Source organism: Prionailurus viverrinus, chromosome X (genome assembly GCF_022837055.1).
Source record: "Prionailurus viverrinus isolate Anna chromosome X, UM_Priviv_1.0, whole genome shotgun sequence".
NCBI lineage: Eukaryota > Metazoa > Chordata > Mammalia > Carnivora > Felidae > Prionailurus > Prionailurus viverrinus.
The window spans coordinates 16,380,588-16,452,676 of NC_062579.1; the positions used below are offsets into that span (position 1 = coordinate 16,380,588).

General features: G+C 44.2%; 1 protein-coding gene across 1 annotated transcript; it reads left to right on the forward strand.

Annotated features, from left to right (window-relative positions):
- Positions 1-1,869: 1,869 nt before the first annotated feature.
- PTCHD1 (patched domain containing 1) lies at positions 1,870-51,359 on the forward strand. Its single transcript, XM_047843832.1, has 3 exons — positions 1,870-2,220; positions 37,507-38,167; positions 49,705-51,359. The coding sequence occupies exons 1-3, from the start codon at positions 1,870-1,872 to the stop codon at positions 51,357-51,359; spliced, it is 2,667 nt and encodes an 888-aa protein (XP_047699788.1).
- The last annotated feature ends 20,730 nt before the right edge of the window (positions 51,360-72,089 follow it).

Genomic DNA, 72,089 nt, shown 5'->3' on the forward strand with positions numbered 1-72,089 from the left:
TTCTCTCCCTATTCCGCCTTTCTTCAGCTTCAGTATGCAAGTCCATGCTCAGTAGTGCGGGCTACACTCCAGGGACCGCGCCTCCAGTCGCCACCGCCTCTCCTTTGACCCTTGGCATTAGGAGGCCAAGCGGCAGCGACTGGAGGCGTGGAATGGGAAAACCCAACACTCGAAGCGCAAAACCTTGGGACCCCTCCACCGCGCACCGGTCCCCACCCCCTTAGCCGGACTGAGCGCCTCAGTAGCCCAGGCTCTGAGATCCGGCTCGGTTTGAGTTGCAATGCATGGACCCCGGGGCTTAGAGCGCACAACGAAACGCGCTAAATTGTACCTGTGCGTGGCCGTTCCCGCCGCCGCCGCAGGTCTATCCCGGGCCCGAAGCCGGCGCCCGCCTTCTCGGGAAATTCTCTGGAGGGGGAGTGCGAGGGGAACCACAGTGGCTGCCTGCTAGCTCAAGGCTGGCGCGCACACGCACACGCCCAACTTTGCCGAGACGTCGGCGCCCCCCGGGCTCCCCCGCGCCCCCTGCGGCTCGGCATGCTCGGAGACCAGTATCTCTCCAGGTCTGAGATAAGGTGTCCCCCACTCCCACACTTGCGCCTTTGAGAATGAGAGGGCGGGGTGTTGGAGAGAAGGGGAGTAACGCTACAGACTCCCGGTTCACGAACACTCTACGCCCGCCCGCAGGGGCGCCCGCTCCAGCCTCGCCGCACCAGGTCCCCCAGACCCGCCTGTGACGACAGAGGGAGGAGGAGGAGGCAAGGCGGAGAGCCCGGAGTCCAGGAGCTCCACCGACTGATCATCAGTACCAGCACTTTTATTACTGGGGGACGGGTGGGCGCACAGGTTGAGGGGCGCGCAGCAGAACTACCCAACCCCAATACACTCTGGAGCGACGCTGAGGGCGAGAAGAACGATCCTCTACAGACGCCTTTTGGGTGGCCGTGCCCCAGACGCACACTCGGACCCCGCGGTCCCGCGGCAGCTGCAGTGTTGGGGATAATTTAAATGGCTCTTACTTGAGAGGAGGCGTGATTTCCACGTTCGAGCGTCTTCGCTCCCCACCCCCTCTCCGCACCAGCCAGTGCGCGCCACCACCTGAGCCTGGCGAGAGCCGGGGCGCACGCAGTCTTCAGCCTCCTCCTTTCCGCCTCTGGGGATACTTGGCTCTGAGCGGGTCCACCCGACGCCCCCCGGGAGAACTCTTTACTTTTTGTTTGGAAAATCAGGGCCATTTCTTTATTCATCTCTGGGTCTCCCCGGAGGAGGACAGGGGAGGGGAGGGCGTGCGCGGCGGCCGGGCCGGGGGAGGGGAGCGCGTGGAGGGGAGGGGACTGGGTGTAGCCTGGAATTCTCCGTCCTCGTGTTCCTAGGCTGGCGCGCAGAGTCTCCCCGAGATAGCGCCGCCGCCGCTCCCCGCGCCACCCCGTCGTTGGCCTTGGGGGTCGGGTGAGTGGGGTCATGACGCGCCGCGGGGGCTGCTCCGGGCCCCTCCCGCGCTGAGCCGGGACGCGGCCCCGCCGCGCGGAGCCCCTCGGGCTGGGAGGCGGCGGGGGGTGGGGAGGGCGCACGGGGTAGGGCGGGGTGGGGGCGGCGCGGAGGCCGCCAGGCTGGGGGGCTCTCTGGGCCGGCGCGGCCGCGGGCAGGAGGGCGTGTCTCCGGCCCGAGGGGACCCTCCCGAGGCGCGGCGCGGGACTCCCCGATGGTGGTGCCGCGGCTCCGGGAGAGCTCCGGGTCTCGCCTCCGCCGCCGCCGCCGCCGCCGCCGTCGCCGCCGCGGGCGCCACCACCGCCGCCGCCGCCGCCGCCGCCGCCCGAGCCCGCGCCGAGCGTGCGCCTCGCCCTCCTCCCGCGCCCGCTCTGCTCTAGGATGCTGCGGCAGGTTCTGCACAGGGGCTTGAGGACGTGTTTCTCCCGGCTCGGCCACTTCATTGCCAGTCATCCGGTCTTCTTCGCCTCGGCGCCCGTGCTCATCTCCATCCTGCTCGGCGCCAGCTTCAGCCGCTACCAGGTCGAGGAGAGCGTGGAGCACCTGCTGGCGCCCCAGCACAGCCTCGCCAAGATCGAGCGCAACCTCGTCAACAGCCTCTTCCCGGTCAACCGCTCCAAACACCGACTCTACTCGGACCTGCAGACCCCCGGGCGCTACGGCCGGGTCATCGTCACCTCCTTCCAGAAAGCCAACATGCTGGACCAGCATCACACTGACCTGATCTTAAAGGTGAGAGAGGGGCGGGCGCGGGCAGCCTCCCGCCCGTGCCGCTGGCGCGGCTGGGCTGGCTCTGCGCGGGGGTCCGGGCTGAGAGCGCCGCCTCTACCATCCCAGGCGGCTGCCGCAGGGGCTCCCCTGCACCGCGTGTCCCTCGGAGGCCGCCCGGAGCCTCCTAGCCTCCTGGGCGGGGAGCGTCCGGGTCCAGGTCCGGGCCCGGCCCTGCCCTCGCCACTGTCGCCGCCACCCCGGCAGCTGCTGCAACAGTTGGGGCGGCGGCAGCCACGGTGCTGTGGTCGGTGCGCTTGTTTTGGTTGCAGTGGTCTTGGGGGTGGGGAGGCTTGGGGGTAACGGCCAGGAAGGAACAGAACAAGAGGAGACATTCTGGAAAGTCCTGCTACTTGAAAACAAAGTATTATGCTTGGGGGCGATTCAGAGTCCCCTCTCCCATTCTTTTCTCCCTTCCTCTGGCCTTCGGAATGATGTGGGAAAGGCTGCTTGCAGGGGCCGGGAGGGGCCAAAGGAATGTGAGGCGGGATGCTGAGGAAAATGCCTCGTACCCACCCAGAAGGAAGTATGCTCCCTGGCGAGGACATGGGGCTGCCCTTCCGCCCTCTTCCCCAGAGCGAGGTGGCCATCTCTGTCTTCTGGGGTAGGAAATGATGTCTGTAATTCGCAGTTATTTCGTCTTTCACAGTAGCTCCCCTCTTTCGAAAAGCAGAAACTTCTTTGGGAAAATAGAGATTCGATTAATCCACTTTTATTTGGGTGCATTTGGGCGTGAGGATGAGGGGCAGAGGCAGAAGGGGGAGGACAGAAGCCAGGCTGTGTGGCTCTAAGAAGAGAACAGGAAACTCAGCAGCTGGGTAGAGGGTGACACTGGTGGAAACAGGTTGTGCCGTCAGCCCGAGGTGGGAATTTGATGTGAAAAGTGAGGTTAATGGTGGTAACTTTCAGGAAGTTCCTAAGAAAAGCAGAGGAGTGAGGACTAGAGATGGAAAAGTGGAGACCTTCCCAGAGAAAAGCAAAAAAGAGGTGAGAAGGTTCCATACAAGCCCCTGGTGGGGATTATGGGGCTTGTTTACTTAAGGTGCCCCTCTGCAGAGGGCCGGCAGGAACCAGTCGCAGCCAGAGCCCTGGGGCAGAGGCAGGAAAGGTGCTGGTTTTGTGAGGGGCTCGGGTCCAGATTTGGGATTATCGGGCCGGTTAGATTTCTAATCTACTTATGCCAAGGGGAGTCAACCAGTGAACCTGGGGAACTCTCTCCTCTTTTCCTCTATAGGTAACCCTTTATCCCTGGAGACCAGCTAATTTTTCTATGTTATTTTCCTTCCTCCATCTGTTGATGTGTTATCAATCAGCAATTAGTAACGAGGGGAATGCGACTAGGGACTCAATGGAATCAGGACCTTCCCACGTTGGGTGGCTTGTGACATTTTTCATGGCACACACATCATCACAGAACCTTAGTAACAGTAGTCCGGAAATATTTGCTTTTCTTATGATCATGCTTCCAACATTGAAGTGTTTTTTGTGTGTGTGCCAGTACTTCAGTGAACATAATATGACACACAGAACAATACTGCTCCAAATGCTTGCCCAAGAAAACACGTAATAGTTTCATTGCAGGTTTAAAGAAACTATAACTTAGCCAGTCCCGACAGTTGGAAAGCTGCCCCATGTTTTGATATATGATCTAGTAAAAGATGTTTCTCTCTGTATCCCCCCCCCCCCAGATGATGTTTCCACTGGCTTCCCCCTCTCCCAACAAACCGTCACGCCACTGTGACGAGCAGTCACCAGTTACATTCACTCTCAAGGTTAATGAGACACCAACAGGCACATCAGATCTCTTTTCAACAGGATTGTTTCTCTCCTATTTGATTTTGATCTGTTCAGGACAGAAAACTGTATTATCTGACAAAGTTGGGACTGGAGAGAGAGGGAGGCTGTCTTTGCCTCCGTGGCTAAAGGGCAACTTTAAAGGACAGTGGTCTTATCAGTGAATTGTTTTCAGATTCAAGATGGTTTTTCATGTGCTAGGTGTCTGGGGAAAATCAAAACCAAGTCAAATAGTGGTCAGAAGCCATTTCTAGCTGATGGCTGCCTGGTCAAATGAATTCACATAGTTTATAAAAACTCAAACCTAGGAAACTGAGGGAATTGCCTTCAATTGTATATATCCTTTTTTTTCTTTCTACATCCAACTCCTATAGCGGGTAGGTATGGAGCTGGGCACAGAAAAATGGACCTCCAGTAGTCATGGAAATAGAAAGTGTGGGAATGAGCACTTATCATTATTTTTCTTTCTTTCCATTAGAGACATGATGAAGATTTGTCCTTTACAAAAGGTGTTAAGAGTGAAAGAGTCACTGTTTCTGCCCATACTAGTGTTATCCTGATACTTTGCTGCTGGCATCAAGGACGGCCCTGACAGCTCACATTGCACACAACGCCATCCGGCTCCTGCCCATTGAATGGCATCACATTTGAAACGAAGTGGACAAAGCATAAGCAGGGCTTTATAAAGGCTTTCGCAGGCCCCATTATGAAACCGGAGGACGTATGTTGCAGGGCTGTGTCACTTACTCCTCATAGTACTCTGCGGTTGTACCCATTTAACGAAGGAGAGCCTTCTTCTCAGGCTATTAGTCCAGCTACTTTTGACCAAAAATAGAAGAGGGATGATGACAAAAAGTGAAAACCCAGGTTGATTTTTTTTTTTAAATATACTTCAGAGTATCACCAAAAAAAAAAAAAAAAAAAAAAACACCACATTTGAAAATCCAGCCTATCTCATTTGGAGGAGCTTTCTCAAATTTGTGCAAGTGACATGGTTGCCGTACTCCGGGTCTGCAGCGTAGATTTCGACCCCAAACTATGACAGGGGTGACCATCCCTAGCAGTGGTTTCCTCTGAAGTCTCTGGGGCCAAGATGTAGTTTGGGGTGTAGGTGGGTGGGGCCTGATGGTGCTGGTAAAGGATCAACCATTAATTTCTGAATGTCTTTAAATGTCTTCGTTTCACTAGAAGATTAAATTTAGCCCATTATTATATTTTAACAGAAAATTCATGATGTTCATCTCAGAGCAAATTTCAGAGGAGTGCCTCATGAGCTTTCATAAATATGTTTCTTCTTGATCGCTGAAAATGAAGTGTAAAGTCTTGTTGGTAATTGACCTGGGGTGTGACCAAGACAGTGCTTGATTTATTCCAGAATCATCCATGTAGAAGGAAGAACCTGTTTAACCCAGTGCTTATAATAGTGACATGACCTTTATAGCACTCTATAAGTTATAAATGTATATGTATCAACGTATATAACTTATAATGTATATGTATAAACATATAAATACAGTAAACACCTTAGGGTATAAGTGCTACGATCCCATTTTACAGATGAGAAATCGCCATAGAAATTAACTCACTTATCCATGGAAAGAAGACAAGGACAGAATCAGGGCAGGACAGGGTTTTGACTCCCAGACCAGTACTCTTCACTATAATGTACTGCCTCGCATATGATAAACTACTTGAATGATTTAAATGTACATTTTTAAAACCCAAATGAACTATACTTGACTAAAGTCTCACGCCCATCTCATAGTGTTGTCCTAACAGTAGTAACTGGATAATAAGGACATTTTCTTAACTGATTCTGTCTGGTGTCAGTGAAAATCCACATATAGAAACTCTAAATGCCCAAAGTAAAGCATAAGATACTTGGAATTAGCAATACACAAAGACAGAAATCTAAAATGTTTTACTGGAAAAATCCCTGGATGATTGGATGAAGCTATTTCCTATGTGAGCACCGTTCAACTGTCCAGGTGGATTCACATCCAATGCCTCACACAGTTCCTGGCACATAGTAAACCCTCAAGAAACAACTTGTCAAATGCACTTGCCCTAGTTTACTCAGACACTTATGTGATGGGTAAAGAAAATTCCATAGAAACTACTTTGACATGCATTTTCACGATGACATTTTTAAAATGTTTACGGCTCTACAAGCAGTTTCTAGTCCTTTCTTTTTCCAGGATTCTTCCTTCCTGGATAACCTCTGTAGTCCTATTAAAACGTATTTCAGTTTGGGAATTGTGTGGGGGCATTTCCTTTGTACACCGTCCTTTTCGAAGGACCCTCACAGGATAGTTTATTCCAAACCAATGGAAGGACACATCCTCACCATGCAGACATTCTTCCACTTACTGGGGAATCTCACTTTGTTCAACTGTTGACTTTCTATTTCATTTAAACTTCTCACGTTTGAATACATTAAATAGAACTAGGTTGCAAAACAAGATTCAGAGAATTTAATTTGGGATTAATTACTTCAGGCTTCCCAAGAAGGGCAGCAGAACTGCTAGGTCAGGGTCATGAACACATCGTAGCAGTATCCAGACCCCAGTGTTTCCAAATACTGCCTCAGCACTTGCAATCATTGTGGGAACTGCCATCATTACTCTCTGTATATAGGCTAAGGATCGGCACATTCCAACCTAGCTTTGAGGTCAGAAGGAGTTTTTATGTTTTTAAAAGATTGTAACAGAACAAGACAAAAACAAAGAAAATGAGGCAGAGATGGCATGAGGCTCTCAAAGCCTACAAATATTTACTCTTTGGTCTTTTACATGAAGAAGTTCCCGTAGTGTATTCCAAGCCCCTTTACTGGGACAATTACAGGAAGTTAACACTATTAAATAGCCTGCAAGGCAGTGGGTCTCACCCCTCCCCCTAGGGGATACTTGGCAATGGCTGGAGACATTTTTAACTGTCACATCTGGGGGTGAGTTGCTGCTGGCATCTAGTGGGTGGAGGTCACAGATGTACGCACAGGACAGCACCCCTCAGCTAAGAATTATCTAGCCCCAGCCCTGCTTGAAGAGGTTCATTTGTGTTTCTCTTGCTATCTTAGGGTTTTTTTTTTCCCCAGCTGCACTGAGTACAGAGAATAAAAGAATGCCAACAAGAAGTTCATATGTTACAGAACTTGGGCTGGGGACAAATACTACCACCTCTGAGGAGATGCTCTTTTTGTGAAGTTGGGCAGAGATCAGATTGTGCAGGGTAACCTTCCCCAAGATGCGGTTCTCCTGCTCTGTCTCACACCTCTGTCCTTTATGGTCTAAATCTCGCCGTAGCAGGACCCGAGGAACTGAATGCAGTCCAACTGCTGGGATGGCAAAGCTGAGGCTTGTCAGCGTGGCCGTCGTTGTCGGCAGGCCTGACCCGCCGTCAGCAGCAGTCACCCACGAGGCCGGCCTCCTCCTGACAGTGTGTGAGACCTCCCTGTGAGCGGTGGCCTGCTGAGGAGGCACAAGGCAATGCCTTGTTGCCTGGTCCATCTGCTTGGCTTTGCTGAACATTAAATGAAAAAAGAAAGAGCTCGCCCCCGAGGAACAGTGGACCAAAGAGCCTTGGGTTTGGAGGCCACCTTCAAGGGCGTCTGTGCAGATGCTGGTGCTGGAATCTGCTCTTGCATCTCAGGGCGCTTTTCCTGGTGACAGGTGCTCTGACGACTCGAGCAGCCCGGGTCCTCCAGTGAGTTATTCTAGTGGCAGATAGTCTTAGAAAAGATTGAGCACGAGCCTGAAAGGGCAACGTGCGTGCATCTGCTGGGCCAGCCAATTGGCTTTTGCATTTTATCTTTGCACTAGGGGAAAATTCGGGAGAGAGAGAGATCGCTATTCATTCTCCTTTCACTTCATAGGTGTGCATCCCAATCATCCAGGCACAGTATTCTTCTCAGGTTGTCTGCCTCCTGAGCACATTTCCGTGGTGCAAATAGTATTCTCAAATGCCCACCCGGCTTGTCTCTTCGAGATTTGGGGAGCAATCTCTTACTTCCCCATGTGGATAAGCACTTGGGACAAATCTGGGTAAAGTGTTCATTTAAACTGAAATGTAAAACTAAAGCAGTAGTGTGAGAGGAAGGCCACCTTTTTAGTGACTCCTAGTATCTTAACAGATGCTCTATTAGAGTAAGAGAAGCATGATTTTCAAATCTTAACACCAAAACCAAACTGCTCAAGACTCAGCACACTTCTTAACCTCACAGAACAGCTGAGCATCTAACTGGTGATTCCTTACAAAGCCCGAGGGCAGGAGAAGCAAGCTGAAAGAAATTCGTTCTTCCCTGCCTGAGAGGGGGCAGCACCCCTTGGCACAGGAGCTAGGGAGGTACACGGTGCTAGGGATCTGGTCAACTCTGACTCAGTGAGATGGTGAGATGCGCCATCTGGTACCTGACTTTGGGGCTCAGTGTGAGCCCCAAGTGATACTCAAGAGAGGCTTGACGCAGACCTTTGAAGTCACCTGCTTGGTAGCACATCACAGCAAGCAGGCCTGTCTGCCGCCACATGCCCGGAAGGCCACAGAACTTCCGAGGAGTCCTGCCAGACTGATTTAATGACCAGCAGGGGAGGTGAGTAATCTCTAACCTTTAAGAGACCAAAAAAAAAAAAAAAAAAAAAAAGGGAAATCAACACCAGTTGTTATTTTATATGGGAAGCCCTGAATAATGTGTCATGCCTTCAACTTCAGAATTCATATTTTGAACCAAAGGAGGCAATGAGGGAACCGGGAGGCTATTTTTATCTTCTTGCTCTCTAAGAAATCCTCTTGAGAATATTGTTTCTGGTATTTTCAAAGATCCCCACTGTTAGGTCTTCCACTTAAAGTTGAACTTGTGGGCTCCGAGTATGGTCGAGATGAGGATTTTAATGCAAGCAGGTACCTGGGAAGGTGATACCCAAAAATCTCAGCAAGAAAGTGGGGATAGGAAATGAAGAAGCAGGCAGCCAGTCACAGGAGCCAAGTGTCCACTGTGGCATCTGGGGCCCCATGTCACTGGGGAACTCTGGGGGACACTGTAGAGCACATGTCCAAACTATCCCACCTGTGGAAGAAGAAGCCGGATATTCATTCCCCAATATCCGGGGGCACTAAATAAGGGTTTGACAATTCCAGATTCCATATGTGTCCCTGTAACAGAATTGTTGTTTTATAAAAGCCTCAGGCAGAGTCGTAGGTGTTTAGAGCGAGAGGACTTGGCATGTAGAGAGGAGCATGAGCTGAGAGATGTATCTAGAGTTATACATCTCAGGGCTTAGGGCTCACATTCCTCCACCTCCACACATGGACCTGTTGCTCTCCTCCCTAGAAATGCATTCATTCCTTACTTTGGGTCCAACTCACCTGCCTCCTACTTTATGAGGCCTTCCCACATTTGTGGCTCCTTCCCTTCCTTAAATCTATCTGGCTTTCGGCCATATCCACATTCCTTAATGCTTAACTATACATTATTATATAATTTGCTGTATTGTCACGTGATACTTTCTCTTGAACAAGATTGGAAGCTCTTCAAGGGCAGGAACAAGGTCTCCTACTCCTAAATTTCTCCCAGAGCCTACCACAATGTGGAGTATGCGGCAGGTAGTTGATAAATTATTGCTTGTTGATGGCTTGTAGAATGGAAAATGTGCTCTTCCTTCCCTATTGATTTATTTTGGTCACACTAGAACTGCTAATTTCTCAGCATTGAAGGTGAGATTCCTTTGCCCATTTTCCCACAGGTTCCATGACTTTGCCAAATACCACAGCTGTGCCAACTCTGCCTAATTATCTCAAGGGGCAAAAAATGCATCTCTGCTAGAGAACTATCACTAGAAGTGCCCCCCAAAATCTTTGTGATACTCAGCACCTTAGTTTTGTGAGGCCTGCATTATTGCCTTTTGTTTTGGTTCTTGCTTTGGTTCGGCATCTAGGCAGGTGCTTGTACTGAGTAAAAGATTACTGGCTCTTGGACTCTTTCATGTGCCCACACATCACCTGGACATCTTGTGAAAATACAGATTCTGATTAAGCCTGGGAAGAACCCCCCCCACCACCAAATTCTGGATCTCTAACGAGCTCTCAGGGATGCTGGGGGTCAGTGGGGCACACTTTGAGCAGCAAGGCTCAAACTTCACTGTTGTGAACAGAATACTGGATTTGGGGTCAGAAAAGCCAAGCTCAGGTCCCAGTTTTCCTAAGTATGTGACTTTGAGTTAGTTGCCTAACTCCCTGAGAAGCAGGTTCCTCCTGTGCATTGACTGTAATATCACCCACCTATGTAAGGATGCACCGAGACAAGGTATGTGATGGCACTGTGTGACCACACCCTTCCGCTGGGTGGATTAACATTTCTGCTCTTGGTCTTGAAAATGACTGTTATCCCTTCATGTGTGCCAGCGCTTCCAGAGCCATCACTGCCTGTTGAGTAAATACACATGTAAGCATTTTTGTCTTTGATCCGCCAGGCAATAATGGGTGCTCAGTCTACGTTCTTAATACTCAAATTGGCAATGTGTTGGCCTCTAATGACTCTGAGTCTCAACAAATGACTGGTGTCGTCCTACTGCTGAACATGCAGCTCTTAAGTTCCTAGGCAGGCAGGGGTCGGGGCGGGGGGGAGGGGTCAGGGGACAGACGGCTGGATTGTATTTTGCCTCATCAAGATGCTTCCTCAGAGTTCAGAACCTCATCTTCCTGCTTCACACACAAAGGAAGCCTTCACTTGCTGCCCAGGGAAGTGTCTTTGGAATTAAAAGCTCTGGGAGGCCACGGGCCCCTGTTGGAAGGTTTCCTTCACCACTCCTCACAGCAAGCCAGACAGGGATTCTCCAGCAATTTCGGTGAGAGAGTTAATTTACATGACTAGAGTGTTTCCCTGAGAAATCTCACCGACATAAGTAGATCTGCAAGCACTTCAAAGGGAAAGTGTGTCCGGAATTGTCAGAGATCAGGAGAACCAGGCAGAGTGATCATCGTAAAGCCCTTTGAAACTGTGAAATGTAAAATTTTGCTGACTGGGGGTTTTAATCATTTAGGTCAATGCATTTCCCCCACCTTCTCCTTTCTAAAATTTCTTTTTATGGGGTTATAAAAGAAATATATAATTATTTAGGATCAAAATCAAATCCAGCAAAGAAAATTCCCCTGCCTCCCTGGTTCTCTATGCCTGAACTCTTCAAATGGAACGAACCTCAGTGTAAGTGACAATTAGCAGTCCTTCTCAAATCTGAATATGCTTTCAAATTTCCTGGGAATTTTATGAACACGCATATTCTCATTCGGTGTAGGTCTGGGACAGCAGCCCTGAGTTCCACACTTCTAACAAGCTCCCAGGGCCGCTGCAGCTGCTGGTCTGAGGACCACACTGACAAGAGCGGTGGCTTGGGAGAAACCTTTGTGTATTCTGACTAATTACTCAGGGCCATTTAATTGCCTCCATTCTGTAAAACAGTGCTTCTCCAGCTTGAGTGGATCTCCCCTGGAGGGCTTGTCCAAACACAGATTTTGGGTCTCACCCCCAGAGTTTCTGATTCTATAGGTCTGAGGTGGGGCCTGAGGATTTGCATTTCTAACAGGTTCCCAAGATGATGCTGTTCCTGCCGGTCCAGGGAACACACTTTGAGAGCTGATTCTATAATGCATCTTAGTAATTAGCTGCCAGGTCTAATTCCAAAACTACAGTCTCCCTCTGTGTAGAACTTGGTCCACATATATAGGCAGGGTGCAAAATATATTTGCCCAGCAGTTAATTCTGAACGAGAGTGTAACAGCTGTTGTGCAAAGGGAACTACGTAAGTCCAACCCTTTTAAGTCTGCAGTTCAAGGCGAGCATATTGGGCAGAGGGGCCGGCTCTACTGCCTGTCTCCAGGGGCTGGAGGCTAGAAGAAGATGGCTGAACAGAAGAAAGGACGCTCTAAGATGGAATGGGGGAGAGATAAGCTCCCTACCCACACACACATCTACACTGTGGATGTTGTTGCTACCATCACTGTGCGATTGCCAAGGCTTCCAGAATTTCTCCCAAAGACTTCCCACACAGGGTGACCCGCCATTTGCCTTTGTAGAAAGTCTCTTTACATCAAACCAGAAGGTGCAGTGGGTACACAGAGGAGCTGCACGTTGCATTTTTGAGACCAGGACCCAGCTCTGTGGTTGCCAGAGGTGAGGTGTCCGCAGCGAGGGCCCTGGCAGCTAATGTTCAGTTTCAACTACTGTCTGATGTCAGTGATGTTAAAGAGAGGTAAAGTAGAACTGGAGTGAAGTTCTACTTCAGTTCAGTAAGTGCTGGTTTGGGCATAGTGGAAATAAGTATTTCAGAGCCCCAAAGTTCTGGGTTTGAGGCTGTGAACCATTAATGTGTCCTTGATCAAGTCACTTAACCTATCTGGGGTCTCAATTTCCTCACCCATAAAAGGGGACCAGCAATATCATCACGGGGTAAGAAGATAAAAGGAGATACATATGTAAACAAAATTCATAAAGTGCAAAGTGCCTAAAGCCACACAAATTGCAGAGTATCTGCAATGAATGCATGTTTGTCCAGAGCAAGAGAACAAGCCTCTGAGGATTCCCAAGGGAAAAGAACAAGCACCAGAATCAATTCACATGTTTCACATCACCATCTCCTTTTGTAAAAAGTACCCGTAGGGTCCGTGACTACCTTTCGTTAATCAAAAGCTTTGCTGACATGGCCTCAGACTCCCAGATAGTGTAATATTACATCTATTTTCACTTTGAATGACCCAAGGAAAATTAAAAAATAGCATATCTGTTCATCCACTGTTTATACTTCTAAAGCCTTAAACCCGCACTGTCCAATTCAGAAGCCACTAGCCATGTGTAGCTATTTGATTTAAATTTAAATTAACACAATTAAAAATTCCTTCCCTCAGTTGCAATAGCCACTTTTCAAATGCTCAATAGCCACACGTGCCTGTAATGGACAGAACAGGTAAAGAATATTTTCATCATCAGAGAAAGTTCTAGTCAACAGTACTGCTTTTCACAGATAAATAACTGATACATCATAGGGCTTAATTAATAAGCAGTGGAATAAAGATTCAAACACAGGACTGGCTTCTAAATCATCATTTAAAAACAACTACACCAGACTGCCGCCATGAAATACAGAAATACATGAGTGAGGCGTGCCCCCCCTCCCCCGGGGTCTGATGGCCTTGAGGCAGTATTTCAATCAGTATCAGAGTAAGGGCGGGGTGGGGGAGAAATCCTGCAGTATGGGCTTCAACATGTAAAGAGTTTGGAAGTGGTCCCGCCCACCCTTACACAAAGAAAAACATAGACAAACTGAAAATCAATGACTTCTCTTGGACATATCAAAGAACTGAGGTCACAAGGAAACTGTCATCCCAAAATCTGTAGAGGCAGACACATCCAGAGAGACATAGACATAATCTGCTTACCTGAAGCAGAAGGCTCTGGTAGAAACACTTACATGGTAATTTTGACAAATCGATGGAACCATGAGTGTAGAGAAGCATGAGACTCCTGGGAGCTGCGGTCACTGTCTTTAAAGGGAGAGGAATCAGAAGGCCCACACTTTCTGGGGCTTCACTTCCAGAAACCCCACCAGATTCCAAGGTGAAGGTCTATCAGGGAGAGGTGGAAGAGTAATCATTGTGATGAAAACCACCCAGTTTCCTCCATAAGAAAGGCCTACTGTCTAGAGAAGATTTTGCTAGAGAGCAATTCTGAAACTTTGTCCTAGGTTCCTGCCCACTGAAGCCCCCTTCAGCCTTTCTGTCTCACCTAAGTGGGGGAAAAGAGTTCACAGGTGTCAGGACGTCAAGGAAACAGACCAGGGAAGGAAGTAGGGGATGGGGAAAAAACTTTACCCCTGGAGAAATATTTGTGAAAGTCACAGCCCCAAAACACACAGGCCCACTTAAAGACTGAGATTTCATCAGGAGATTATATAGCATTTGCTGTCCCTAAATCTTACCATATCAACAAGGTTCCAGTATAATAGTGGATTATAGCTGCAAGACACAAACTCTCTCCGTGAAGGAGTACACAGGGAAGCCCGAAGTCAAGAGAATAAACAAAAAACAATGACGATGGGCGAGTTTGAAGCTTTTGGTACATATACTCACAGCAAACATGAAATACATCCCAACTCCCCTAGAGTAACATAAGTCCTCACTATAAAGGCCTGTTTACCTCAGTTGATATTAACTGAGACATGTCCAGATTTGGAAAAGAAAATTGTATGGCATGCCAAAAGAAAAAAATATATAGTCCAAAGAGACAAAGGAAGCATCAGTACCTTACTCAGATATGACACAGATGTTAGAATTATCAGACAGGAAGTTTAAAATAACTATCATTAATATGTTATGGGCTTTAATGGAAAAAGCAGACATTAAGAACAAATAAATGATATAAGTAGAGAGATGGAAACTCTCAGGATGAATCACAAGGAAACGCTAGAAACTGAAACTGTAGCAGAAATGAAGAATGGTTTTGATGGACTCACAGTAGGCTCAACACCGCCCAGGAAGGAATCAGTGAGCTTGAGTACAAGGTAACAGAAACTTCACAAACTGAAGCACAAAGAGATACAAGAGTGAAAACATCTCAGAACATACAAGAATTGTAGGATAATATCAAAATATACACACAATTAGAATGCCAAAAGGACAAGAGAAAATGCAGCAGAAGAAATATTTAAGGTAATAATGGCCAAGAACTTTCCAAAATTAATGATGGACACAAAACTACAGATCCAGGTAGCTCAGAGAGCACCAAGGGGCTAAGTACCCATAAAACCACACTTAGGCATATCATATTCAAACCACAGAAAACCAAAAACAAAGAGGAAATCTTGAAGGAGCCAGGTAGGAGTGGGGTTGGGGGGAAACACTGTGCATATAGAGAAACAAGGATAAGAATTCCATCAGACTTCTCATCAGAAACCGCACAAGCAGTTAGACAGTGGAATGAAATATTTATAAAGAGTTGAAAGGAAAAAATCTCACCAGCCTAAAATTCTATATCCAGCAAAACTATGCTTCAAAGTGCAGGAGATATAAAAAAAAAAAATTTCTCAGACAAAAAGTGAAAGAATTCACTGCCTGCAGACTTGTCCCATAAGAATGTTGTTCAAGCAAAAGAAAAATTATATGGGTCAAAAACTCAGATCTATTATATGAATGTTAAAAAAGGAATAAAAGGTAAAATAAAATCTTTTTAGTTTTCTTATTCTTTTTTTTTTTTAGTTTTCTTATTCGTAATTGATCTAAAAGATAACTATTTAAAGCAATAAAAGTAACAATGTATTATGTGATTATAACATACAGATTACGTGGAATAAATGTCAGCCATGTCACCAGGGACAGGAGGGAGGAATTGAAAATACTCTCTTATAACCCAACTATACTACACATGCAGCATTACAATATTATTTGAAGGTGCACTTAGATTAGGTGTAAATAGATGTTGTAAGTACTAGGGCAACCACTAAACATTTTTTTTGAAAGAAGTAAAATTGGTATGTCAAGGGAAGAGATAAAAAGAAAAAACTTAATTATCAAAACCAGATAAGACAGAAAAAGAAGGGGGAAAAGAAAGAACAAAGGAAACAAATAGAGAGCAGTTACAACCACAGTACATATTAATCCAATTGTATCAAAAATTACTTTAAATGTGAATGCTATCAATATACTGATTAAAAGACAGTGACTGTCAGAGTGGACTAAGAAAAAACAAGACCCAACTCTGTTGTCTATAAGAAACCCACTTTAAATATAAAGACTTAGAGAGGTTAAAACTAAATGGATAGAGGAAGCTATACCATGTTAACACTAATCAACATACAGAAGGAGTAACTATATTAATTTCAGATATGGCTGACTTCAGAACAAGGAAAATTATCAAGAATTAAGAGAGCATTATATAATGATAAAGGGATTGATTCTCCAAAAGGACATTAGATGCTAAACATGTCTGCACCTAACAACAGAGCATTAAAGTACATGATAGAACAGAACTGAAAGGAGAAAGAGACAAACTCACTATTCTAGTTGGAGACTTCAACATTTCCTCTGTCATTGACAGGGCAAGCGGGCAGAAAATCGGTGGGGATACAGATGACTTAGAAGGAAGGGGCAGGATGTCTTACATTCTGAGGAGAGTCATGATCCAATTTTTATAAGGATAGCTCATAGAAGTGTAGGGGTTAAGTTGCAGCGGCAAGATATTGGCGACAGAGAAATCCCCTCCTCCACCCAGGGAAATGTTTTATGTAAGCAGGAGGCTTTTAGTAGGATAGCTATAGAAGAAAAGAGGAGATAGATTAGGCCACCATTTTCCAAAACGTGTTTTAGGAAAGTTTCCCTTGATGTTGCCAAAAAAAAAAATAAATAAATAAATAAAAGGGTTCTGTGACTAAATACCTTTGGGAAACAATGTTTATGGTATCTCAGTATCAGATCCCTTGTATTGAATGCACATTAGCTGCACATTAGCATATCAAAGGTTTTTAAAAGTTACTCTTAAAGAAATCTATTTAACTCTGTCCAGTTCAGCATTTCTCAAGTTTATTTGGTCATGGATACTTTTTACCTTTTTTGTGACACCTAATAACATCCCAAGGAACTAATATGCTTCAGAACATACTGAAAATATTATCCCTAAAATAGGGAGGTAGAATCAACAGGACGCCAGGTTCATTGGATCTGTGAGTAAACAAAGAGAAAAGGGTGATACTGGCCTAGAGGTTTCCCAACTGGGTGAGGAGAAAGAGGAGGATGCTGTTAAGGATAATAGGAAACAGGTGGAAGAACAAATCTGGAGGAAAAGATTCTGCTGTTGGATATACACCAGTTGAAATATTGCCATAATATGGATTTGCAAATCTTTAGGGGGAAGATGGAAATACAGACCTGGAGTCTGGAAGAGAGGTGAGGTATTGATGTGAACCAGTGATAGGACGGCATAAAGGTGACAAGCCAAACCATGGCAATGGAATTCACTGCCTAAGATGAGTTCATTTGAATGTGAAAAGATCACAAGTGCCACAGACAGAATCTTGACTAATATCGGATTTACAAGGTAAGCAAAGGTAGAAGGAGTCAGTTAGATGGACACAGGAAAGCCAGGTTTTAAGGTAGGAGGAGAGGAGAAGTCATGTCATGGAATTCATCATGGCAGAGGAAGAATTTAGGTCAAATCACACATATTTATTGACCACCTTTGTTTGCCAGGCACGTAGTAGAGGATGCAGCAGTGAAGAAAGCACACCCATGCTTCAATGGAGCCTACTGGATTCCCTTTGAAAAGCTCAACATGCTTAACCATCTTACATATTTTTAAAGTACTGCTTTGACCCCACATTATTGACTTAACTGTGAGTATCTGCTAGGAGTTTAGGAAAGTGAGGACTAAAAAGTAGCCATTGGATCTGCATGCTTAGAAGTCATTGTTGAGTTTTGGTTGAGTGCTGGGATACAGTCTAGTCTGGAGTGGTTTGAGGAGTGAGTGGGAGGTGAGGAAATGAAGTTAGCAAGCATGAATCACTCTCTGAAGTGTGGTTGGAGACAGAAAATATAAAGAGCTCCTTAAAGAAGGGGAGATGTGGCAGAAGCTGGAAGTGAAGTAGGGTCAATGAGGCCTGTTTTTTAACATGGGAGAGACATCAGTGTATTTCAAAGCTCATGGTAAGGAACTAGTAGAAACAGAGACATGTTGGAGGAGATAAACAAGACTAGGAAGAAGGAAAGGAAAGCCAGAATCTAATGGAAGAAATGGATCTTAGAGTAGGGGTCATGACCTTGATTTCCACAGGAGGAGAGGCCAGAAACATATAGATGTGAATATTTTTATAGATATGGTGGCAGGAAGTTGAAGGTAATTTCCATCTGATGGCTTAGGTTTTTCTCTGCAAGACAGAAAACAAGGTCAGTAGCTGAAAGTGAATCTTGTCAAGTGCTAAAGAAAGTGAGCATTGGTCTAATACCTATGGACATGGAGGGCAAGTGACAAGTGAATGAAGAGAGACTAGGTAGCAAATCAGAAGCCATCTCTTTAGCAAAATTCTGGTTTGAGAGTCTCATCTTCCCTTTTGTCTCAAGATGGGCAACAGCACAGAGAAGAAACTGAAGTGGAACTGAAAGGCAAATTGAGAGAGTTCGCACCTGATAGTTTTAAATCTCAGAAAACCAGTGTGGGTTATGTAGAAAGGAGGATTCCTTAATTCCAAGGGTTGGTTGGCATTTGGATGGCTCATCAGAGGAGAAGGAAATGACCTAGAATGGTTCAAATAGAAGTTGGAACTATGTGACCTCCAAGGGTCCCATCATTCAAATTCCATCACATGGCTCAGTGGTTCTCAACCCTGGCTACATGGCAGAATCATTGGAAGAACTCAAACCCACCATGCCTAGGTCTCACACCCATAGATTCCCATTCTCTGGGTCTGGCAACAGGGTGGCCTACTCCAAATGTGGTCCACAGACTCGCAGCAGCAGCAACAGCAGTGGCATCCCTTGGCACCCTGTTAGAACTGCAGAATCCCAGGCTCCACCCAGACCCACTAGATCAGAGTCTGCATTTTTACAAGATCCCCGATTGATTTGTGTGCACATGAAAATCTGAGAAAAGCTAGACCGAAAGCATGGTCTACAGCGGGGTCTGAGATGGGTACTTTTTTAAAGCTCCCCCTTGACTTCTTTTTTTTTTTTTAATGTTTATTTATTTTTGAGAAAGAGAAAGAACACAGGGAAGTGCCAGAAACAGGGGAAGAGAGGATCTGAAGCGGGCTCAGCACTGGCAGTGCAGAGCCTGATGGGAGGCTCAAACTCATGAACCACGAGATCGTGACCTGAACTGATGGTGTATGCTTCACCGACCGAGCCACCCAGGCATCCCATCCCCCAGGAACTTCTAATGTGTGACTACAGTTGAGAACCACTACTACACAGAAAAAGAGATACTTCTTAAACTGTATTTAGCTTGTGATAAAATGTCATAGTATTCTATGTGCACATGCACACAGACACATACAAACACAGTATGTGTAAAAACTGGAGAAATCCAAATAGACCTGTGGTTGAGTTAATAATGTTGTACCAAAGTCAGTTTCATGGTTTTTTAATTTGTTTAATGTTTATTTTTGAGAGAGAGAGAAAGAGGGAGAGAGTGAGAGCATGAGTGGGGGAGGGGCAGAGAGAGAGGGAGACAGGGAATCCGAAGCAGGCTGCAGGCTCTGAGCTGTCAGCACGGAACCCAATGCGGGGCTCAACCCTACGGACCATGAGATCATGACCTGAGCCGAAGTTGGCCGCTTAACAGACTGAGCCACCTGGGCGCCCCCCCTTAGTTGCATCATTTTAATCATGTACTATGGCTATGTAAGAAGTTATCATTAGGGGAAGCTGGGTGATGGATATACAGGAACTCTGATCTACATTTACATCTTCTTGCAAGTCTTAAGTTATTTTCAAAGAAAAGCTTAAAAAGAAAGCATTTTAAGCCGAGACAGATCCTGCCTAGGATGAGGATCAGCTGTTCTCCATCATCATCTAAGCAATAAACAGGCTCCATCATTCATTCGGAGGGGAGCCATTGGAGGATTTAAAGCAGAGGGACTACAGGTTTGAATCTGTGTTTTAGAAACATAAATCTGGTGGCAGTTGGAGGATTGACTAAAAGCAAAAAAGATGAGTTGGGAAGTGGTCTCTGTCGTCCAGATATATTATCAGGGCTATCCCCAAATCTGGAGCAATGGAAATGGAACACGAGGGATGGATTGGAGAGACTGGGGAGGTGGAATCGGCAGGACTGGAGGAATGATTCCAGGATTGTCGGTGGCTGTGTGTATAGGCCCCCGGGAAGCTTTTTAAAATACAGATGCCCGAGTCTTCGCCACAAGATTCCAATTCCGAGGGGCGAAGCTAGGCCCAGGCCTCTGAGTTTGTAGCGTTCCACAGGTGGTTCAAATGAGCAGGGTTGAGAGCAGCTGGCTGAGGCTGAGGAGGCGGGAAGTGCAGGGTAAACCTCACAGGTTTGCAATCCAGTCGTGCCGCTAACCGGTAGAGGAGGAGGAGGCAGCAAAGAGACAGCCAGGATAAATTAGGGAGGTAGCCCTTCCTCTTCCCCTTGTTTTATGTTGAGGAAAATTGTGAAACTTGGGAGTTCCAGCACAGAAATCCATAATGCTTGCAACCTAGCTATCTTCCCATGGCTTATCTGAATACACCTTTTAATGAAAATAAAACCTGAGTCCGATTATTTGTGCCATCTGAGCACAACCTCAGCTTATTAAAAACAACTTTCTGTTAAACTCAAAGTGTGAAATATTTACACAAACAAATCTCCAGGAGGCTGAGCTAAAAGCTTCCAGAAAAGATGAAATTCCTTGTTTTTAGTGCTGCTAGCCCGACCTTCCTCCTAAATCCACCTAGATACTGTATCCATCTTCCTCCACCCAAGACTTGCATGTTGGGTTGGTTGGTTTTTGCTCCCGTGAGGCTGTGTTTTGGAACCCTTCCAAACTCTGCAACAGGTGCCGAGTGTGGTCACTGACTCTGCTCTGCTGGAGCAGCAGGAGAGCAGGCACATGTAGCCTGTGATGTCAGCCCTCACTGCTAATAAACCCCTAGGTTCCATGGAAGGTGTTCTGGGAGAATGCACCGAGCCTTCAGAGCCGCAAGGGGGAAGCGGCCGATGGCTAATGGATTGTCTTTTACAGGGTGACCTGCCAAAGCCACCAGTCTCCCCTCACAAAAACAATCTGGGGATTCCCTACTGAGAGTTGCTTGCTGCCCATTGAGGGCTGTCTTTACAAAGTTGTGTGCAAAGCACCGTGAAAATGTTCCCATTTCAAAATGGTCTGCTCTTTAGCATTCCGGTTTTCCCCTTTAAGGACATTTTTGCCCGCTTTTTAACTTAAAAAGAGAAGTTACAAAACCCTCTCATATCCATTATAATAATGCATAAGCACATGGCAGAGTTTAACGATTATTTTAAATGGTTAATGTGAAAAAATTGTTCAGGTGGCATTTGCAAGGATACTTCTGTGTCCCATGTTCTATTACAGCTCAGCTTTCTACTAGCTATGTTATTTACAAGGTAACAGAGTAACACGTAAGCTCATCCATTTTTTGAAATGAACCTAAACTTAGTTTGAAATCTGTAGGCTTGTTTCTATCGATTCTGATAAAGCTACTAAAGCTTGGAAAAAGGGAGAGGAAATGATAGACTGAGAATTTAAAAATCTCTTTATTCCTAATTCTAATCTCTTGTTCTTTCAGGAGCTGCACATATTAATACCTGCCTGTGTATTCCCTTGAGGGCTGGGCTGGAAAAACATTGCTGTACTGTTTAGTTTTGTGTGTAAATTGCCACAGCATCTTTACCTTTAGACATGAAAGTACATATACTCACTGCAATAGTCACCTTTCCCCACATGTTCTGGTTCCCCTTGTTTGCTTTTTTTGTTTGTTCTGCTTTTTTTCCTTCTGAGTTTTTGTGAAGTAGCTAGTACTTTTGCTCACTCATTTGCAGTATCTAACTAGGTTTCAAGACATGAAAGAGGAAACTGCTTAATGCACACCAGTGATGCTGAGGCGATCAGACAGGAGTCTGCTGGCTTGTCCAGAACATTTGTGTCTTGAGTATTGTGTGCCTGCACTGTGCTGGGAGTAGGGACGTAACAAAGAACAAGGCTCAAAGAGCTAAAAGAAGATGTCCTTCTCATATGACAAGAGAGGAGACAGATGTGTCCCCATGCAGGGGACCTGGGAGGATCTCAGGGCAGACTTCCTGGAGGAGGTGATGCATGAGCCAGGCACATCACTCCTTGCAAGGCCTAACCCCCCAAAGGGAGGGTTGGGGACTGGGACTTGACTGCTCACTGGGCGGCCCTTTCCAAAGCGGCCTGTTCCTCGTGGCTGCCGGCCCACAGCAGCTTCGCCCCCAGATAGAGGACGGGGCTCTAAAAAGTGCCCTGCACATCCTCCTGCCTCACAACAAATACGGCACTGCAGAATATGATCGCAAACCTTGCCATCGTGCCTCCGCAAAAAAGACACATGCTGCTTCTCACAGAGAATGAAACCCTCACATCAAGAGACGGGCAGTTGCTCTACGACAAGAACACCACCGGTCAGCCAGGAAGACTATGGGATTTCCAGGCGTTACGTTAAAACCATCATGTGCTTCAGGAAACTATGGGTGAAGATGCCAGCGACACTTTCTGATGGCAGTGGGGAGAGGTGCCAACACTTATGAAGAACTCATGATGTGCTCTTCTGCCAGGCACACCGTCTGCATCATCTCATTCAGAATGAACAATGCTTCTAGACCATCATCCCATTGTGATGATGAAGACGGTGAGGCTCAAGAAGGGGAATTTGCTCCATGTTATCAGCTGGTCACTTCATGAGCTAGGAACACAAGTCTCCGTGACCCCTTTGTCAGGTTCTTTCTAGCATGCCAGGCTGCGTCCAGCGCTCCTCTTTCTTTCAGTCTCTGTAGTCAGTCTCAGTTATCTTGAATTAGATAGTCTCCTACAAATCGGTAAGGAAAAGACGAAACAAGCCAATACGCCCAGTAGGGCAAAAGGTTGGAATAGGCCCTTTGGAAAAGATGACAGCTGCATGGCTAATGTGCACGTGCAAAGGCGCTTAGTTAGCTTCAGGCAGCGTGGAAGTGCAAACCGAAACCAAAATGAGATACCAGTACACACTCACCAGAACGGTAACAGTTTCAAAGACCGACAATGCTAAGTGCTGTGGAGGATATGGGGCAACTAGAACTTTAACACGTTGCTGGTGGGAATGTAAAATGGTACAATCCCTTTGGAAAACTTTAAATATATGCTTACTCTCTGATCCCCAAATTCCACTCACTGGTGGTGTCCTGAGGCTGGCTGTTACTGGCTCCTGAGAGCTGATTTGGCATATCCCTTTCTAACTCACATCCCCTGGGTAGCTTGAAATTGGGCCACAGTGGGATATTTACAAACGCTTTTGAGTCAGAGCTGCTTTCGTTGATGAGCTTCCTGTTAAACACATAGCCACACCACACTGTATATACCTGAAAGACACGACTGCATGTGGCCACCAAAGGATTTGCACAAGAATGTTCATCGCACTTTTATTTCCTTCTAAAAAAATTTTTTTTAATCTTTATTTATTTTTGAGAGAGAGAGACAGAGTGCGAGCAGGGGACGAACAGAGAGGGAGACAGAGAATCTGAAGCAGGCTCCAGGCTCCGAGCTGTCAGCACAGGGCCCGATGTCGGGCTCGAACTCAGGAACCGTGAGATCATGACCTGAGCCCAAGTCGGACGCTTAACCGACTGAGCCACCCAGGCGCCCCACACTTTTATTTCTAATAACCCCAAACTGGAAATAACCCAAAAGGTCCACCAACAGGAGAAGAAAAATAAACTGTGGTATCTTCATGCAATGAAATCCTACACAGCAAAAATAGGTAACAAACTACTGCTAAAGACAACATGGGTGAAGCTCACAAGCTGTGGGTTGAGTAGAAGAAGGCGGACACACATCAGTGCAGACAGCACCGCTGCATTTATCAGAAGTTCAGAATAAGCAAGCTAATCAATGTTGACAGAAATCAGAAGCACTTTGCTCTGGAGGTTGTGGGGAGACTGGGAAGGAAGATGAGGGAGCCTTCTGGATGCTGCAGTTGTTCTATTGTGATCTGAGTGATACTCATATAGGTATGTACATCTAAAATTCACTGAGCAGTACACTTAAGATCTGCACATGTTCCTGTAGAGACATCATACCTCAAAAGTGAAGAGCACACACACATACATTCTACTCAGCCGTCCTGTTCATAAGGTGGAAGAGTCACTCCCATCCCAGCAGTGCAGAGCATGCAACGATGGTGAGTAATGACAAGAAGGCAGCCTGAGTCTTGGCAGACAGATGATCTTAGTTTTACTGACGTCCGACACACTGCCATCATGGACACTTTCAACACCTGTACCAGCAGCAGGGCCGGTGCATGAAGACTGCCTCCACCGGCACATACTCCCCAGGCACATCACTGCCTGGGAAGGAATCCAGTGAACACATCAGCTGTCTCTCCCACACACCTACCACCACCATAACAGCAGAAATCTAGAAGTGTAAAGATAGGAACTCTCATCCAACTTGGGCAATATGCCAGCCTTTGCCGTCAACAGAGAACACCGAAGCCTCAGACCTTACCTGCTGAGTTATTCCAGAAGGATGCAAAGAGGCTGCTGTGTCTCTGAGTATTTTTTTTCAAATACAGTGAAAGCCGAAGAAATGCCTGCTTCCTTTATCGTCAGCAAGAAGAAAGACGAGCGATCATGTCATCTCACAGTTCTCTGTTCCTGGCAGGAGGTAGGCCTAAGCCCTTCTGCACGAGTTACGGTGCGTTCTTGTCATGAGTATACCCTAGCCCCACCGTGCTATTAGCTTTAGACTTTAATGAAAAGACTGGACAATATCCCACACGAGGGAGAAGTGCAGCTGACAGCACCGGCCATCTGCACTCATGAACTTATCAGAGCCGCGTGAGAAATATTTGTTGCATCATCCCAAAAAATCTGTCCACCGTCAAAAGATTGAGGATGAATAGAAGCTCGAAAGATTCCTCCCTCAGGGTTGCATTTTATTCTATTTTGACATAACCATATTTGGGTTTGGGGTGTTTTGAGGGAGGAGCGCTAAGTACTCTATTTTTTCAAGTTCTTATTTAAATACCAGTTAACATACAGTGTCGTATTAGTTTCAGGTGTACAATAATAGTGATTCAACACTTCCGTACATCACCCGGTGCTCATCATGACAACTGGACTCCTTAATCCCCATCCCCTCTTTCACCTCTCCCCCCTCCCACCTCCCCTCCAGTAACCATCAGTTTGTTCTCTACGGCTAAGAGTCTGTTTCTTTTGACCTAACTGCATTTTAATACATAGGAAACTGAGAGTTGGTTTTAGAATGCTTTAGTGTTTTGGGAACAGCAGGAAACTAATTCCGGAGACTTTGACCATTGTTAGACATTCTCTTAGTTGGGGTTCCCCCAGAAACAGACCTTGAAACAAGAAATCAAGTACAGATTTGGGAGGTGAAAGGCAACCAGAGGGGAGCAGGGCAGCAAGTGGAAGGAGACAGAAAGGGGAAGGAGCCTGAACTGGTGTGTGACAGGCAGGCCACGGCTGGAAGGAAATGGAGCACAGCCCCACCAGGGAAGCTCTGGAAACCAATTTAAAACACACTCACCCATGAATAGTCCCACCCATGGGGAGGGAAGCAGGGTATTTCCATGCCAAGTCCCATCTGTCATTGGTTGAAGTCTGCTCCCAGGGGGTGTTAATGCCCCAGAACTTCTGGTCTGCCAAGCAGATGGCGGAGTGGGCTCTCTGACAAAGAAGCATGGGCGCTGGCATTTGCAGTCAGGCAGGTGTGCTCTCAAGAGGTGAGCACTAGAGGATCTGAGCAGGGTGCCAAGTGCATCTGCGACAGAGGAACTTGAAGCGATTGGCCAAGAACTTCTGTATTTGTGCAGTCTGTGGTTGCATTTGGGAGGCATACGCACAGAAGAGTGAGAGGCCACACATCAGCTAGATCTGTACCTTTATAAATCTACAATCCATTGATGTAGCAGCTCAAATGCTTAATCGGTACCACGGGTCTAAGAATTGTCATCACATTGGACTACCTGGCTTACTCCCTGGGCTAAGCTGTACAGATCTTTAAGAAAGTAGAGACATCAGTGTTCTGCCTTCTTCATGCCAATATGTCCACCGTGGTTCAGACCTTCATTTGCATCTCCCTGCCTCTGCTCTCCAGCCTTCGCAGTCTGTCTACCACACTGCACACAGAGTAATCTGCCCACGGTTCTGATCATCTCATCCTCTGCTTGAAACTCTCCATTGGCACCCAGTTGCCAGCAGGACAAAGTCTGTCTCCCAAGTTCAGCAGACAAGGCCCTGTGTGATTTGGACTTTGTTTGCCTCAAGCTCTACATAAAATATAAAAACTCTCATGTACCTACATCCAATGTCATGTCTATTTGAAGATTCTGCCCCCCACCCTGTATTAATGCTGTCCGTGGGTGGGGTGATCGTATAATTTATCATCCAGACTGGAATACTTTTGAGAGTGCAGGAGGGCATGTTAATTTCAGAGAAACACCAGGCATAATGTGGGACCATCACAAGCAAAGCAGGATGCTCTCCTTATCTATGGGTGTCTCAGAGGATGTGAACACTAATAGGACTTCATCCATTTATGCCTCACAGCAGGCATGAGACGGCAATGCTTTGGTTTTCAGACCCATCACTGCTGATGGAACCTACACTTTTATTACAGGTGACACTATCCTGTCATCAGGCCTCCAGGAAAGGAATCTGGGAAAACCCCTTACACCTCTAACTACTTCCTACCCTCCCACCATTGCAACTTCCTTCCATGGCAAGGCTCGGATGTTTTGTGGAATTCGGCTCTCATATAGCCCAGTTCAGCTCACTACTGCAGAGGTGGAGCGCATCTATAGTGTCCTCAGAACATTCCATCTACTTGCCCTAAGCACACCAGCCTTGCTGGCATTGACAGATGGCTTCCGCTTGGTTGTCTGAGTGACGTGGCTTCACCCAGCCAGGAGCAAAGACTGCTTTCATGTCCAAAGATGTCACTCTGGGTGATTCTATCTTGCTTTAATGCTGGCAATGGCTCACAGATTTGGGTGATTAAATTTTGCAAGGCTCGCACATGTAAAACCTGTGATGGGTCTCAGATAGGCAGCAGGTGGGAGGCCACAGCATTTTTGCTTTGCTGGGAGAAAGTCATCTCCATTTCATCACCAATTATAGCAATGAACCATTTACTGAACATATATTAAGTGTCTACACTATGCTGGATATTAACATAAACGCTGGGGAGATAAGAAACATTAAGACATAGTTTTACCTCAAGAAACTTAAGTAAGAGTCTAGCAGAAGGACTTCAGGCAGAATCTCAGAATTGGTTAGTGCATGCCACCAGCTCTATATCTCTCAACTTTTCTGTATTTAAAAAGAATTCTCCAAAAATAGAAATCCAACAAATACACAACAAAAATTCAAGCTACTCTGTAATTAAGTATAATACATAATTATTTCAGTATCCAATCTCCTACCAAAATTGTTTCTCTGCTCTTATATTTTTTAGATTATAGTCTAACCATATCCATTTATCTAATGAGATCAGCCATTTGTCTGCAGCATAAGCGATGGGACTAAATTCAATGTCATCTGTTTACTTAAGATGGAAATGATATGCATGCAGCAGAGTAGCCTTTGGGTACAAGTGAAGTATCATTCAATGTCATCAGAGAAAATATAAATCAGCGAGAAGGAACAAACATGGAAGTCTCAGTCAGTACATTGTTGTTGGACTTCCCGTATGTGCCAGGGATACAGGATGGAGTGGAACAGAGTCCTTGCCCTCAGGCCACATATATATTCTGGTCTTGATCAGCCTTTGGGGAGGGGCGATACATGCATCCCGCAGGATCCCCAACTTCAATCCAGTGTTTTGCAATAAATTCCCAAATTGCCAGGCCCATTCGCCAGCATGTTCTGTAAAGTGTTTTTTCTCTTTTTCCTTCTGTGTGTGCATGGGGCAAGAGGCCGGTAGTCACACAGGAAACATACAAGACAGAAAGGATGCTGTTTAGACTGATGAAAGTCTCATCTCTACACGTCTGTCTTCTTCATCTCCAGCTGGCTGTGCATGCCTGTCATTGGTAATGGGCTGGTGGCTCCTCTCTGAGTTTTCTGTTGTAAATATCTTTGCGGGGTCCCAGTGTTCAGTACTTTGGTCTCGGCTGCTCTGTCACGTTTGGCTCCTTGACTTTGCTATGTCATCACCACTTTCAGTTCATAACTGCTGCTGAACATCTCATGCTGTGGCTTGACTGTGCTGAAGCCTAATCCCCAAACACAAATTTATCAATATCCAAATGGCCAGAGCATAGACATTGGGATATGAAGTCTTTACTTTGCCAAAGGAACTCCAGTTGGGGAACAATGTACCCAGCCCAGGATTTAAATGTGGGTTGATCCATATACTAAATCTGTGACCATGGGCAAGTTATTTAAGCTCCCTGAGGCTCAGTTTCCCCACCTGTGAATGTGGATGTAACAGTCTACCTCCCTGAATTCCCATGAGGATGAAATGAGGTGAACACGGGCAGCATTCTCTGCACAAGGCCCAGCACAAAGTACGCACTTAATACCTTTCAGTTTTCTTCCTTTGCCCCCGCTACAGTTCCTGGCCTGCTCTGATGTGCACAGTAATGTAACTAGGCAGCGAACCTGGAAAAAGTGGGATGGTGTCAGGGTAGGAGCTGATCCTGGAATTGGGGAGTGCCAACTTTTAAACATATACTGCCCAGCTACTCTCTTCAAATATTTGCATCGATGTATGCACTTATCCCCTAGTTTCTCAGCAAAGATGTGAGCAAAAATATGTCACCTTTCCATTTCACTGAATATACTTTTCAAGACCAACTGAGGAACTGTTGTTGAGTTAAAGAAAAAAAAAAACGTTATGGGGGACAAGGCAAGACAGAGGGTAGGAATGGAGTATTTTGTTTTTGCTCACAAACCTTTACTGGGAACCGCTTGTTTGTCAGAGACCATATCGACCAGTGCACATTCAACTTCTCATTTATCCTCCAGCAATCTCACTGAGGTGGGTACTATGATCGGCCCCATTTTACAGATGAGGAAAGTGAGGCACAGAGAGCTATTCCAGCTTAGTGTCGAGGATCACACAGTCACTAAGTGCCAAAGCTGGCAGGTGAGCACAGGCAGCCTACGTCCACCGAGCCAGACTGTGCCACCAACACGAGCACTTCCCAGAAGGGCCCGGGCCCAAGCAAGCTGAATCATAGCCTTGACTATTTGCTCCATAAGGCCTCTTTCCAGATCCAGAAAAGGAGGGCAGTGGCTGGCATCACTACTCTGAGTTTTAAGGGCAGTAGTTTTGTTGGAGAACCTTGATAACAAAACGAAACAAAAACCCATTATTTCCAATGGGAAAATGCACCATCAGGTAACACACTCTTTTCTGAGTTGTATCACATGCTCGGTCTTGTAAAGCTCATGGACTATCCTTCAGGAGTGCCATTACCACATCATTATGTGTAATTTTTTTCTTATTCCTTCTTATATCAGCCATAATTTACACTGTTCTCAAGCTCAGTGCTCATTAGAACCTTAGTAAATCCTTGGAAGGAAATAAAAATTGCCGAAGAGTTCATCTGATAGAGACATTTTTTCATAATTTTGTAGATTTAATATTGTTATTAATTATTTGCCGTTTCAAATATTTCAGGGATGTGGGTTATACTGTTTTACATTTTTTTCTTAAGCCAAAACTGCTGAATGTGTGAATTCTAGTTGTATGCAGGGACTCATCATGCCCACAGTATCTGCAGTCTTGTTTGTGGATATGGGAGAACTTTCCTAGCCCAGAACCGTTGTCTTTTTCCTAAAAGCCTGTCCCAGTACCACCAAACTGTACCTTGGAAAGCAAATAAAACTCTCTGGTACTTCAACAAGGGAGGTGCTGGGTCTGTCAGGGCTCATGGAAAGGAAGAGAGGCCAACGGGGGAAAGAACAGACCCTCACTGAAGGTCAATTAGGTGAACTACAAAAAATTGCCAATACCAAACCACTTTGTTACCTACAGAAATGGCAATTTCATATGGTTTAATGCAACAGTAAATGCCAGGGAAGACGCCTTTTATATCTTTCCACACTTGATCCTCATAATGACACTATGAGGCCAGAGTGATCCCCATTTTACAGATAACGAAACTGAATTAAATGCTGAAGTCATCGTTTTAGTTTGGGTTCCTCCACAAGTTGGCCCAGAGTCAAAGACACAATACCAATAGTATGTTTGGAAGACAATCCCAGCAAGCACTGGTAAGAGAATGGCAATAGGCAACAGGGAAGGGAAGCGGTAAGTTACAGGGACCTTGTCAAGCTAGTTACCCTCTGGGCCGCTGGAGCCTAATCCTGCTGGGGAACTCTAAAGTGTTCTGGGGAACACTAAAGCACAAGATACTGTCAAAACCCAGGAAAGATCAGGGGCACCAGAACTATCAGGAATCAACTCTAGGGCTACATCTGGATAGCTGTGGGACATGTGCCAGAAGAAATACCATTCCATGCTTCCCTGCTGTGTAATAACTGCAGTCACATTTGTGGATCCCTCTAGAGTTTACAAAATGCATGCACTCCATCACTTCACTTGGCCCTCCTCTTGCCCATGAGGCAGACTAAAATCCATTCACTCACAAGATTATTATATTTTCATAAGTTTACTCTAGAACTATTGAGTAAATGTGGTAGGAATTGTTCTAGGTGGTGGAGATGTGGAAGCAGACCAAACAGACAAACACACCAGCACGGTAGAACTCCTACTCCAGTGGGGGCAGCAGAATAAAGAAACAAAAAGAGATGCATAACACAATGTCATATCACAGTCAGTGCCATGAAAAACTTTAAATGAGAAAAACTGACGGAGATAGCGAGGGATGCTGATGTTTCCAATCGGGGGTGGGGTCAGGGAAGACGATTACATCTGGGCAGGGAAGGGAAGGAAGCAAAGCTATCTGGAGAAGGACATTCCTAGCAGAACTAAGAGAAAGATGAGCCATGTGACTAGGGCATGGTGAGAGAGGAGTTCCGAGATATCAGCAAGGACAATGTGCCATCTTGTTGGCTATAGTCAGGACTTAGGTGTTGGCTCTCAGTGCCATGGGGAACCACTGAGGGATTTAGAGCGGGGAAGTGGCATGATATATGTTCTAAAAGGCTCATTTTTTACTTATCTCTAACTCATGTGGTCAGCAAGACCCGACACCAGAATTTAAGTGGAAGTCTTGTGACTCCTGATCCAGTGCTCTTCCCACTCAGGTTCACAGTCATTTTCCAGACCTGGAAGTCCTCGGTACCGTGTTTTTCCTATCCCTTGAAGAGTTATTTGTAGCCTCCTGGCCAAATATTAAAACTGCTGTTGCATATTCCTCAGGCATCTGGCTCTCTGGGACTTCTCTTTGCCTCTTGGCCAATCAGCTTTGACATTCTCCCATTTCTGAGAGCATCCTGTCCTCTTACCAGATATCCAGCAAAACTCGTGACCCACAAAGTGGCTCACCCAAAGCTTAAGCCTGACCATGAAAGTCAAGTGAGGACAATGGGATTCAAAGATAACCACTCTAATCATAGAGTTTAACATAACAGGTTTCCAGGGGTCTTCATGGTATCAAGGGATTTTTTAAAATTAAGACCAAATGAAAATTCCCCCAGGCTATGGAAACAGAGATTACTGGATCTCATTGTCTTTCTCCTCCAGACCAATATGGAATCGGGCAAAAGATGCAAGGAGATATTGTAGTTGCCTTTTCCTTCATCATTACTATTTTTTGTTTCTAAAATCTCAGATTTATTTGCTTCAAATCAAAAGCTGCATTGCTTTTTCAGCCAAGGCTGCAAAGACAAACAGCCTGTTTTGGGAATTACAATGTGGGGCTTTCTTGGCTGCTTTTTAGTGTCAACATCTGCAATAAGAGCATTTACCCCCTGGTAAGGCAAGGAGAAGAACCGACACATCCCACTCTCCAGGACCTCCGGTGACACTACAGTATTGACAGAAGTCACCATTTGTCTTTCGTCACTGGAGCAGGTCAGCCTGACACCAGGCGCACATGTATAGAAGAAGCGTGTAGACAGATAGTCACTTGTTTGGCTACATCCACAGCTTAAATTTGGCGTCCTCCAAACATGTAATGTTTCAAAGGCAGAATGATATTTCTGTTCACTTATTAAGGGATGACTAACTTGCTTTTGGCTGCACTACAAATGAATCACGGTAACAATCCCCAACTTGCGACTTGTGGTGTTCTGATGTAATGCATTTCTATTAAAAGAAGAGGAAAGAGAGTGGGTGAGAGTGAGATCATGCAAAGACAGAACATAACACCGAGGGAGCTAGCGTAATTGATGAACTGCCGAGACCAGGTCTGTCCACTTCAAGGTGTTTTCCTGTGTCCTGGGTGGGGATCCCTTGCCAATCAGTTCCTACCCATTTACAGTTGCACAATATAGACCCAGATTACGACCTGGAATTTGGAGGGATTCAATGAAGAAAACATATCATTTGGGGTTGAAAACCAGATATTCCTTGAAAGCATTTTTAAAGCAGTTTTGATTTACTGTCACTTTGTAGATAATTATTTGGGAGCAAATGATACAAGTTAGAAAAGCAAACGGACAACCTCACCTTTTAAGGTGTTTTAATGGGGGTGCCTGGCTGGCTGGCTCAGTTTGTAGGGCATGCAACTCTTGATCTTGGGGTTGTAAGTTCAAGCCCCATGTTGGGTATAGAGATCACTTAAAAATAAATCTTTAAAAAGGTTTTAATGAATGCAGCTCCTTTGTGAGTGGCAGAAGGAGGGTGTGGGAAGGCGAGACAAGGAATGGAAGGCAGCTAATAAAGGTGGGTCATCAGACAGACTCCCCCTGGGGAGCTGGGGGACCCTCACCTCCTCCACGTCTCCCCTCACAGGCAAGGTTGCCAAAGACACCTTGAGGCCCCTCCCAGAGCCTGTTAATTGCCTGGCCTGGCTGAGTGGCTTTCAGGCCCTTTTCAACAAAAAACAAATACAAAAAGACCTGAAAGGTATCCTAAAAGATCCTGTGAACCCACAGGTATTTTTCCTGTGTTAATCACCATTCGGGAGCGGACACTTCCTTCCTCCCAGATCCCTTCTGTACTCTCTACAAGGTGCCCCTGCTGTCTTCTGAGCAAGATCTGAGTGTGCCAAGGAGAGGCAGAGAGGAAATTAGACTCTGGCCTGTCGTGACCGGCAGCCCACACTGGCTTTGTCCCAGGCTCTGGCAGAAGGGGATTATAAGAGCCAGTGCCTCCCCAGAACGGGAAATCACTCAGAGAAGGGAGTCTTTTTTTTTTTTTTCAGTAAACCTATTTTCCCTACCCTGTGGTTTTCTTTCTGGGTTTCATCTACTATCAGATCTGTCATTGACCTAAAAAGGACATCAATGTGTTGGAAAAGCATGCTTCAAGCAGCTATAATAAATCTCAAATTGATATTTATGAAGTTAACTTTCTCTCACCCAGAATCTGATCGCATAGTATGTGGATGTCACTCATCTTAGAATTATGTCGTGTTAGAACCAAAAGGGTCTGTCCATAAAGATTAGCTAAACCAACCTCCTGTTTTTTACTGATAAATCTGAGACCTGAAAAAGTGACATTCTGAGGGTCTCTGACACTCCTACGTAAGCAGCAGAAGCCAGACTTGAAGCCAAAACTTCTTTTTGCTGGGTTCCATTGTGTCCCACAGCCTTTCTTCTTGGTAAGCCTGTCTTTGAAAAGTTTTATTTGGCAACTACAGAGTCTGGATGGAGGATAAGAAAAGGCAGTAGGCTCAAGACCCATCCCCTTTGCTGCCTGTTAGTATCGCCATCTAATGCTGCCATCTACAGATGAGGTTTGGCCCTTGGGATTATTTCTGGCCTCTCTTAGTGGACCCCAGATCTCCAACTACGGCCAGCCCACAGCTCTGTTACAGCCATGGCCCTTCCTCAAATATTCTTCATCCTTGTGCAAACCGGTCTGTGCTGGGCTAGGGCCACACGTCCCGCTGCATCCAAGATCCTACCTCCACCCTTTACTCACTGGGTCCGCTTAGGTGAGCTACTGACATTCTTTAGGCCTCAACTGCTCCAGCTAGAAAATGAAGGTAATCATTTAATCATTTCCATAGGGTCTTGTACTGAATAAATTTTTTAAACTGTAAAGAAAGAACTTAGCAGACCAGTTACTATTACTGTTACCATTCTTCACCTGAAGGGTGATGAGAGCAGAGAAGCTAACAGCTTAAGTGGCATGTTCAGAGCCTGGGAATCAATCTCGATTTAACATTCAGTTCTGGCCTCTTTGGCAGCAAACACAGAACAGAAAATATTGTGATCAAGATTGACATTGGATTGGGCCTTACCAGTACAAAGTGCTTGGCACTGGCTACTGTTAGAATATTGCCTTTGTTTTGAATGTTGTTATCTCTTCTGTGATTTTCCATGTGTGAGTGTGAGTGCACTAAATTTAGGGAAATTATCCTCTTGTTGACAACACGGTAGACTTGATGAGTACTTATTGAATGTGTGTTGAGTGAATAATCTAGAATCTATACATAGGTATGGAAACATGGATTATGTGTTGATTCACACGACAGACTCTGACTATATTAAGGGTCAAGACTATGACTTTGTGTCATTTCCCCCTGCTTTTTTCTGAAGATCTCTTACCTAGCTCAATAATAAACCTGTGTAGCTTGAGGTTGTCCATTTTGCGGACTGAAGTGTCTCGGTCACCATTTCACTATTGTGCTCTGATGTTTTCCTGGCTTTCTTTATCCCTTCCAGACCCAAGAGAAGAGATTAATTTAAGGGCAAAGATAAAATCACTATAAACTAACCTGTCATCAGTTTCACCTTCCTTTTCCAGTGCAGAAACTAAAAGTAAGTATAAAGAAAAAAAAAAGAGCATAGCTTCAATCCCTGGCTTCCTTTTTCCCCTGTGAATATATCAAAGAACACCTACTAATGTCTCTACTGTCCTGAGTGGGGCTTCTTTAGGAAAGTAACATCCTATACAGGTTGATATCCGGGTAGCATGTGGACAGGCAAGAGTAGACAGTGCGTGTACTTGATATGCTTTCACAACAACCAAAAAGCAGAACTGAGAAGTTTCAGAAGTCACAGAAGGGAGTCTCAGTTCTTCCCCATGCCTCCATCATCCTCTCCCCTCTGATCCCACAGTAGAATCCCACAGACTCCTCCTGCCAGGTGGGTGGCCTCAGCCAACACCCCCACTCCGGATGGTTTGTCACTCAGCATCTCCCTGCCACTCAGAAGGAAGAGTGACACATGTTCCACCCACCTTTCCATTGGAAATTCAAAGCAGCTGCGTCTCACAGCAGCTCGCGTACTGAGAACTTAGAAACCTTCCTTGTTCACCTTCACGAAGGTCTTCCTGCCCAAGTCTCCATCCTGTGATCTGCTGGGAGAGGACTTAACACAGTGGCTGCTTTCTTCGGTCTGTCATCCCAGGGGTCATGGCAGTAGATCTGCAGATCTGGCAGATCTCTAAATAGTTTACAATGCCCCACCCATCAGGGCATGGTCGCCTTAGAGAATGGATGGAAAATATCCCCTTGCTGTAACTGGGTTCAACCCTGTGGCTTAACACCATCTTATTTGGCAATCTTTTTCTCTTGACATATTTAGTAATCACTCTAAGGGAGATTTATTAGACTGCTCATAGGAACAAACAATGCACTAAATATTACACATATGCATGCTTTCAATACCACTCCTTTTCTAGCCTATTCTGGATCTTTCTGCAAAGTCTGTCTTTTAACAGTTATCAAAACTCTCTCTTGTCTTTAAATTCCTCTTGGTTCTTCCCTCCCCAAAATAACTTTATTGTTGGGATTTTTTGTAGCTGGAAGTTCTTTTAATCAAAATTCACCAGGCCATGCTTAGAGAAAGAAGAATGGATAAAAAAGACACACTCACAGTTGAAAATCATTGACGACATTTTGCTCCTCATTAATCTCCAAGCATCAAAACAAAAAGCTAGAGTTTTATGAAAATAATCTCTTAGGTATCTCTGGGAGATTGTGTGTGTGTGTGTGTGTGTGTGTGTGTGTGTGTCTGTGTGTCTGTGTGTCTGTGTGTCAAGGAAAGAACTCAAAATGTTTCAGCCAAATGTCATACTATGAAGTGTTTCCCAACCTGAGGGGTGGCGCCCACGAAGAGATGTTGGGAAGGGTACACTGAGAATTAGGGTTAACAACTCATGCTCTGTGCTAACTAAAAGACTGACAGCTGGTGCCCCTCCGACATTTTCAAAGAGCATAATAAATATCCCACACACCCTGGCACATGCACAGCAGAATGTCTTCACAAATAATCCATCTAGAGCAGATTCAAGAGAAAATATATCAGGGTCATGGAGATGCTCAGGTTATGAGTTATAATGGCATAGTCACAGTGTGGTGACTGGATGTTAAACTATTCCCTTTACATACGAAATGTTTTTCTTTATCCATTAGATACACAGAGGCTATCTCTGCTCTAGAGAGAGCGCGCTCAGTTTTAGGCACAGGTCTACCTCGCCTACCTGGCACCCATCACGTGTCCACCACCGGCCTCATGTTGCAGACCGGGCACATTTCACGGAGAACAGGCCTTGGACCGTAGAGTACACACACTCCTACCTATGTGAACTTGAGTACTTGTGATTTTTTAGGGCTGGGGCAGTGAAAGCACAAATGTGGCCATTAGTTGAGAGCACGTACCTTGATTCAACTGCCGGCATTGTTAACCTAGAAGTGTGTGGCGAGGTGCTGGGAGCACGGGTTCTGGAGCCAGACCCCCCGGGAGAGCCCAGCTTTCTCTCATACTAGGCGCGTGACCTCGGGCAAGGAACTGTGTCTCGGTTTCCTCATCTGTAAAATGAGGCTAGGACTTGTAGCGACTTCATAGTTTCCTGTAAGGGTTAAATGAGTTCATCTGTATGAAGGCCCTGGTACTGTGCCGGCTAGAGGAGGAGCTGTTCAATGAGTGCTCATATTCCCAGCGTCCACTTCGATCACAGGTGTAGAGGGCGTGACGTGGCCACTGTGACTTGGGGTGAGGTGTGCTGACTAAATCCCACTGTGCTCCTTTAGCACGACTGCCACGTGTCCCAGCCAGTGTCTTGCAGTTACGTCTCCCTTCCCATGTAAGCACGCAGGGAATGCCAGAGTATACAAAGTCCCTCAAGGTGAACCTCTTATCTTTGAAGGCACTCAGGGACTAAGTTGGACAGGGAAATCATTTGGCTGCCCTACCAATTGGCAGCAAGGGAGGGGCCCACGGCAGACCTCTGCACCTGAAGCTGCGCCTCAGTTCACACCATACCTTCCATCTTCAAGACGGTGGACGTACGTGAGACTTTCAGGCATTATAGACCAACTGAGTCACAAATAACAGAACGTGTGGAAAGAATGCTGGTGCAGTAGCCCAGCACGTCTCAAACTGTACCTTTATCAGAATCCTCTGGAGAACTTATGAAAACCCAGATTCCCAGGCCCCTCCCCCGAGATTCTGATCTCCCAGGTGTGAGGTAGAGCCTGGCAGTTTTCACGTCTGGTAAGTTCCCAGGTTGTGCTGCTGCCGCCGGTGGTTTTGAATCCTTACTACGTATCTCTAACGCAAGGTTATACCATTTAATGTGAACTCTTTAGCTTAGAGATGACATGAGAAACTCCCCCACCCCACACAGACATACTTGACTCCACAGAGCCAATGCCATGCATGAATGTCTCGTTCTGGGTAATAAACACTGACTTTCATTTTTTCCCCCATAGTTGCATGCTGCTGTGACCAGGATCCAGGTTCCAAGGCCTGGTTTTAATTACACGTTCGCCCACATATGTATCCTGAATAATGATAAGACTTGCATCGTGGATGACATAGTGCATGTTCTGGAGGAGCTAAAGAATGCTCGGGCCACCAACCGGACCAATTTTGCTATCACATACCCAATCACTCACTTAAAGGACGGGAGGGCGGTGTACAACGGACACCAGCTTGGAGGCGTCACTGTGCACAGCAAGGACCGGGTCAAGTCCGCAGAGGCCGTCCAGCTCACCTACTACCTGCAGTCAATCAACAGTCTCAACGACATGGTGGCTGAGAGGTGGGAATCCAGCTTCTGCGACACTGTCCGACTATTCCAGAAATCCAACAGCAAAGTCAAAATGTACCCTTACACGTCCTCCTCACTGAGGGAAGATTTCCAGAAGACCAGCCGCGTATCAGAACGTTACCTGGTCACCAGCCTGATCCTGGTGGTCACTATGGCCATCCTGTGCTGCTCTATGCAGGACTGCGTCCGCAGCAAACCCTGGCTAGGCCTGCTCGGGCTGGTGACTATAACCCTGGCCACTCTCACCGCGGCCGGGATCATCAATCTTACTGGTGGGAAATACAATTCCACCTTCCTGGGAGTCCCTTTCGTCATGCTAGGTAATTACTGCCCTTCATTTTTTTCTTTCCTCCTGCTGTGTGGTGGTGAGTACGCTCCTGAAAGGCAAGGAGTAGCCATATGACAACTTTGTTTCATTTATAGGGTCTTGCTTTTGCCCAAATGTCCTGGGACCAATTCTGTAATGCACTGGCCATCAGCAAGGGGAAACCTTATTTGGTAAATGTGCCAGAAGTCCAAAGTCCCGGGTCCTAGCCCTAGTTCTCCATTAAGTAGCTGTGTGGCATTTAGCAGATACTAACTAATCTTCTCCGGTGCCCCAGTGTCTGAGGTGGGGCTTCCCCCGAAGCAGAGCCTGAGACAAGGATTTAGATATAAGTAGCTTACTTGGGAAGTGAGCCCAGGAAGCCCCAGGAAGGAGAGAGGACATGAGCCAGGGAAGGAAGGCCATTCAGGCTAACGGGCAGGTTACTTCTTTAGGCACCTGTGGCTCAATCCCACTGGAGACCTTTGGGAGACTTAACAGAACACACCTCAGAGAGGTCCTCCTTGAGGGCTGAGGAAGCTGCCAGCTGGGCTACATACCCAGAAACCCTGTGTCTGATTCACTGAGGGCTCTCCCCTAGAAAGACAGAGCACATTCCTGCACCTGGAAAAATCCCTCAGGTGAATGGTATTTGTAGGAAGAAGCCTTGAGTGAGCTCAGGAATAGGGAATAGAAGGGCACGTGGGTTGGGCACTGACAGTGTCTGCTACCCTCAGTTTCCCCACCTTATGAATGGAGTGGATGTGAACATCATGGAAGGGGATATGATAAACGTACAAGAACTTCGAAAGCAACAAAGGAGACCTAAGTAAGAAGGGTCTTTTTTTCTACTCTTGCTATAAACTCAGGAGAATGTCTGAAAATGGCGGCGTGAGAATCCCAGCATATTCTCTCTTGGGGCCTGTAAGAACTTCCTGATAGAGGTAATGGCGGAAACAAAGCCACAGTGTTTATAATATCACATCAGTTGCTCTGTTCATCTGGTACTGAAGATGGCTGATGGCAGGGTTCTTGCGGGCCAAGGGTTCCAATGGTTAACTTCCCCCTTTTCTGTGGCAACTTCTCATCCATTCCTTTAGCAAAAGAAAGTGTCATTTGAATCAGATACTGACATGACACATGAAGTGGCATTTTTCACTGAATGAGAAAGAACTCTGCTTGAGTCCATTAGAATGCCTAACGCCCTGCGTGGGGGTGGCAGAAGGAAAGGGAAGAACTTACTTGGGATGTTTCAGCTGCATTAAGGTTAAATGACAAGCGGGGTGGGCGGGGCTGCGAGGTCGCAAGAACGTGAAGCCCTGGGGGCTCTGAGGCCTGTGGGAAGTCAGGCCTGGGCAGTCAAAACAGAAATGGTAGCTCCTGGGAAAGAGGGAGCCGCAGAGATCGAGCGAGATGCAAAACTACCAGGTTGAAAGCCACAGAGAAGGAGGCTGCTGCACTTCCTCCTGAATTCAGTCTGTTAAAGAGGCAGCATAACTTGCCTCCTTAACCCCAAGTCAGTGAGCACAGATGCTGGGATCCATGGTGGTTCCATGAAGACAGTGTGAGCGGTTCTCAGCTTCCACGGAGGCCTGAGTCAAGGTTTCTTGAAATTAAGATGTTTTGCTCACAATTAGACCCATGCTTGGATTTTATTTTTTTAGCTTTTCATTTTTAAAAATGCAGTGTTTTGTGTTTTGATTGTTTTTGCGGGAGGAAGAAAAACAGAAATAAGAAAAGAGTGGGGAACTGAAGGAAGACGGTGGGTTTTTAAGGTAAAGACAAAAGGATGTCCGAGCTAGAAAAAGGACTATTGGGCTTGGTTTTATGGCACTCCAAGCTGTGACCAATGAGCCCAGAGGATGATACAGTCAGTATTTAAAACTTCCTAAAAACTGACTGTGTTAAGTAAATTAGAATTTCAATATTTAGAGCTTCTTAAAATTAATTTTTAAGTAAAATAACATAGCAATAGGAGTGCCTGGGTGGCTCAGTCGGTTAAGCATCTGACTCTTGATTTGGGCTCAGGTCATGATGTCACCGTTTGTGAGTTCGAGCCCCATGTCAGGCTCTGCGCTGATAGCACGGAGCCTGCTTGGGATCCTCTCTCTCCCCCTCTCTCTCTGCCCCTCCCCCGCTCACACTGGCTCACTTGCTTTTGCTGTCTCTCTCAACATAAATAGACATTTATTTAATAATAGTCAAAACTCCTTAAAATCAATTTCACCACGTGAAATGAAACTGAATATTCCACACTTCTAATAAATTTTATTAAGTAAAATAAATTACGATATTTAAGATTTCTTAAAACTCATTTCGGTACTTCCTAAAGAAGTTTTAAATATCGTAAGTAAAAGTCGGCACAAAAAGGAATACACCAGCTAGTCCTGGCGCAGGGAAGGATGTCAGAGATGGAAAGGTGCTGTGAGCCGAGAAGTGGCTTTAGAAAACAAATCCAGCAATCGTAGTGCCACAACTCCACAGAGACTGAGTATCAGCGAACTGTACGGCAGAGTTCAAGTCCCAGGAGTCTGGCATTTGTGATGAAAGAGACCAAACGCTGCAGGTACCCAATACTCCCTTGTTTGCAATTTGTGAGGAATGATACATGCATTGATTTGACGGCGGTTTTCCCTGCTGACAATCAGTATGCAACCTTTCTGTACATTTTCAGCCCAAAGACATCTCACATTACTGAGTCACAACATTAAAGGAAGCTATGCATTTTAGTAGCTAAGGCCCATTTGCAATAAATACTTTGCACCATGTAATGGGTGCTTCATATGCCCATAAAGCCAACAGTGCCTGGATTTAGGACAGTTACCCTTCTGTATTGCACAAACTGTTTATTCTCAGAATTTGATTGTAAAATGAAATACAGGCAAGGGCATGTTCGTAAATGTAGCATTTAGGGCCAGTGTTTAATTCTGGATTTTTGACGACCAGTCCTAAAATGCCAATAAATATTTCAAACGACCAAGGAGAAATATAGTGCTAAGGGGTTTGCACTAGGAGTCAATAAACTGTCCAGTTTTAAAAATCTGCCTGTCTATACCATAAAATGGCTATGCTTAAACTAAGATTCAAGCAAAACTTCTTGATTTTCTGTTGTATACATACAGTGTCAAAAATTTAAAACTATATGGCCTCATTTAAAAGGAAAAGTATCTTATACAAAGTCTCTAATATACAGACATTTCCTTGGCAACAACAGGTCTATAATGCGATAAACATTGTATTTAAAATTCAACAAACTAAACATTCTCAGTGTGATGCCGGTCACATAAGGCCAGATCCAGCCAAATGCCAAAATGGCAGAAGATTTAGAATGGAAAATTTTGAGACCACGTGTGTCAAGCAGTATTAACCTGACAAAATTCCAGAATAGGAAAGAATTTGGATAAACTCTGAGAGTTCGCCATAATGGGATGTGACTGTGTGATTCTAGCCAAGCCGATACGTGACATCTCTGGCAATAAGAATATATCCTACACAGATGAATCATTTTGGCAATGATGTAAGCATAGATACATCATGATTTAGAATGTTTTTAATCAGTGTCATGCATATTAGACAATCCCACTTCTGCCAAAACCCTTGTCCATATGAGTCACATCAGTATATTTAGAGCTGAAATCCTTAACGGTCTACAGCATTATAAATGCCCATTGACATTTTTTGGTTACTATAAACTTGGAAAAGAGTTTATTTCATCCCTACCCCTTCTGCATAAAGTAATATCCTTTCTTTCCAAACTATATTAATTCCAGGTACTGAGGTACTTGAACTGCCGTTTGTAAACATGTGACACTCATCATTTTAATCCGTTATAGAACTTCCTTTAAAGGATGAGAATTTACACCATTGTCCTACAGTTGACTATGGTTTAAGAAACGGGCATAGATTTTGTGCATGCAAGCTCTCCTTACAGGCTTACTAGTTCCATGGCTTTCTTGGCCAGATGCAAATCAGGAAGGGAACAGAATGCTGGAGAATCTTTGGGATTTTGAGACAGTCAAATGCCACATCCAGGGTGCCCTCTTCCTTCCGACTTATCAAGCCAAGCCACTCGAATTCGAGGATGGGAAGGGAAGAAATGATGTAATTAAGTGCTAGGAGGAGAATAATAGCAGAGATGTTTGGTTCCTTTCAGGTATATTCTAAGATTATCTGTATTTAGTAGAAACCAGAAGATCAGGTTCAATTCTCTAAGAATACATTCTCATTTGATGCTACCTGGAATATGATGCAGTATTGAAGTACATGGAGCTCAGGCCTATAAAGAGGTGAAAGTTCTTGGGCAGGAAATCTAGTTCAGAGAAATGAGAACTCCTAATTATTTTTTCTCTGAACTCAAGCAAACCTGAAAGGTTTTGCTTTCCTACTGCGTATTCTGATATAGTTCCTTTTTTTTTTTTTAAGTAATCTCTGTACCCAAGGTGGGGCTCAAAACTTATGTCACATGCTTTACTGACTAAGCCAGCCAGGTGCCCCATTCTGGTATATTTCTAAAGTCATGAGACAAAGTGGGGGGAAATCAGCCAAATAATAATAAAGCTCAAACTAAATGAAATTGCGACAACTATTTTTTACCTCAAAATTGGTACCAATAAACAACCATTTTGGAACTCCAAAGCAATAACTTCTCATGGTTCAACCTAACACATTATTATAGAAGTCCATTATTTGCAACAATATGACAGTCTATATGATGGAGTAGAATGCTGTGGAAATACTCTGCTTGGATATAAGTCACTAACTGGTTTCTAGGGGAAAAATTTCTAGGGGAAAAAACCTGGTTTATAATGGTTTAATTTTTCCCAGTTTTTGTTTATATCTGATTAAGAGAGTAATTCCATACAATATTTTTGAAGATTTTTTCCCTGAGTATCTTTTTATAATGTATGATGGGTCATTTGGGGACTAATTTACAAGGAGATTGTGTAATCTAGTTTTGTGGGTAGTTTTCACCCTTTTATTATGCTTCACCAATCGTAGTACAGTAAGGGGTGGGTGAGGAGAAATAGGTTTGAGGATACGGAACAAAACATGCTTTATTGTTCTCTTCTTAACCATAAAGGAGGACGAGAACAGGACTAAGGGGGCAGGTGCAGGGAGGCATAGTATCCTGTCAGAGCTCAGTAAGGCAGAGGAGTATGATGACACTTCCTCTTTGACCCAAGCCTGCTGGTACACTCTGACAGGTCTGACCCCTAGTTTAAGGAATGGGGGAATGGCAGATTCTACAAAGGTCAGGCAGCAGGAGGCAACATCAGGACACTGAACTGGTAAAAATGGACTATGAAGAAAAACACTTAGTTTACTGTTGCATTGGAACCAGCATCTCAGAAAGTTACTACCGAGGCCAGGTAGTACTCACCACATGGGTCTACAGAGCTCACAATCCAAGCAGATTCAGTCACTGTTGAGGAGACCCTGCATTTCCCATAGGCTACTTCAGCAACCAAGACCCAAAATGTAGACAGAACATAAGAGAGGGATTCTAGCCTCTTTTCTGCACTGATGGTAAAGGAGCACTAGCATTTTTTCTCTTCCTCATCAGTACAATAAATTTCAAATCAGCCTACTGATACACACATACACATCGTGTGTGTGTGTGTGTGCGTGTGTGCATGCGCATAATCTGGGTGCATAACATATATATCACATTGGGTATATTCTGTGTACTATGATATATTATGCAATCAGTTCATGTGTATATATATGTATTTCATGTGTTTATAACATATAGTACATATTGTTTGAATATTTGAATATAAATGTACTATATATTTCCCTATATATTACACAGTATATATTCACACATTTTATAAATACATAAAACACGTTTGAACAGGATATGACATATATGCATATATTTATATATTACATATGTCTTCTATATGAAAAGATATTACACAATTACCATAGCATATATAGTGGGCCCCATTTATACACACTAATTTTATATAGTGCATGCACATACACACACACACACACACACACACACACACACACAGTATCTAAATACCTTTCTTTCAACAAGAAAGAGCTATTAGCATATTCCTTTCTTGGACTCTTATTTGCAGCTCTCTAATGAAGCAAAAAGCATTTTGCAGATTAAAATCCAATGCTGTGATTAGACCCGCCACACTGTGACGAGACTCCGGTAGAAAGCATGAGATATGTGCATTTGCCCTGATGTGTGCCTCTGTCTTAACTTAAGCAGAGTACATCTTCCTTTACTCTCACTCTTAACTGTGACACAAAACAGGCTGTGATAAACCAAACAATTCAGCACAGAAAGTAAATGTTTATAACTGGCAAAGTGTAAATGTAACCCAATTAATGAACTTCTCCCTGAAAATAGATGTTACTTAACCCAGACATACATACACTTTAAATTTCTTCTCAAAGAAACAAAAATCATGAATTTATATGGATGTCACTGAAAGAAAAGCATTTTATAAACATGAGCTACTTAGTGAACCTCGTCTAAGAATAAAATATGTTTTAAGCAGATTTTACTCATGCATTCATTATACTCTGGATTTTCTAGAAGAATGCAGTACTTTTATTTCCACATATGAAATTTGGCAATGCCCAGGCATGCTATAAATGGCTTCATTGTCTCCTGATATTAAATGTTTTCACACTGAAACTAAAAGATCATCCATTAGCAAGCCATCCCATTTCACCTTCTCATCTTCTCAGCTATTCCTTGTTTCTGGGAACCCCCATGAGGAAATCCTGCTAGTATGGAGGGATGAAGATGTGAGCCATGCCCAAAGGCATCAGCCTCTGTGCTGTGCGTGTGCCGGGGAAGACATGAGAATCTGGGCCTAAAGAAAATCTGCCTTACAGAATTCAGATGTACAAAATAGATCAAATTGCTTGTGATTATTCATTGACAAAAAATTAATAAACAAACCACCCAGACTGCCCCCAATAGCAAAACCATGAAATACATTAAAAATAGGATTTATTGTATGAACAGCTCTCCAGAAGCACATCTACTGGATAGTTAGGTTAACTCTCAACTATTCATTGGTGGATTCCTACGTTAGTGGATTATAAACAACCCTGAAGGCTTTGGTCAGGCCCCAGAAAAGAGTCCGGGTGAAGGTGAGATTTAATCTGTGAGTTCCTGAGACTCCCCACAAGAGACTGCAGGATTAGCCAGGTGAGGGTTTTCCACCATTAGTGCTATATATATCATTTGTACTGCTTTTTCTCATCATTGGCCCCAAAGCCTAAAAGTCAAGTGCACATAAAGATATAAAATCACTTGGAAAAGAAGAAAAATTATTAGCCTAAATCCTCTAGTATTTGATTTTACTAGATGACAGTTCCAAAGCCTACTGCTAATAAAATATAAATTGCACTCCTGGTACAAACTGTATCTGAACACTGGTGAAGAGCTCGGCTGTCCTCATCTCAGGACTTGGCTAAAAGTCCCCGTTGCATCAAGGTCTTCACTCGTGAATAATGAGAACTTGGGCCTGGATGTATATCTTGACACATACTGATAGGCATGGAACTACACGGATATGCAATATACCATAATAGAAACAAATACCTTGCGTGTGCTTTTGAAAAAGTGAATACTTTAAAAGCTTCTTTATCTTAACAATTTGACAGAATCAGTATGTGGTGTTTACCCGTGCCCTTTGGCAACTCTTCTGCCTTAAATACCGTGCCTGTAGGAGAGGGAATGCCCTGGGATACTGGTCGGTTCCTGGCGCACTCACCATCATACAGTCTTTACTTCCAGGTCTTGGGCTGTCGACCTGCCGTGGTGATGTCATGCCCGGGCTCCTATTACCACCACAGGGCCTCTGGTCACCAAAGGCCGAGTCTGTTTGGAACTTCATGTTTAGGTGGCTCCCTGTGTGAGTCCTGCCACCTGGGAGTGCTCATGAACAGGCGTGGAACACCGGAGATGGATAATGGCCCCTTGCCAAAATGATGCTTTGGGCCAATGACATAGGCCCCTTGGTCAGAGTGAACACAGAGGCTTGTAGACTTCCGACTTCATACAAAAAATATAAAAACTAGAGTGCAAAGAAGACAGCAATATTTTTGCTTTTGAAGCACCTTTCAAAAATAGGGGAAATGATAGCCAAACCTCTGAAAAGCATCTTCAGTCCACACGCACTGTTTGCCTGCCTCTGTAAGATCTGGCCTCAGAGTCCTGCTTGCTAGACCCCAGCCCCAAAGTGAGGAGAGTGGTGGATGATGGTGAGGCTAAAGAAGGGAGGCACATGCTGAGAAAGGAGAGTGAAGAGGAACAGAACCCACCAGAATCTTTCTTCCCTGCCTTTCCTTGAATTCCACTGGCCTGTTTCTGAAGTAGCGACAAAAGATATGGCCAGGGCTGGCTGTGAAGGAAGAACTGAAGGATTCGATCTCTGTGAAAGCCACCCACCTACAATTTCCTCTTCACTGCCTCCCCATCTCCAGCTTCTGTCCTACCCCTCAGACCTAAGGCAAGCTGCTTCAGGAGACCACTGTCCGAGAGGGGTTTGCATTTCTAAGAACACCCCTGAAGGCCCAAACCAAAGGGAATGTGGCTATAATTATGGACAGAGCAGGCATTCTGAGGAGTTAGGGAAGCAAGCAATGTATTCCCCATATCAAGGGCTCCTGGAATAGGACTCCCCTGGAGTCCAGGCCAGAAAACAAGAGACCCCACAGTTCAGCTTTCCTTTAGGGTAACAGACTGACCTCTTCAACAGAACTACCCAGCTGTGAATCGGGTCTAGTGCCAGCTGCACGCTCCACGCTGTCACTCCCTGGGAAGTGCCTAGAGCCATGTGGGCACCCATCCTTCTCTTGACTGACTGCGCTTCAGGAAGGGGGCCCAGTTATGGGTCAGCACTTGTCCCTGAAACCCAGAGAGCTCTTCGAAGACACTGTACAACTCCAATTTGGAATTTGGGAAAACATGCATTCGCCAGAGAGGTGTGGCTTGAGAAACGAGAATCTGCCTTATCAGGAATGACGGTGGGGGGCTTTGGAAGCAAGACCAACAAGGACTAGCAAAAATTCTGAGTGACCAGGTAGAAAAGATTCTTTGTCAGGGCCTCTTCTTCTTGCCTCTGTGAGTGTCTGCATGCACACCCCTGTCACAAGAGGAATGAAGGAAAGACATAGTTTCCAAAAGCCCCTAAGAATAAAATTAAAATTCTCTCCGGAGCTGCCCCCAAAACCAAGAACTTATGCAAAGAGAGTCAGGACTCAATAAAAATGATCAAACCATAGAAGGACAAGGCATTTAAAATCCAACAACAGAACTCAGGAGACAAGCTAACAGCCTCTTTCTGCCTTTCCTTGAGTTTATTTTCATTCTGGACCCTGGAGCCTCACTCTCTTCACCTAATAGCTCAGTTCATTCCAATTCCTTTCCTCAGTTAGCCTCTAAGATTACTCAACAGCATGGTAAGAAATGGAATCTTATGGTATTTTCCAACAAGAGTTAGGGTCAGATAATGTCCAAAAACATCACATCAACCTAAAAAAAAACAACAACAAAGGACTGCAGAACAGATTTCACTTAAATTCTACTATATGACTAATTCTAATCTTGCTCTATGCTTCCTTATATTCTTCCCATATTTAATGACTCAGGACTATAGCCCTGTTTTAAAACATTTTTCTTGTTTCTAGCAAGTAAATACTACAAAAAATTGTCATTTGCCATTTTCAGTGAAACTCCAAAGTGTGTCTTACCCATGAAAACTTAGTCTACATGGCCCCGGGTGAAATGGTCAGCACTGTTTCCCCAGGCCACAGATGCCTCGGAGGTATTAATCCTTTTTACTCTCATTGTCCTAGAATGGCTTACTTTTAATTGAAGGTCGGTCAGTCCTCTCTGAGAACAGTGTGGAAACAAGACTTAATAAATAGTTTTCCCTCCTGAGACTAGACGTTAGCTTTCTGAAACATAATTAGCGGGACGCCAGTCAAAGAGTGCATGTTTTACCACACGTCTGGGGAGTTTCGGTGCCTCCAATTTAATAGGGGCCACGGTGCTAGTTATCAAATTGACAGTCTCGACCTGACCTCTAAAAGGGGCTGTAGAACGATGCCTAGTAAATTAAGATAAATGCCAAATCCTTCGGAGGAAACAGGCCTACGTCATGACTATGAAATGGGTATTCGGGTTTGAGACCAAGCAAGACTTCACAGTAAGGATATAAACACGGGCCTGAGCACGAGAGAAGATGTTCACCCAGTTATTGTGCACACAAGATAACAGTGACTCTCTTCACTCAGCATTACACTTGGCCAGAGATTTTAAATTCCTTTTTAAAAACAAGACTATTGCACCACCGAGTAAAGATTTTATTATCCTCAATAATGGGATTGAATATGCCAAGGCAAAGAAGCAGAAAATTAGATCTGCTGTTCCCAGTGCCGAGATAGGGGTTACTGAAAGCCACAACAGGTCACTTTTGCTGGGCTTTCTGATGTTGTAGTGGCCTAGAAACCCAGGGAGAGCCATCAGCGCAAGTGTCCGCCTCCAGATGGGAGAGGTGGGAGAAGTCAAGCTAGATCAAGCCTCAAGCAGTAGAATGGAGTCAAAACACAAGCACTTACCGTGCCTCTGCTACTCCAGTGTTACTGGAATACTAACCAACAAGGCAAAGGCACTAAGTAGTTAGGGAAAGAGGTGACAGATCAGCCTCTCTCCCTCAGAGGCCATTGCCACATAGTGCAGAGAAGCCAGCACAGTTACCCCCTACTTGATATGTCATCTATGAACAAGTAAAATTGGTCAAACAGGTCCCCGAAGACAAAATGTAAGCCCTACACCTACAAGCTGAATTTTAATTTTGATCAATTGCAGGCAGAGTTCATGTGAATCGTGTTCCATCTTCTGTCTTTCCTACTCACTCCAACTCGTTCCTACTTATTGTGCTTCCCTGTGTGTCTCAGATTTATTGCTTCCTGAACTGATGCTTGGGGGGAAAAGGGAGGCTGTGGTTTAGGTTCCCGTCAAAGCTCAAATTAAACACAGTGCCTCTTTCTCCCTAAGGCCCTCCACCTGGCCAAACTCAAATGAGGTGATGAGACATTCAGAAACCTCTGCCCACTCGCTGCCTTCCTCCGTGCTAACCTCCAGCCAGACTCGTGGGGATGACAAGCCAAGTGACAAGTGGCCAAGAGCCCTCTCTGGAGTGTTGCACCAACCAAGGGGAAACAAAAACTCTGCAAGCTGCACCAACAACCCTAAACTAGCACTGTATATAGTCCCCAAGAGACAGGTGCAAGTCTACTCGGCTTTCTGTGGGCAAAAGTCCACCCAGCATTCTTCAGGCAGAAGGGAGCATGAAGGTCTTGGCTCCTGTCTCTCCCCTTTCACTAGCCATTCACATTTAAGATTCACCAAAACACAGGTCTCGCTTCCACAGGAGAAATTAGTGGCATTTACTTGTCACCACCAGGGCTGGTTAGATTTCCCGTGACCCCATAACCAAGTTGGTTCCCCTCTTGAAAGATGGTGGCAGTCTCTGCAACTTTTGATTTGGTCTTTTTCTGTCCCCTCAGGTCATGGATTATATGGGACTTTTGAAATGTTATCCTCCTGGAGGAAAACTAGAGAAGACCAACATGTTAAAGAGAGAACTGCAGCAGTCTATGCAGACTCCATGCTCTCCTTTTCTCTCACCACTGCCATGTACCTGGTCACCTTTGGCATAGGGGCCAGCCCTTTCACGAACATTGAGGCAGCCAGGATTTTCTGCTGCAATTCCTGTATTGCAATCTTCTTCAACTACCTCTATGTACTCTCGTTTTATGGTTCCAGCCTGGTATTCACTGGCTACATAGAAAACAATTACCAGCATAGTATCTTCTGTAGAAAAGTCCCAAAGCCCGAGGCATTGCAGGAGAAGCCGGCATGGTACAGGTTTCTCCTGACAGCCAGATTCAGCGAGGACACAACTGATGGCGAGGAAGCGAACACTTACGAGAGTCACCTATTGGTATGTTTCCTCAAACGCTATTACTGTGACTGGATAACCAACACCTATGTCAAGCCTTTTGTAGTTCTCTTTTACCTTATTTATATTTCCTTTGCCTTAATGGGCTATCTGCAGGTCAGTGAAGGGTCAGACCTTAGTAACATTGTAGCAACCGCGACGCAAACCATTGAGTACACTACTGCCCAGCAAAAGTACTTTAGTAACTACAGTCCGGTGATTGGGTTTTACATATATGAGTCCATAGAGTACTGGAACACTAGCGTCCAAGAAGATGTGCTAGAATACACCAAGGGGTTTGTGCGGATATCCTGGTTTGAGAGCTATTTAAATTACCTTCGGAAACTCAATGTGTCCACTGGCTTGCCTAAGAAAAATTTCACAGACATGTTGAGAAATTCCTTCCTGAAAGCTCCCCAATTTTCACATTTTCAAGAGGACATCATCTTCTCTAAAAAGTACAATGATGAGGTTGATGTAGTGGCCTCCAGAATGTTTTTGGTGGCCAAGACCATGGAAACTAACAGAGAAGAACTCTACGATCTCCTGGAGACCCTCAGGAGACTTTCTGTCACCTCCAAGGTGAAGTTCATTGTCTTCAACCCGTCCTTCGTGTATATGGATCGATATGCCTCCTCTCTGGGAGCCCCCCTGCACAACTCCTGCATCAGTGCTTTGTTCCTGCTCTTCTTCTCGGCATTCCTGGTGGCAGATTCTCTGATTAACGTCTGGCTCACTCTCACGGTTGTGTCCGTGGAGTTTGGAGTTATAGGTTTCATGACATTATGGAAAGTAGAACTGGACTGCATTTCTGTGCTATGCTTAATTTATGGAATTAACTACACAATTGACAACTGTGCTCCACTGTTATCCACATTCGTTCTGGGCAAGGATTTCACAAGAACTAAATGGGTAAAAAACGCCCTGGAAGTGCATGGGGTAGCCATTTTACAGAGTTACCTCTGCTATCTTGTTGGTCTGATTCCTCTCGCAGCTGTGCCTTCAAATCTGACCTGTACACTGTTCAGGTGCTTGTTTTTAATAGCATTTGTCACCTTCTTTCACTGCTTTGCCATTTTACCTGTGATACTGACTTTCCTGCCACCCTCGAAGAAAAAAAGGAAAGAGAAGAAAAACCCTGAAAACCGGGAGGAAATTGAATGTGTGGAAATGGTGGATATTGACAGTACCCGAGTGGTTGACCAAATTACAACAGTGTGATAGAGTCTCTGCTTGTTATATTTTCACCCTAGGTCTTATCGAGAGCAAAGAGATTATGTTACTGAAACAAATTCAAAGTTGTTCTTTCTTTTTTAAGTATAAGAAACAGACATTGCCAAAGTAAAGGACAAGGGGGGAAATGGGCATTGCACATTTTCAGTCTTTAAAACAAAAGGACTGTTACCAGAAAGAATGTACACACACACACACACACACACACACACACACACACACACACGGAGACAGTCTTAAACTAAAATCAAATAGAAGAAAGCTTATTAGCAAGCAGAATCCTATTTTATTCACACTGCAGATGTTGCTGGTATTGTGACAAAAACCTACTGATTGAAAGGTCAGCTGCCAAGGCAGAAATAGCTTTAAGCATTGTTCACACAATAAAGCTTCCAGAACTTCTGCAGAGCAGTAGCTCCAGGCAGGGTCTGTGGTTTGAGGTCTTAGCTGTCTCATCTAGCTCTGCAGCACCACAAGGAGATGCTTTCAAAAGTTCTGGCCAGCAGAAACAAGCCAGAACCTTGGAAGTGACACACAGTAGAGTGGCCATCACCCACGGAGTGAAATTGAGTGATGTCTAAATTCACCCAGGTGAGGCAGTTTTGTTTTGTAGAATGAATTGATCATATCCCCCCATCAGTATACTTTCAACGTTTGTATGATTTGGTTAATACACCTTTAAACCAATGACAGCTCCAGCATCGCGGAGTTGGGGCGATTCTATTTTGGAATATCTTGTTGCTTGTCACCAAATGGATCTGCTTTATTAGTTACAGCTCTTGGCAGGAGGCTCTGAGTACCCAAAACGACAGAGCCAAACCCAAATACCTGGCATGATGGAGAAGCAGGAGTCTACTTGAACCCAGAGACAGCATCTCCATTTTAACAAAACAATATGGCCAGCTGGTACAGCTGTTTGCAGTTTGACCCTACATGCAGTTTTTGCGTGGATGCCCAGAAACAACATCTGCCTACGCACAGCTGAGGAAGGAGAAATGAACACTGACATGGTTGTTTGCCATAGCTTTCAACTAGTAGAGCCGGTCTGCCTTCACGATGAGACACGGCTGCTCAAAGACACAGAGGAGAAAAGAAAGTTCTTTGGTGAGTGTAATCCCAAAACGAAGAAAATTTTCAGAAGTGCAGGCAGGGAGATGAAGGACTGAAGGGGAGACAGATGGAAATGACTGGAAGATGTAATCACCGATACTAGCGTATCACTGGTGACAGTCAAACGTTCCTGCTAAGCCGGCTGCACTTTCATCTCCCTGGTTCCCTCCCCCTGCCCCCGCACACACATACCTTTGCTGGTGCCCCTCTAATGCATTGCACGGCCCTTCTGTACATTAATGAGCCTAGTTTATACTGTTTATACTGTTGATTGCCATATCCACAGGCTCTAAAAAGAAACAGCTTGATTGGAAGAGGCTGTGTATGCTGTCCCAGACCCCTGCATTTCTTTATGTCTATAAAAATGAAGCTAACTCCTGGTCACATTTGAGGCAAACGTCTACAGTAATTTTCCCTTTTAGAGACGTAGCTTATTTAGACATCTATAGTGGTAAGCATTTCCCAAAAGCACCTTTGCTCTCTGGACCTTAGCGGATGTACCGTGCAACTTCCCCATCCTCCACAGAGGAGGAAACCAAGACCTAGGAGGAAAAAGCGACTCAGCCAGGGTCACACCACTAGAGGGTTTCCATCATTTTAGCATGCCTAAGACAGGGCAGGCCACTTTTAGATTTTCCCTTAAGAGGGCTATTACTCCCTTCAAGGTACATTTCCAAGGAAAGAACATAGGACTTTACTGGCCACAAGGCAGACTTTTTTTTTTTTTGTAATGTCTGGGTAATGTTTGGGATTTAGCTTTGCCATTGTCTTTCCAAACAGCAAAAATGCCCAAATGATTCAGATGTAACTGCACCAAGTGCAAACCTGTGCTTTCTATTTCATGTACTGTTGTTCACAGAGTTCAAAATACACATGCAGGGGGTCGTAGCTAGTGCGTTACGCACTTGTGCAGTCTCTCCTGCAGACACACTAAGTGATCATACCAACGTGTTATGCACTCAACTAGAAGATAATGAGCTTTAATCTGAGGACAAGTATAAGTCCTCGAAAAAGGGCAAGTTCGCATAATAGATCTGCGATCAATTCTCTCTCCAAGGGGCCTGCAACTAGGCTATTATTTATAAAACACAGATGAAGAGGGGATTGGTTTTATTCTTGAATCATATGTTGCTAAATCATTTTCTGAACAGTGTGTTCTAAATCAGCCATTGATTTAGTGTCGGCCACGTGGAGTACCTCGGGTTAAAGCTACTCCACAAAACTGATAAAACACACACGCCAATTAAACAGATTTTGTTGAGAATTTCATCATTCAATTTGGTCAACCAGAATGACTTGCTGTGGAACTTTGTTTTATGACAGATGGTAGTTTTCCAACTTGATTGAGTCTCTGTATACCTTGGAATATTGTATTTTTAAATGAAGGGCATTTTCAACCTTGTCAACTTCCCTTTTCAGCACTTGAAATCAAGGCTTATGGAATTCTGACTGTGGAATGATTTTTTTTTACTAGGGGACTCTGCATGTCAAGATTTATTATTTATTGTTACATCATTATTTATTTGTTAATGATTATTGCTCTGACAGCATTGGTTTAGCCCCACCATGGAGAAGCCACTTTAGAAGCAACTCAGAATCACATCCCCATAAAATTTAAGTCTTTACTTGGTGAAGTTTTACTTTTGCAATTGCTATAAAGAGGGAGGGAAGAATCCTGGAAAACACTTGCACAAGTTTTATTTTTCAATTAATTCCAACCAAGACGTTAATTTTCACTTTACCAAAGAAACTTTTTTGGTTGGTTTTCAGTTGGTGTTTGTTTACCAAAGAAAAATATTCCATTCATCAAAAATATGTCTCCTGGTCAACTAAAAAACTGTGATACTTGGGTGTTCTTGGCCAGTTGTAAGGAAAAAAAGAAAAATCAGGGTCAGGGTGGCAATTCTTTCATTGAAGAGAACTCAGCAGAAAATGTAAATTCATAAGACACTCGGGGTTTGCAAGCCAGAAAATGATACTTGAAATAGGGCACTGTTGTTGAGCCCTATACCAACGGTCCAACACGAAGCATGCGGGCTCCTCAGGCTAAAAGGAGTACATTTTTTTCCACAGGAAAAAAAAAAATAAGACAAACCCTCATGAAGCTCCCTCTTCATCGTTGCAGTGCATAAGTTTTGTCTGGGTTTGGTTTGAAGTTCTGGGGTTTTGTTCTGCTTTGGTTTGGTTTGCAGTGTTTGTTTGCATTTGCTTGTTTTGCTCCCATCTTTCCTACCATTTTTACCTCCTCAGTTTTCACTCAGAAGGGAGATAATCAGATGCCATCCTCCATTGCAATGGTTATTTAGGCAACATACTGCTGTAAATGAGGCCCATGATAACCCAATTGTTTTAAACTTATTTAACCACCACTCAACTGTTCTAAGTGGCATTCCAGGACCATGGCACCACGGCCCCCCAATCCCAGCAGTGGTTGGCTGTGTCTGTCTCACGAACAGGTGGGCTGGGCAGCCACCTGGGTAGGGTTGGCCGTGGGGCGGGGGGGGGGGGGGGGAGGGGCAGAGGCAGAGACTCTTGGACACAAATGGTACCCTCCTCATGATGGCTTTATTCCTTTGGATTCTATTAAAGTAGCCCTGCAGCTTGTAGTAGTGTCCAAACTCTGTGAATCTCTGTTTTCTCATCTGTAAAATGGGGATAATAACAGTAAGTATCTTTAAATTCGGCGAATACTTCCTGAGGGCCTACTATCACCCAGATACTGTTCTACAGACTGGGGACAGAGTAGTGAGCCAATGAGATGAAATATACCTGCCCTTGGAGAGTATACATCTGCATGATGCTGTGGATATACTGGGAGGATCAAGGGAGATGATGTTCAGAAAGTACTCATGGCAAGGGCTGGTGTAGAGAAGAAATTCAAGACATTGTAATTCCTCTGTCCCACACAGTAGCACTAGGGCCCAGGACGTAAAGCTACGGAGAAGTATGTTTTTCAGATCTGGGCACAGAATTATGGCTATATAAAGATGCAATGAGTTCTCCTGGTCATTTCAGGGCACTCAAAATGCAGCCAGATCACCATTCGGCAGGGCAAACTGTCAAGAGGGCACAAGCTCCAGATGTGGGGGTTGGATTGCAATCCTTGAAAAAAATGGGCTATAGGCACTTGGGGATCAGAGTTGGGAGGCAAGGGCACTTGCTATTTAATTACTGTGCCTGACTTGATTGAAGGTATTTGAACACTCCTGCTGGGTAATTTGCTTTTAAGTCCGGGCTACACAAAAAGCACCAGGTATTTGAAGACAAAGTTCCCACTTTTTAAAAGCACGGTAAAGCGGCAACATGGAGGAAAACATTAAATTAGTACCACCAGGTTCTCTGGCGAAGAACTGAGGATGGCTGCAGCCAGCACATGGCAGCGTTCCTCCCCGTGGTGGCTACAACTGTTTCTGTTTCAGGCCAGTCCGGGAGAAAGCAAAGAGGAGAGTGAATGAGCTAGAAGCCGTTCACCTGAACAGGCGGTGTCAGGAGGTCTTCCCCAGCCCTGCCTCTCACCTGCCCCCCTTCTGCCCACGACATCTGTGTGAAGTCCTCTTTGAGATCTACGAGGGTACCGTGCAAGGAAGAGGAAGTGAGGCGATCAGAGTGCTGCGGCCTCTGTGCAGATTTCCAAGTTAGAGTACAACTAGCGCCATAAGGGTCCAGAGGAGCCTACCTCATAGGGAAAGAAGGCTTCTCATTTCAAAGTACAAAGAAAGCAATATATACCAAGGAGGCAACCCACAGAGGATCCCTGGTGGAAGAAATGCTGTTCGTGTGGAATGTGCCAGCCTCTTCTCCTTCCAGAATGTTGGCACCAGATGAATCTTTGGATAGAATTAAGCTTACTCCCTCATTTTTCACGTGAGAAAACTGAAACCTGGAGAAGTGAAATTACATGCACAGAGCTACTTAAAAGCAGATACAGGACTATAATTCAAGTCTCCTAGCTCCTAGCCTCAGTCCTTTCTCCATTCTACCACTTTACTGCCAAATTCTATGTATCTAAATTATGGGATCTTAACGTAGGGGCCGCGGATGAGTTGGTGGGAGGGCGGGGCTCTGAACTCCCAAAAATTAAATCATATGCAAAAATGTGTGTATATGTTCAATATGTGCATTTTCCTAAAAAGAGAGTTCATACTTGTCATCAGATTCCAAAAGAGGTCTGTGACCCAAAAAGGGTGAAGAACCACTGTCCTAAATTAATAAAGACCTCACCGGGAGTGTGATTCTGGTGTCCTCATTTTGGCTAATGGGCAATCAAGAGTTTCTCCACCATCTTTTCTTCAAGGAGCCCAAAGTGCTTCCAAATGTTGGTCTCTTCATGCCCAGCCAAGTGCCTACTTCCACTCATTTATTCCTCAATCAGCAATCTGTTTATTTATTCTGCATATTCATGTTCCAGCACCAGCTACACATAGTCTCCAGGGCAGAACAGGGGAAGGGACCCCTGCACTGTGCTCTTCTTAGCAGAAAGAATACCAGGTTGCTACCACATTCTCACTGTTGCAACAAAGTATATGCAGCCTCAAAATTACAGTAAGCACACCCCACACACACATGCACAGAGGGGGCAGTCAGCAAAGCCAACATCGAAAAGTGGGCCCTGTTCAAGAACCTGTGTCCAAGTTCTGCAGGGACACCCTGTGCAGCAGCAGTACGCCCCGGGCTTAGAAGGGGTGCTCCCAGGTGAGCCCTCTTCTGAGATGTCTACGTGAGGCCTGTGTGCACACGGTTGCGGCAGCCGACTCGCCAACAAACAGGGAGAGGATGTGTCTCATTCATCTTGATAATATTTGTAGTAGGCAAATAGGAAATCGTGGCTATGGACATATGGTTACATTTACGGACAGGTGTGTCTTGGACACAGAGATGCAAACAGAAGCCCAGTTTTCTTGACTCGTAGCCATAAGCTAGATATAGTGTGCACACTGATGGAGGAAGTTGGAAAAGAAATGACTCTATTTGTACCTGGTGGTTCTGCTTCTTCTGGTGTAACTTTAGGCAAAATGGAATGTACCCGGGTTGTCCTAATAGCGATACTGGGGGAATCACCGCTTGGTCTTCCCTGAAGCACAAAGAAGACAGTGGCAGCCCAATACTGCCCTTTACACGACACTCTGCCCAGCCACAACAGGGAGGCCTTCTATTGAGAGGGAGGAATATTAGTTCCACTTAGTAGCATCTGATGTGAAGTTACAAGACTTGGTTCATTGAGATATATAAAGTGCTTTGTTTACTTTCTACAAAATGGCAAAGACTCTACTCATTCCAGCCTCATCACTGGGAAAACCCATGTAAGTCTCCTTGGAAAAACAATGTACCTGGGGCGCCTGGGTGGCGCAGTTGGTTAAGTGTCCGACTTCAGCTCAGGTCACGATCTCACGGTCCGTGAGTTCAAGCCCCGCGTCGGGCTCTGGGCTGATGGCTCAGAGCCTGGAACCTGCTTCCGATTCTGTGTCTCCCTCTCTCTCTGCCCCTCCCCGGTTCATGCTCTGTCTCTCTGTCTCAAAAATAAATAAACGTTGAAAAAAAAATCAAAAAAAAAAGAAGAAAAACAATGTACTTAATTTCCAGGGAGAACCTTCAATGTGTTTAACTCGGACTTTCAGATCTTCATTTTTTAAATTAACATCCTGCCAAAATTGACTATGCCCCCTATCCAAAAACACCAAGTCAAATTCCATGATGCCTCCCAGGACCAAGGATGACTGGCCAAAAACTGGTAATGACCCATTGGCTCTGCTTCTCTCTCTCTCTCTCTCTCTCTCTCTCTGTCTCTCTCTTTCTCTCTCTCTCTCTCTCTCTCTCACACACACACACACACACACACCCCGCGTACACATAATGTACATATATTCAACACGCCCGTGTGTGTAACAGTGTAACACATGTACAACACATAAACACACATATATCCCCATATACACATAGCATACGCACACGCACATATACACATTGCCATTTACAACATAGCTGGCACATCTAAAGCACATTAAAATACTTTAGCAGGTCCAGCCCTGTGGTTCTGTGGGGTTTGGCAGGCCATGGTCTTCAGCTATCTGCAGGGAACCACAAAACATATGATCTTCCCATTCTAAATGTTTTCTTTGCATGAGCATGTTTGAGGCCAGACCAACAGTACACTTAAAAAAAAAAAAGAAAGAAAACCAGGGATGTAAATGTTTCTTGAAATTTGTAAATTGCTAACAGTTCTACAACAGGAAACTGCATTTGATGCAATTCTCTAAGTTATAGGTGAGAACAGCAGAGACCCCAAACCACCGAGACCTCTCCCAATGTACAGTATTGTGGATATTATCTAAAATTTTGCTTTGTGACCAAGACAAAGGGAAAAGGAGTCGGGAGGAAGGAGGAAGGACATACCAGGTGTTCTCCAAGTTGCCAATTTCCAGTCCTCCATGTTGCCAATTCCCAGTCTTAAGAAGGAGTGGACATTTTCCATTTATCCCTAACATTAGTTTGATAGAAAAACCAGTACCTTTCATTCACCTCAAGGAAAGAAAGTGCCATCCAAGGAAGCCTGATAATAGGAAACATCAGTTTGGGAGAAAAGTCACACAAGTAACAGAAAGAACTATCCAAGACCAGAAACTTATAGCTAACACACATACGCGCGCGCGCACACACACACACACACACACACACACACACACACACACACCATTTGGGGAGTGGACATTAGGACATTAAGAAGAGTGGGGAGAGAAACTTAGCAGAGTTCCTAACATTTAGACGAGTATAGAAGGAAAAAAGTAATTATTGGGAAGATGAAACAACTCAAATTTGAGCAGAAGGGCTAAAAATATGAGCTGCAAATATGGAAGTCATTCAGGAATCTCTAGAAGATAAAAATACGGAGCCTGAATTTGTACTTTTTTTAAATAAAGTCAAAGGACTGAACATTTTCTTTTGAATTCTCAGCCCAGAATTCCTCTTTAGTAATTTGGTAAGAACACATTCGGGTTCTATTTCTATTGTCTATGATCCCATGTTCAACCACCCACTCTTGGTTGTGTGTTCAACATTCTGACTTAGAACCTGTAAGCAGAATTATTGAATGTCAGGCCCAAACAAGGGAAGTTTCAGCTTGGGTTTAATAACTCCCTGGTCAATCTCTCTCATTCCTCTGGATGTGCAAATGTGTCAAAGCTGTAAAAAGTGTGTCTAGATAGGCAACGAACATAATTTTTTTAACATCAAAGATATCCCCTGCCAATAATAACAGTGACATACTCATAACAGTTAAAAGTGCCTTTAGCAGTCCAATTTTGGTGAGGGACAAAAGGGAAGAGAGTCCATACCAAATATTTAATGTTAGAAAAGATTCTCACCTTAGACATAAAATGGTTTAAAGAGCAAAATGTGGTCCCTCTCTTGTTCCCATCACTAATGAAAGAAGTTTCTAAAATCGTATATTATTTTGTACAGTTTTGAGCTAAACCACAATGGATTTTTAAGTTATATCCATGGCAATTAGTCATAAGATTACATCTAGTCAATCAGATTAATCACTAATGCAGCATTGGGTAATCTTTTCCTCCAAAAGCAACCCCAGCATTCTGTTGTGTTTCTTCACACTTGGCAAGTAAATGACTCTGGGAGTAATAAACTGTTTTTAAACTATGAAAGAATACCCAAATCCTAGAGTACATAATTAGTTCAGTTTGGTCACTTCTGAGACAGGTGCAAGGATTAGACCCTGTTGGGAAAAATAGCACAGTTGCATCCCAATCTTGACAACCTGTGGGTCATTACACCTATGATCTGTGACAGGCAGCACCTGCTTGGGGGGATCAGTTGAAAACTTGCCTGGAAAAATTTTCCACAAAGAGTTAAAACATGTGTCTATCAAGCAGCATTAATAAACTATACTTTTTACTTAGAGTCCTGACATTTTAAAGATGCTTAAGGAAAGTCAATGTAACGAGTGACCGGCTCTTCAGGAAAAATGATGTCCTATATCTTAAAGCACTTGAGTTTCTCTGACACCTAAAATATGTATTTACCTCATCCCACGGCTACAAAAACAAAAACAAAAAATAAAACCCCAAAAAACAAAATCAGCAGGGAAAACCATTCCACTGATGATTGGGCCTCCCCTAGCTCCCCGCCATGTGACCAGCTTTCAGCAGAGGGCAATGTTTCAGGCCTGCGCCAGGAAACGATAGACTGCAGAAGTCCCTGAGGAGCTCAGCATATTAAACCTGGGAAACGGCTCATGACAAATACATTGAGTTGTTAGTTGACTATCCTTTCATATTTCAATCCCACCTTCCAGTGAAGCATCCTGTTTCTAGTCCTGATATCAAATTTCAAGTGTAAAGAAGATTTTGCATTTATCGCTTTCACTTTTTCATACATGTGTCTAATTCTCTGATAGGCACACACCAAAGAGTGAAATGGCAACGAGCCAGAGGAATGTCTTCACTTTTACTTTTTTCCCTTTTCTTTCATTTTCACATCCAGATCATTTCAGGGCTCTTTAATAGCAAGTAGTACGTGTTCTGTTCTGTTGTGTTGTTTTTTTCCCAACTGAGCAGTCAAAAAGTTTATATGACTTACTGTCTTAAAGTTTGGGTTATTTGTTTAGCCAGGAGGTGTCCTTACAGAACTTCGCATATATATAGTACCTTCATTGGCTTAAGGGTCGCAATGTTACACCTCGGTCTCTGGAGAAAGAAAAATCCATTTCCTGGCCTTAGTTGAATACAGTATCACAAACAGGGCACAAAAATCATAGCAGGAAGCATCCAATATACCTACATGCCAGAGCTTAAAAGAAGCCAGTAGATGCCTAAGAAAATAAGTTTAGCCTTGCTCATCTGTAGCATCTGATCTTCTACAGGTATTCAGGGTTGAGGAGAGAGGAAATACTGGATGTAATAGTTACAGGTCAACACCTGTCCGGAGAAAGAAGAGAAAAGCCTGAGACAGGAATAACAAAGCAGCATATACGAACAGGGTGTTAAATCAATTGTGGAGGAGTAGTGGGTCAGTTTTCATTTTTAGTTTATTTCACAGGGCTAAGTGAACGGATGCATGATTATCACTGTGGCAAACAAAGTTTAAATCCAAAATTACATGTCACAGGTACCAAATTATACTATTGATCTCCTAATGTAAAGGACTGGAATGATGTCAGATTTTGTCTCAATAGTTCTGAGCTGGGAATAGCAAAGAAGTTGCACTCGTACTCCTGTCTGTTAAAATCCTTATTTAGCCCATTTCCATGGAAACTGAAATCAGCTCACTCGCTCTCTCTCTCTCTCACGTTCACACACACACATACACACACAGAGGACAAAAAGTGTACAGAGTTTGGCATGTGCACATGTATGCGTGCACGTGTGCACGTGTCTGTGTGTGTGTGTGTAACCATCCACAGGATAATTTCTGTGGGGACACTCTCTCATCAGTGGTAACTCTCCCACAAATGGAAGAAAGGCCAGGCTGACTTCCTTTTTCAGAAGCCAATTGGTAATGTGGATAAAAATCCCCGGTCAGAAAAATAAGCACATCACACCAGGCCTTTGTTACCAATTCCTTGGAGAATTCCATTTCAGAAGTGCATGTTCATTTAATCTAGTTAACGAACTTGAAATATTTTATGGTGGAAAGTCATCCACAAGAACTAAATTTAATCCCTTGGACTTGTGCCCACTTTGCTTTATACTCAAGCATCGACATTTCCCTAAATAGCCCAGAAAAGTAAGGGCCAAGGGAAAAGAGAAATGAATGAGTTCATTTGAATATTTCAACATATACTTGGTTAAGTTTCCATCCTAATGGCAAAATAATATGTGCACATTCCCAATTTATGGAGACATTTAGTCAATTATTGCATCGTTGTCCACATCTCCCTTGAAGTTAGACCAACATTCAAATTGCTGTCTATAAAAGGGCACTGCTAAAACCCAGAGTAGGTTTGGAAAAAGAATGAGTACTGCCCCCCTCCTTATTTCTTGAATGATGTCATCGGGCAACCAGGATTATCTTCTATACATGGACAATTTGTGATGGGGGAAATATTTTACTTGCTATTTTTGTTCCTTTTTTCTGTAAGAAAAGAGAAAACGGGATATCTTTTAAAAGAATTTCATCTTAAAACGGATTGTAGGGGCGCCTGGGTGGCGCAGTCGGTTAAGCGTCCGACTTCAGCCAGGTCACGATCTCGCGGTCTGGGAGTTTGAGCCCCGCGTCAGGCTCTGGGCTGATGGCTCAGAGCCTGGAGCCTGTTTCCGATTCTGTGTCTCCCTCTCTCTCTGCCCCTCCCCCATTCATGCTCTGTCTCTCTCTGTCCCAAAAATAAATAAACGTTGAAAAAAAAAAAACGGATTGTAGATGATGATTTTGAATCTTAATTTAGACTCTCTTACCATTCCCTTCAGCAATCTTGGGGAGTTTTACAACCCATGAAAGATCTGGCTTTTGCCAGAATCCAAAACAGAATGAAGAGCTGTACAGTTCCGCTGGCAAAGATCAACAGGGCAACAGGACAAAACTCATGTTTGCTCTCAAACATGAGATTTTTGTTTTAAACCTCACTGCAGCGTGTTCTCATCCATGCTGCAAGCTTGGACGGGTGGGCTTACACAGGAATGAGGGTGCATACAGTCTGTATTCGAAACCTGGGGGTGGGCAATGACGTTCTCAAATGGAAAAGTCATTTCTTACCATCAAAAAAATAATCAGGAATGAAGAGCAAGGGGTGGAAAACCCAAAAGCTCTTAGGACCAGGGCAGGGCACGAGAGGCCAGGTTCTCCTCCTCAGGTGTAAGTGCTCACCTTCCCAAGGGTGTCACGCTGACAAGGCGTTTCATCATCAACATGAAAATCTGCATTTCTGCAGAGAGCATCACTTATTCATGAGAATATAAACAACAGAAAATCCCTCGAGTCACTGACTTAAGTCACCAAATTGAAAACATCCGTTGAGGAGAGGGAGACCTAAAAATGTGTAATAAATACTCATCACAACAGCTTGAACAGGAATCCAGATATTGAATCTGTAAGAATGGCGAGTCCCATGAACTGGAGGCCGTCAAACAAAAGATCCCATCCTGCCTGTATTTATATGAATTCACAAATGTAATGCTATTAGCAAAAGGCCCACTTAAGTTTTCACTTCAGTTGACCTTGTATGGTAGAAAATGATTTGAAAAACACCCCCAAACCCTGGAAGTAGTACTGAACGTTGTCAGGCCGCAGCAATTGAACTTCCATGGTTAAAAAGTAAATTTTAGAATCAGTGCTACTGAATAATCTCTATAAGTATATATACTGAGTCCAACGCTGAAACTTGAAATAACTATAGTTAGGGTATTCTGAGATTTGTATCCCTGCATGCCTTTTAGGTATGTGAAAAAGAAAATCCTCTTCATCCTTCATACTTTTACTGTTTTAGAAGTTTCCAAAAATATCCTGAGACTTCAGCCACTGTGGCTCAGAAGCTCTCCAAACAAACTTTTGCAAGTGTAAGCAGGCAGGTGTTCCACAAAAGGGTGGCTGATACAGCTTCCAGATGAATTGTATCTTAAGAGGTACAGAATTATGTTCCAACATCTAAAGGACACAATTACAAGCTGAAATACTGTGACACATTGTGTAATGTCATATTCAGCGTTTAGTAAGCATACACTTTTTGTCATTTTGTATCTATTTTATACAGAATTAAAAATAAAGCACACCACTAAAAACAAATATATATGTGTCCCTGCTGCATTGCTTTTATGATGGTAAAAAGAAAACACAACAAGCACCACTGCAAAATGTTTGGCCATCACACAGCATTAAAAATAAAGTTAGATGCCAAGCTGAACATTTATTACTTTGTGATCTGCCAACCAAGAATCTTCTTGCTCCAGGGGCGCCTGGGTGGTTCAGTCAGTTAAGCAACCGACTTCAGCTCAGGTCATGATCTCACAGTTTGTGGGTTCGAGCCCCGCGTCGGACTCTGTGCTGACAGCTCAGAGCCTGGAGCCTGCTTCGGGTTCTGGGTCTACTTCTGTCTCCGTTCCTCCCCTGCTCATGCTCTGTCTCTGTCTGTCTCTCTCTCTCAAAAATAAATAAAGATTTTAAAACTTTTTGTTTTTACAAAAGAATCTTCTTGTTCCAGTGTTAGAACTCAAGTATTTTTCAGAATGTGGTCCATAAGTGCCTTTCAGTTTGGTACTGGCATAAAAATGAGGGTGATGAATATCTTAGATTGGGTCTCCCCCAGAATAAGACCCAGAGACAAGGATTACATGTATAAGCAGTTTATTGAGGAGGTGATCCCAGGAGCACCCTCAGGGGAGAGCAAAAGTGAACATGGACAGGAAGGAAGACAATAGAGGGTGTGTTAATAAACAGGTTACCTCTGGACAACCAGGGCCCAATCCCACAGGAGACTCCTGGGAGATGATGGTGGGAAATGCATCCAAGTTGATCCACATGAGGAATGAGGAATCTGGGATTTTTAACTTCCAACGGCCATCACACAATGGCCAAGGGCTTCTCATGGGGCATTAATTTGCTAGCCCCTCTGGCCTGTCCCATCTGTGACCTGAAGGGCAGCCTTCAGGGAGAGAACCGCAGGTGTTCTGTAGATGTTGCTGCCATATGTTAAAATGGTGAGTGCCAAAGGATGTGGACAGAGCACCAGCAGTGTCTGCCGCAATTAGGAATAGTCTTCAAGATACGTACAGACAATGAACAGAATCTTGTTTAATTCTCTGAGAGATCAAAGGTGTAAGGGCTTCAGGGCCATAAGCCAAGACTGAAGGTAATTAAAGTTAAGGTCCTAGTAGAGTAACACCACCAACAGAAAACTAAAACTGATTAAGGATACAGAATAACTAAGGCTATAGTTGTGGTCAGCACAGATAAAGATGATGGCCCATCCGGTGCTCTGGAAGCTAGGTCATTCTGAGGTATGAATAGGATTAAGAGACTGAATGAGTTTGGTGAGCTCTTTATAGATTTTGGATACTAGCCCTTTGTCCGATATGTCATTTGCAAATATCTTTTCCCATTGTTTTCACTCTTATGTGGATCCTGAGAAACTTAACAGAAACCCATGGGGGAGGGGAAGGAAAAAAAAAAGAGGTTAGAGTGGGAGAGAGCCAAAGCATAAGAGACTCTTAAAAACTGAGAACAAACTGAGGGTTGATGGGGGATGGGAGGGAGGGGAGGGTGGGTGATGGGTATTGAGGAGGGCACCTTTTGGGATGAGCACTGGGTGTTGTATGTAAACAAATCTGACAATAAATTTCATATTTTGAAAAAAAAAAAGACTGAATGATTCGAGAAAAAGCACGCGAGGTCTAGCGTTAGAACCAAGAAAAGTTCCAATTCTAGGAATTGTATCCAGTGGTGTGCTTATAAACTTTAACAACTGGCTTTCCGGGGAAGAGCAGACATAGCCAATTCCAAAGCCATTCACAGTTTAATGAGTGGCTCACAAAATTCCTAAAACTTTAACAATCGTCTCTCACAAGCTGGCATGGGCTGGCCCCAACACATCACTGCCAGCCGCTCTCCTCCCAATATCCACCCTCTTTTTTGATATTTGAGGTTTGAAGGGCTAATGGCCAACTATTCAAATATATCTAGTGCCTGATGTCAGAGGGTATGCCTGTAATGACCAGTACCTGGATGGGTGGATGACACTACTGATTTAGGTCTTGGGGATACTCAGTAGAGGCTGTGGCCTCTTCACACCCTCTGATTCTCTCCTTTGTCGTATCTTTCCTGGAACCTTTGAAGCCCTTTGTGTCTGGACTTGAGCTTTTGACAGAAGTGCTTCTGGGTCAGACTTTGTCAGTCCTTCACTCCCACTTGCACACTGGCAGACATCTATAATGTGTCTACTCCATTCCATGTCTCTTCCAATAGCTTATGCCCTAAGAGTCATGTCACGTACATACAAGTAAAATCAAACTATACTCACATCCAAAAGCAGAAAAACCTGGAGCTGTCATGAGTACTTAAATTAATGAACATTTATTGCACCAAAGCCCTGTGTTCAATGGATATTGCAGTTAATGTAGACTTTGTCTGCCCTAACCATGAACAAAAAGTTACACGTGTGAGGCGCCTGGATGGCTCAGTCAGTTAAGCGTCTGACTTTGGCTCAGGTCATGATACCATGCTTTGTGAGTTCGAGCCCCGCGTCAGGCTCTATGCTGACAGCTCAGAGACTGGAGCCTGCTTTGAAAACTGTGTGTCCCTCTCTCTCCACCCCTCCCTTGCTCTTTCTCTCTCAAAACTAAACATTAAAAAAAATGTTTTAAGTTACACATGCAATTCAACAGAGGAGCATGTGCAGTTCATACAACATCTAGCTTCCTTCCCACCCAGAGTTCATGGACCCCTTTCTCACTCCATCACATCCTAATAGAGGTCACTGTCAACCATAGCTATAAGAAGCCACTCCTTTTTCTGCAAGAAATGGCTCCAGTTGCTGCACACCACCAACTGGCATTCACCATAACATTCATGTTTTTTAAATAATTATTGTCTTCCAAGTGACTTATATCATCTAAAGCCTGTGTGTCTTTCACTATTCAGCCCTACATTTTTATAAACTCCCCGACAGTCCACAAGTTCTACTCTGGATTCATGCTGAATTGTGGCCCAATTTCTTGGTTGTTTCTTCTGTGTTCAAAAAAGAAATATAGATCTATTTTCAAAGTAAATATTCCCCTTTCCCTGTCTTCCTCTGGTCTTACATAAGTTCAAAGTTACTAAGACAGCTCTCATGTACTCTTTAGATTTCTTTGCACCTCGGTAAACTCTCCCTATACCTCTTTGCTGCTAAGGTGGCAAACTGGAGTTGAATTCTTTTGTTACCATGTTTTAAGGCCAAAAAATCTCTTAATTATGTCTAGTGGAGTATTAGGGGATAAAAGAGTATGCCGTTCTGATTATTTGCACCTGGCTGCTCTGCATGTGCCAGTGTTCGGAAGGCATCTAAAGGAAGGCCTGGAAAGGAAAGAACTAACCAGAAGCTCACAATTCTTTATCTTCCTAGGGCTTCTTTTCAGGGTAGCTGCCCCTAAGCTCTGATCAAGGCTATGATTTTAAACTCCCTTGCATACTTTTCTGCTCTTATCTGATGCCTAGCAGCAGAAAATAGCAAAGTGAGTAACAAAAACTTTTCAACAGAGTTCCAATATTTCCTCAAGAGGTATTCAAATGAAAGCATTTCTTCACTATTCTCTGGCACATTTTCCTTTGGAGAAATTGTGATCTACAAAATATTTCATTTTCTACCACATCTTTCCCATCCTTTTGTCCACAGCAGCCAGATGGTATTTCTTATTAGGGGATGAAAAAAATGAGACAAGAATAACTGGCCACTGACCAATTAGGAATACTGCCTGATACATGTTTTTCCAAGTACTTACTCTTGGTTCCAGGTAGCAAGAATGTGTCAGCTTTAACATTCCCCAGCATCTTAAGTCTCAAGGCAACATTTCTAAAACCCTCAGCTTCATCTCAAAACCAAACTGAGCTCCAGGGACAGTGACAGGAGGCTGTCACTTAGGAATCACCACTGGATTACAGACCTGAATAGGCAAGGTACTAGGAGATGTGGGGTGGGAGTGGGAAGAGGAAGAATGGAGAGCCTAATCTGTATTTAAATAAACTTCATTTCCTTAATACACTACTTTTTATAGTATTTCTTCATATCAGATGCTTGGCTGTTTGGAGCTGTCATTTCTAGCTCCCTAGTCAATGCTAGAAGCATACTTTAAAAAAATACATAATATTATAAAAAGACACCTAAATGGATTTTTCTTTGAAAGCCTACTGATTTGCATTATCATTCAAGAAAATTTTTTCTTAATTTCAAATTAATTTTTGATTAACTTACTCTTGAGTTTAAATTGTTCTGCCCCCAGGTTTTCAAGGAATAACTGCCAAATTCCTTAATGAACTAAGGAAACTGCTATATCAAAGAACCTCTTGGTTAAATGGAATCAACATATCTCACCATAAAAGAGAGGTTCTATGGAGTAAGGTTATTTCCCCCAACTGACCAGGAGACTGATTGATTGAGGACTGATTAAATAAAGAAATAAAGAAAACACTTTGTTGATCTTATTACAAATTTTATATACTTAATTGTTCCATGTGAAAAATGGCATCTCTGGCAAAGTGGTCCTCTGTTATAAATGAACTTGATTATCAATCAGCTGTTGCACACAAAGCATAATTTTCTACTACTGTTAATTAAAACTTCCTCTTAAACTCCTTGCATCCACTCACCCATCAAATATTCCAACCTCCTACAACAGAGTCACCTAAATTTCCCTCAAATCACCCACCAAGGAAAACACAGAGGATACTCACAATCTATGCCACAGGTGGTGAAATGCAGTGGGAAACTGGGTGGAATTTAAATATCTCTCCTGCCCACACTGGCCTCTCACTACTAAGATAATAAGTTGCTGCAGATGATGAAAAGTGAGGAACAATTCTCTAAAATCGGAGATTTTGTTATCTCATGGAAAAGGATGTTTGTAAATTTTTGCCACTGCTGGAAAATGCAATGTTTGGGTCATTTAATTGCAATAATGTTAGCTTTCACATCTGCCATCATTTTTAAAACATTTGCATATAGTTATGAATATAACACAAGAAATCAAAATAAATATTAGGACAAATTAATCATTAACAACTTTATTTAAATTCTGTGTAAATGCTTTCTCTATTATATTTTGTAAATCATTTCTCTTATACAGAAATATATTTATTAAAAAATTCAAATAATAATGGGATGTTTTGGATACCTATACGATAAAAGTCTTAAAATTACTGCTTACCTCTAACCTGGTGATTCCATAAAATAGATTACAGTCATTGCAGCATTAAACTGGAGGCCTAATGTAGCATCTATTTTTGGAAATAGGTGCTAAGTAGAGTATTTTAAGAGGCAAGTCTACTTGGATCAACTGTTGGCCCTACCTTGCGACAGGCATGAATTTTGATGCGACCCATGGTAAGGACAAGAGGGTGTGAAGGGTAACATGGGACCCTGCTCCCCATGATAAACACATCTCCGTCACCTTAATGGCAGCACATATGTACTGTCAGCCTCCTATGGGCCTCAACAGTTGTCATTTGTTTTTGACTGGTATTACAGAAAGTGAAAGTTCCCTGACACACACTCATTCAGGAATAATGAGTATATAGCACAAGTGACACTGAAAGATGCAGGGGTCAATATAGCTTAGAAAAGAATTAAAGAGGGCAAGAGAGTGACAAAACATTTTGGAGGCAACTGCAGCAAGAATAAAGGCTTAATTTGTGCTTCCTGCCCTTCCTCTGTTCTACAGCACTATCTGTTTTCTGTGTCCTGCAAAGGGTCATCACCCATAATCCCAAAGATCCACTCTTCACCAAAAAGCCCAAATGACTCAGGATCTGATGGACTGTGGAAATACGACCTCCTTGTGACACTACTAAATTAACCCAGAAGTGAATGCAGGAGGGGTACATGCTTTCTCAGCAGCATACCACTGGTTTCAGTTCATTGTATATGACAGTCATTGCTCCATTATAGGCAGCTTTGGGAGAAACTTAGCTGTCAGGGGAACCTATACCTAGAAAGAAAAATAAGATATGCACATTAATTCTAGCATCCAAGGGACTTACTCTTTTTCTGCAGTGTCTTTTACCCACCTCTGAATCCTACCACTCCTACTCTCCTCTGCTAATCTGGAAACATAGTGGAAATTTATCTTAATTTAACCACACCCCTCAAATGCTATTTCCACTCACTGCATTATTAGGATGAATTAGGTTGCAAGTAATTGAAAAGCCAACTCAAAATAGCTCAAACAATAAAAGACTTATGTAATTTGAAAGCCCTGTGTCAGGGCATGCAGGTTTCAGGGCATGTTTGATTCAGCAGTTCAACAGTGAGACTGAAGTCCTGGATTCTTTCCTTTATGTATCAACATTATTGTCAGGCTGTGTCCCCTACATGATCTCAAGAGAGCTTTAGTGGCTTCCAGAGCTACACCATCCTCTTTAAGACAGTGAGAGTAGTGTCAAGGGTAGAGTCAGTTTCCCCAAATGCAATTGAAGGAATAGAACCAAAATTCTCAAGGTTGAGGAAAAGCTATGCCGAAATGCACTTACTAGGTTACTAGGCTGGAGAAGGAAGATGGAAGAGAAGCAATCGTTCCCTAGAAGGAGAAGCCACCATCCATACTCTGTCCTTCCTCAATGCTCTCCTCATACCCTAAGCATCAAGGAAGCTCAGACTAGGTGTTCTATGTTGAGAAAGATAAGAAACACGTGACGGCATGGCACATACACACCTGACTTCAGAAATACTCCTTTACTGTTTAACAAAAGGAGCCACTTTTTAAGGCTGGATGATTTTAGCCAGCAGTGGGCCACAGGCTACACAGCATTGGTAGAGGCCGTCGCTACAACAGGACTATGACTGACACAACCAGCACACCAGACAATTCTACACACCAGTGCCCTGGTGGAGTATCAGCACACAGAAAGAAGCTGCCCAATAAGATGCGCTGTCAGAGGACTCAAACGTATGACAGTTCTATTCCATTGCCAAGGGCAGAAAAGAACACCCTCAAGAGGTAACTCCCCAAATGCACTGCTTGTCTGGGAACCTAATCTATTGTCCACTTCCCTGCCCTCCTCACCTCTTCCTGCTCCTTAGGCCTTACCTCTCAGCAGCGAAGAGGAAAAGAGCACCCGTGTCAACAGAGTAGGTGTCATCCTCCTGCTCTTCTGCTCTGTCATTAGGCAAGGCTCATGGCTCTACTGTAGATTTTCATTCCTTGTATTCACTATTCAAGCAAAAAGTGAAGGAGCTACAGGTGTCCTACTTTATCCACCAATGAAGTGACTGAGAAAGAAGCCATACAACCGGTCACAGGACTATCTCACAGGCAACAAGGGAGGATCCAGCCCTTCTGTAGTTTCTGCCCTGTCATTTCTCCAGTGCTTGCAATGCAAGCCATGCCTTGCTTCTGAAACACTTCCCTCTGAAAGGAGTTGAGCCAGCCAGTAGTGAATGTCTAAGCCATAATTTCTGCCTGTAACTCTATGCCCTAACACTGTGAAAATTTCTCAGACGGCCTGTCCTGGGGCACAGAGTGGATCACCAACAGTATCTCTCTATGTAGAGGCCAACATGTTACAAGGCCATGAAAGATTACTTCCTTCAGGGGATTTTCTCCCCCGTGTTTTCTTGTCTATGTCACTCCAGATCCTAGCTTTCCTTTCAAGCTTGATAAATGGAGTGGCTCATGGTCAGAATAGTTATTGCTATCAGCAAAATTTAATAGCATTCAGTTAATTTATAGGAAACAATAGGGTCCGTTAAATGCTAAAGTCTGCTTGAATCATTCACCTCTGCAACACAGGTGTGTTTGGCAGCTGATATGTTGTTTTTGTTTTGTCTGCATTACGGCAGGCTTCCCTGACATCACATATTCCACCAAAGGAGCAAAAGCTAATTCAAAATGGATCTGCACCTTGGAAGTCCAGCATGCTGTGTATTTATTTGGTCCCAGTGAGACTTATTTAACATTTCTGGCAGATGAGGAAACATTT

What these genes read in the sequence shown, in the direction of transcription:
- PTCHD1 (XM_047843832.1), top strand. Translation starts at nt 1,870, where the DNA reads ATGCTGCGGCAGGTTCTGCACAGGGGCTTGAGGACGTGTTTCTCCCGG. An exon ending in ACACTGACCTGATCTTAAAG is followed by an intron (nt 2,221 to 37,506) that starts GTGAGAGAGGGG and finishes TTTCCCCCATAG; the next exon opens with TTGCATGCTGCTGTGACCAG. An exon ending in AGTCCCTTTCGTCATGCTAG is followed by an intron (nt 38,168 to 49,704) that starts GTAATTACTGCC and finishes CTGTCCCCTCAG; the next exon opens with GTCATGGATTATATGGGACT.